Source organism: Amblyomma mixtum, chromosome 2 (assembly GCF_055824585.1).
Source record: "Amblyomma mixtum isolate Tamu chromosome 2, ASM5582458v1, whole genome shotgun sequence".
Classification (NCBI taxonomy): domain Eukaryota; kingdom Metazoa; phylum Arthropoda; class Arachnida; order Ixodida; family Ixodidae; genus Amblyomma; species Amblyomma mixtum.
In genome coordinates this window covers 202,474,751-202,546,839 of record NC_143013.1, presented here as the reverse complement: position 1 = coordinate 202,546,839, position 72,089 = coordinate 202,474,751, and the positions used below count along the sequence as shown (strand labels likewise).

Below are 72,089 nucleotides of genomic sequence, written 5' to 3'. Positions count from 1 at the left end.
TGTTTAGTATGCTTTCGAATGATTTTGCTATACAGCTAGTGAGTGCTATTGGCCTGTAACTGGTGGGACTAGTTGGTGGTTTCCTAGGTTTTAGGAAGGGTACTATGATTGCTTCTTTCCATGCTTGGGGGATTTCTCCACTCATCCATATTTTATTGAAAAATTTTAGGAGAGCCTCTACGGCAGTCTCAGAGAGGTGAGCAAGCATGGCATAATGTATATTGTCTGGGCCTGCTGCTGTCATTTTAGCGGATGTTAGTACTGGGTTTAGTTCCTGCATTGTAATAAGCTTATTGTAGTCTTCATGTATGCATGTTCCAAAGGGCAGTTTTGTTTTTCTACTATTGTTTTGTGCTTTTTAAATGTGTGTGTGTGTAGTTGGATGAGCTTGAAACTGTGGTAAAATGCTCACCCAATATGTTGGCCTGCTCTTCTAATGTTTGAGTACCGGGTGTTGTTAGCATTGGAAATGTGAATGGAGTTAAATTTCCTGTGAATTTCCGCACCTGCTCCCACATTTTCTTTGATAATATTGAGCTGTTTATGGAGGATATGTACTGTTGCCATGATGCCCTTTCTGCGTTGCGTCTAATGTATCGTGCTTTGGTTTTAGCCCTTTTGAAAATGAGCAAGTTTCCTGCAGTGGCATATCTGCGAAGGTTGCCCCAAGCCTTGTTTTGCTGCTTTTTAGCCAATGAGCATTCATTTGACCACCAAACTTTATGTGTTTTTCGTGCAGTTTCAGACGTTTGTGGGACGGCTTCTATTGCTGCAGATATTAAGCAAGTGACAAATTTTTCATTTATTTCTTCTATATTAAGGGTTTCCGCATATTCATTTTCTAGTTTGGCCTTCGTTCTGAAAAGTGCCCAATCGGCGAGGTGAATTTTCCATCGCCATGGCTTCGTAGAGAGGATGACTGTAGCTGATGTTAGCTTTAAAACCGTAGGTAAGTGATCACTTCCCCGAGGGTCGTCTAAAACATCCCAAATAAAATCATTAAGAACCGATGGACATGCAAATGCTAAATCAAGGCAGGTCATTTTTCCAGAGCTGGGGTAGCAGTACGTGCCTTTTCCCGTATTCATTAAACATATGTTATTCGAAAGAATAAAATCCTCGATGAGCTGACCCCTGGAATCAGTATGCCCACTTCCCCAGAATGAGGAGTGTGCGTTAAAATCCCCCATTATCACATATGGCTCAGGCAACTCTTCCAGAAGTTCTTCTAGGTCATGCATGGTAGTTGTGTTGTGTGGTGGTATGTACGCAGAGCATATTGTTATTGTTTTATGGCTAATGATGTTTACTGCGACCGCTTCTAAGTTTGTCTTTAATGATACCTCTCTTGCAGGGAGATCGCTTTGCGTAATGATAGCGACGCCTCCCGAGAGTCGGCTAGCTTGCACTCAGTCTTTACGGAAAATATTATATTTTTTAAAGATGTTTGTGTGCTGTAGCCCAAGGTTTGTTACCTGCAGGCACACAGCTGTAGGTGCCATTGTTTTCAGCATTTCGGTTATGTCTGTGTAGTTTCTGTGTAGACCTCTACAGTTCCATTGTATTAGATACGCCATTGTGATAAGCTGGGGATTGGTGAAAGTTATTTATTCTCAGGAGCAGTGATTCGTGGTTTCCCTTTCTTCTCTAGGGAGTCTCGCCGCCGCTGCAGCGGTGGCGAACCAGGAGTTGAATCCATCGCCACTTTCGTGGCGCCGGATTTACGCGGAGACGCCGCGGATGCGTTTGTTTTAGATGTCGGCGGACTTTCGCTGACATCCATATCCTCCACGGTGGACGTGGAGGATGCTTCTTGGTTGCGATGGCTCGTGGCCTTCGCATTCGCCTTTTTTGTTGGCACCGCTAAAAGGCCCTGCTCCAGCGGCAGAGTCTCTTGGGCCAGCAGGTGCCTTCTTAGAGGGGTGGGGCGACAGGTCCAGTTCAGCAGAGCTGTTCTGGGTGTCTGTCGCCGAGGATGCCGCTGCTGAAAGTGGGGCCTGAGGGCCTCCGGCGAGGATCGCGTGGTCTTCTCGCGAAAGGTTCAGCCCTGTGAACTGTACCACCGACTTCTGTGGTGGGGACCTGGGTGTCGACACCAGGTCCACCGGATAGACCTGTGTGCCGGCAGAAACTGAAGGCGGCGGCGGTCCCCGCGTCACCGCTTCAGAGTATGTCCCTTTCTGTTGGAAAGAGACGCGTTTTTTTGCCTCAAGGTAGGACAGGTTTTCTGTGGTCTTCAAAGTTATAATTTGTTTTTCTGTTTTCCAGACTGGGCACGACCTGGAGTACGCGCCATGTACGCCATTGCAGTTGATGCATTTTGGTGTGCGTTCGCGTCTTTCTTCTGTATGTGCGTATTCTGCGCATGTGACACAAGTGGGTTTGCCCCAGCAAGCCAACATGCTGCGTCCAAAGCGCTGGCACTTGAAACATCGTCTCGGATTCGGTATGTATGGCCAAACTTTACAATGGAGGTATGCGGCGTGGATGGAGTCAGGCAGAGTTGTGCCATTGAAAGTTAGGACAATGTGTTTGGTCTTGATTTCAGCATTGTTTCTCCGGATGGTTATTCGTCGGGCTGCTATTACTCCTTGTTCGGCTAGTTCTTCTTCCATTTCCGCATCGGTACTCTGTAGGAGTTCATATTCAGATATGACGCCCTTTGAGTGGTTCAGGGTGCGGTGTGGGGTTACCTGTACACTCATTTCTCCAAGATTCTGTAATGACATTAGTTTGGTGCTCTGTTCTTTTGTGCTTATTTCTACAAGGAGATGTCCGGTTCGTTGCTTTTTTGCTTTGTAGTCTTTGCCTACACAACTTTCTAGGGTGTTGGCGATGACAAATGCAGATAGGTTGGCTACCGGTACATCAGTGTTTGAGTGAAGCATAAAAAACTTCGCAAACGCTTTTGGCTTCTGTGGAATTAATTTCTTCACGTCGGTGCGACCCCTTTTCGGGGGCTGATCACATTTTTTTTTAGATTTTTCCATACGGCATGTACTGACTAAGCGTTCCCAATACTTTGTCGCCTCTGATTCACCCTTATACACAGAGGAAGGTTCCGGGACTCCCCGCCTGGTAGACAGACGAGGAGCCCATCGGCCGGGTATTGACCACTTCCTCGACCGCCACCGTTCAAGGTTTCTTCCCTCCACCTTTCAACCTATCGCCACGGTACGGATGACAGCTTCGGTATGGGGGCTAAGGGTCCGTGGTGGCGCCAAGCACCAACATCTCGTTACACAAGGTGCCCCTGCGGGACTAAAAAGCAGTAAAAAGTTGATAAGTCGGCGAACCCCTTCAAGAAAGCACTCAGGGAAGTGACATTGACACGTGCCACTGGATCCAGACACCGAGAGCGGATATCCACAACATCGTCTTTCGCTCTGTACACCGAACGAAGCAAGAGGAATTGGTCGCCAAAGCTCGAAAGAAGTGGCTGAAAGGTAGCGAACTAGGTTTAGATTACGAAAAATCTGTGTATGTAAATGAGCACCTAACGTAAAGAAACAAGAAGCTGCCTGCAGCCGCACGCAAGAAGAAATCAGAAGTGAACTGGCAGTTTTTTTTAACGTATAAAGGAAGGGCGTTGGCACGGAAAACTGAGACTTCAACTGTCATCCGGATAACTTCCAAGAATGACCTTGCAAAAATTACACCTGAGAGCGAATAGACAGTCAGACACACATTCACCACGTCGAAAATCTTTGAATATGGGATCTGAATCAACCGATGACCCTGATTATGACAGTCTTCTCCTCAGAAATGAACGTACAGGCCTAGAAAGTTTTTCCACGGTTAATAATAATATAAGGATTATTATTTTTATTTTATTTTTATTTTATTTAGTACATACTGCTAGCCTCATGCTGAGGCTGTTGCAGGATTGGGGCATATGATACAAAGGGAGAAAACAACAGTAAGAAAAGTACACTTAAATTATTGTTATACAGTTCTAGTTGGCACAGTGGAACGAAGAAAAAAAAACTACAGTCAGAGATCATAAGTCACAAAAAAAAACAAATTGCAGGTGGGCAAAAGTAACGAATCGACAACATTCTGCAGTCAGGGCACAGTTGACAGCTTTGAAATAAAAATTTCCAGGGACGGGCACTTCACCACGTCATCAGGTAAGGCATTCCATTCACGGACAGCTTGGGGAAAAAATGAGTACTTAAAAGTGTTGCTGTGTGCCCGGAATTCGATTAAATGCTTGGAGTGTTGTGTTCTAGTGCTGCGGTGAGCTGAGCGGGAGATGTAACTCTCACTGTTGATCTTAAAGGCTCCAGACAAGAGAAGATACATATATTTGATGCGTGTATGCTTGGCGCGACTACTAATAGTGCTGAGACCAGCCTGGGTGAGAAGTTCGGATGGTGACTCGTGGCGGCGATATTTGTTATAGATGAACCTAACTGCCTTGCGTTGTATGTTTTCTAATTTGGTAATTAAATTATTTGTGTGTGGGAACCAGCATATTATGCTGTATTCTAAAATTGGTCGCACGAGGGATGTATAAGCAAGCAATTTTGTGTCGGGTGAGGCGAAATTGATGGAGCGCCTTAATGAGCAAAGAGCGGAAAATGCTTTGGATGTTACGTATGCTATATGCTTGTCCCATTTTAAGTCTGAAGAAATGATTATGCCAAGGTACTTATATTTATCGACAAATGTTACTATGTTATCTCCAATTTTATACGGGAAAGTGAGTGTTCTTTTTTTCCTTGACACGGTCATCCCAACTGTTTTTTCTAGATTTAGTGTCATCTGCCATTCCTGGCACCACTTTGATACTACTTCGAGATCGGCGTTTAATGTGATCTGGTCTTCTTTACTGTTAATGTTTTTATATATTATGCAATCATCCGCAAACATGCGAACAGTAGCGTCAATACCATTTGTTATGTCATTTATATATATTAGGAATAGAATCGGCGCTAATACCGTGCCTTGCGGGACCCCTGAAGTAACTTTTACGCATTCAGATGAACATCCTTCGAACTGAACAAACTGTTTGCGGTCAGAAAGATATGCTGTTATCCAGTCAGTAGTCGTATTAGTACCGAGAACGTTTTCGATTTTGTAGATGAGTTTGGGATGGGACACGCGATCAAAAGCCTTTGAAAAGTCGAGGAAAAGCATATCGATTTGTCCGCGCATGTCAATTGTCGATGCCAAGTCATGTATGGTTTCCAATAGCTGCGTTGTTGTGGAACAAAGAGAAAAAATTGAGTATCTGTTGGCATCAATAAAAAAATGACAATTTTTTATAGAAACGTGGTTATCATTGAACGACAATATTCTTTTTTCAATGCGTATCGCTCGGAGCACGTGATTAGAACTACCCAAAGGGGAGGAGGCGTGGTACTGTACATAAAGGAGAGGATAATTTTTTCCTTAGTAGAAAAATTTCCGGTAGTCACGGATGGCGTGGTATGCCTTACACTACATGCGGAAAGGCAACGGCATCGGTAATCTATAGACCACCAACTGGCGACCAACAAAAATTTTGCAATTTTTTAGATGACCTGCTCTGGTATGCTTGTTCTAGCAATGAACCTGTGATAATCAAGGGAGATATAAACATGAACATGAGCTCAGGAGACACATGCGCACGGAAATGGAAATCACTCCTAGCTTTCCACGCCTGCACAAACCGCGTTAAATTTCCAACCAGAGTTACAGAAAAGAGTGCCACTTCGATAGACGTCTGTATTACAAACCTAAATGAATAACATATCTTTAGAGGTATTCTTGCAACCGATACAAGTGGCCATTTACTGCTATTTTCTTTCACAAAATTTCTTGCATAACAACCGCGCTCACCATGTACCTTGTTATTCCTGAAAATTAAAAGATTCTTCGCTAGAACACTTTCGGGAATTAATTTTAGCTATAGAGTGGTCGCTGGTCTACAATGAAAGTGACGTCAATAAAGCTTATAACTCCTTTCTTGCAAGCATGCAAAGTTCTTACGACTCGGCTGTTCCCGTTAAGAAATGACCGAAGCAGGAATAAGAAGGTATGAAAGCCTTGAATAGGCAGTCAGCTTTATAACGACATAAAAAAGAAAAATGCGATGTACCACCTTTTCATAAAAACTCGTGAAAAAGAACAGCTTGAGGCATTCAAAAAATTCAGGGATCACACACACCAATCTGAAGAAAGCCAAACAAGAATACTACGAAAAGTTGTTCTCTGGCATACCCAACGAACAAAAGCTCATATGGGGCGCGGTTGACAAAAATAGCAGATAGAAAGGCGAGCATTGCATAACAGACGCCATATCTGAACAACAGCCAAATAATGAACATGAGCGAATGCTTTGTACAGGCTGGGTCGTGTGCCTTAAGAGGAAGAGATGGAAACTGGATGGACGCAATCGATATCTTACCTATGACTAGCACTATATTCATGCAACCCATGGACAGCGTTAAGATGAGGAACTGATAGACAAGATGAATAATACCGCCTCACCTGGACCTGACGGAATTCGGCCGGAACTGACTGAATGTCTCAAGAGAAATTAAGTGACGTTCTTGCTTGCAAGTGACACCAGTTCATTAAGATGGAGCGAAAGATCAGGTCTCGAATCACCGTCCAATGTCCGTCTTAAACATATATTCAAAGCTTTTTGAAAGCGTTTTGTGTGATAGGTTGTAGTAATTCTTATTTTAACATAACGTAATATCCAAGTTCCCATACAGCTTCCAAAAACATAAGTCGGCAAAACAAGCTCTCCTGGATATAAAGAATGAAATTATTCACAATATCGAGACAGAAAAGGTTGCACTTGGACTTTTCTTAGATTTATAAAAGACATTTGACTCGGTTCATCGTGAAATGTCAATTCAAAAATTAGAAATCTATGGTGTATGCAGTGTACCTAATTACATAATCACAAGGGTAGGGGAATGAGGGGCTCGTTATAAAATGTGACAGAAGCCAACAGCCATAGAAACCAAGGGGCACAGGGGATTTTTTTAAGTTATTTATTTTGTGGTGTTGATCAATTTAGAATATTACTGAATATGTTATCGTTTAAAGATAACTGATTAGAAATGCAGAAGAAAAAACAACCACCTGCCGCCGGTGGGAACCGAACCCACGACCTCCGCGGCAGGTGGTTGTTTTTTCTTCTGCATTTCTAATCAGTTATCTTTAAACGATAACATATTCAGTAATATTCTAAATTGATCAACACCACAAAATAAATAACCTAAAAAAATCCCCTGTGCCCCTTGGTTTCTGTGGCTGTTGGCTTCTGTCATACTTATTGACAAGTTATTTAACGAATCGAAGCCAATTTGTCCAAGTAAATTCTATTTCCTCTGAAATTTCGCCTGTAAGACATAGTGTGTCTCAGGGCTCAGAACAGGGCCCACTATTATTCCTGATTTATGTAAACAATGTTGTATGAATATCTGACTCTCCAGAACTGGCAATGTATGCAGTTGATACCAGCGTGTTCTTTACATCGAATGACACTTTCGAACTTGCCTAATGAATAAATACATATCTTAATCACCTGTCCAAATGGCTGAGAATAAACAGCCCATAACTAAATACTGCAAAAACAACTTACATTTTTTTCAGCGCTTTAAACAAAAACGCCCAGTGATATCGGCACCAACTTCAAGGGTGCGGCAATTAACCGCGTTAAGGAACACAAATTTTTCGGCGTTTAGTTTCATGAACATTAATCTTGGGGTTCACATTTAAGACTGATATGCATTATCTTTCTAAACCAGTAGGTATTATTAATAGGATTACACAGCTGATTCTGCTTTGGGTGAAACAGCAGTTATATAATGCTCTCTTTTACTCAAAACCATGTTACGGGATTTGGGTATGGGGATCTGCATAAAAAACAAACTACAACAAGTTATTCTTTTTACAGAAACGAATCCTCCGCATATATTGCAAATACAATGGCCGCTACGTAGACCTTGAAACAGCCCCATTATAACATTGCTACTCACTTCTTTGTACAGGCAAAATATATTATAAAAAGCTCTTATTTACCATACATAATCAAAAATTATTCATCAAAACAGGCAGTCATGAAACATCTCGTTACCCTTTACAATAGAATATCAGACACACAGTGAAAATAACGACAAATTGTGAAAAACAAACAATCATACATCAGACGACAAAAATATTAAACAAGATCGAAAAAATATTGGATTTCAGGGCCCCAGAAAGGTATTTTTAATGAGCCTAATGTATTATTACTAGCAGATGCCTTTGCCTTTTATGATCATTGAATATTTGTTTCCATTATGTCTGTGTGTATGTATATAACCTCACCAAAAGTGCATATTGATTTCGTTTCTGCTGTGTTATGTAGTGTGTTTCCGCTAACTTCTTACTGAAAAAATGTTTTGTGTAAGATGTAAGTGCCTTAATATGGATGCATTTGGTTTCATTATCACCATTGTTCTAACTGCTTTTGATAGGGGGCTAGGAGTTTTATCAGGCGTTTGTGCCTTTAGTTGTAGTCTGCCCTCGCTGCGACGAGAAATAAAACTCATTCATTCATTCATTCATTCATTCATTCATTCATTCATTCATTCATTCATTCATTCATTCATTAAATGAATGAAGCTCAAAGCTCAAACAAACATTTAGCGAAACTACATCAAAGTTTTCATTGAACTCCATTCTCCTGCTAAGCAAAGCATCACGACGATAAGCTTTTCATATTTGATGTTTACCAGTGTTGAAGTAATATTGGGCCGTGCATGTTATTTTTCACGGCAAATTTTCACATCCGATTAACATAACTGAACTTACAATACAATGAGAAAACAGCACTTGCTCGAGAATAACTTGTGGATTTGGATATAACCGAAGTTATTTTGCAATGAGGAATGAGCACTTAATAACTGTGGAATTGTGAAATTTCCACCAGACTGCGTCACAAATAACAAACGTAGCGATTAGAATACTGGCTCTGTTTAACATAAATGCATTTATTCATTATTGATCTTGTTTATTTAGAAATACTGCCAATTCTTAGTCGAAGATCATCGCAGCGAGGGCAATTTTGGTAGCGCAACAAAGAAATCCACAATACACAGGAATGCAGCAGTCTATGACCACAGGTAGTTCTGTTAACGACACTGGTAAAAATTGGTTACGAATAACATCAGAGGCACGATAAAAAAATGTCGACAAATACAGCATAATGCATGATGCACTTGAAAGCACTCTTTTCGCGAATAATGACAGAGCTAGCACTGAAAGAATTGAATTCTTGTTTATAAATCACGGCGTAGAACTTGTAGATGCGCTTCATAGGACTCTAAAGTTTCTCGAAGATGAAGTAGCTACAGAATATGGTTCATTATTCCATTCGTTAATTACTAATGAAAAAAAATTAATGTCCAGAAAAATCTGTGCTGAATCGATATTCATCCAGGGACTGGGATACGTGAATATTCCGGAGAAGTTTTTACTTTTGTGGACGAGTGAGTTTATCTATATTTGCTATCCATAAATATTACAGCTTTTCTAGGAACTCTCTGTAGTTTCTTTATTAGTTTATCTGTTATCGAAAATTGATGGGCAGTGTAGTGCCTGATTTTATTGATATAAACTAAGACGTCGTGAGCAAGAATATCTTTTTCTCTGGCTTACAAACTATCTGTGTATGCTTACTGGTATAAGCTTTTTCTTCGTGTTCGGGCGCGAATTAACGGCAGGATGCCTTTTTACTTTCTTGAACAACTGTTTATTAACAAGGTTAGCTTAGAGTGATTACATAGGTTCGTACGGTCCAGCGTCCATCTTGCGTCTCCTCCTTCTTCGGCTTCCTCCCCAGGGTTGCTGGTCGCCCCGTCGCCCAGGGTTGTCGGACGACTGCGCTAACATTCGCTAACATTTGGAATGCTAACAAGGTTCGCTAACATTTGGAATGCTGATGTATTTTAACACCCCACCGTTAAAGGCCATCATAACCAGAAAATCCGGTGCTGGAGTTGTCGACGTCGGCGTTGTGACTGAAAAACCACGGGAACTGCTCTGGCAGGTTGGGCCGCCTAGGTCACGTGACCTTGCAGCGTCATCATCAAAACCTGGCAACCGGATAGTGAGCAAACTGCCCACCGTGGCAGGTGGCAGTTGCATTAATGATTGATCGTTCGGGAAGAGCAACCTGGGGCGCACAAGGCCCACTGCCGGGAGCACCTGAAATCGCAAGGCAGTGGCGCGTCGCTTAACCGCTGCACAACTGTGACAGGAGGGGCCTGAGGACTCCGGGGATATATGAATTTAAAGCAGGAAATAACGTTCTGCGTATATGTGAATTAACCCATTACGCCTTTGTGTAAAAACTAGGCACTAGACCAGGCAACATGTGCATATTGCGGTGGCTGAGTGGTTATAGTGTTCGGCGGCTGACCCGAAAGACGCGGGTTCGATCCCGGCCGCGGTGGTCGAATTTCGATGGAGGCGAAATTCTAGAGGCCCGTGTACTGTGCGACGTCAGTGCATGTTAAAAAACCCCAGGTGGTCGAAATTTCCGGAGCCATGCACTACGGCGTCCATCATAGCCTGAGTTGCTTTGGGACGTTGAACTCTAATAAACCAATAAAACTTAAACACTCGTAACTGTCTCTACCAAATTGTGTCACTTTAGGAAGTTCTGGTGGGCTTTTTGGTTACGCATGATGAAGCGAACGGCACGATCTGAGACACGCACAGCAGGACGAAGAAACAAAAGAACACCACCAGGCTGCTGCTTCGTTTTTCCCACCTAACAAACGCAGTGGGCCTAGTTACGGCGCGGGAAGGGTATGGCGTAGATTTCTTTATTAGCTGGAAAGAGTGAAGTTCGGAAGGAAACGCTATATAGTAATTCGAGGCAATGCCCTCATTTTCGAGGCCAGATTAGGCGGTGTTGTAACCAGGACTTGCAGAGTTATGTGCGAGCTTGGAGATTATATTGTTGTACCATGCGGGAGCAGTATAGAAAACATATGTCAAGTTCTGGTAGGCTGTAAAGTTATACGCCTAGATATCGAACAGGTCATGGCCAGCCTTCAAGGAGCTTTGGGTATTACAATAGTGAAAATAAATTTAACGCACTGACAGGAGGGACGATCAAGGAAAGACTAGAATACTCGTGGCGTAAAATCCAAATGCAAAGGTTGCACCAGCGTAAAGAAATTGCAGTGACACAGCTTAGACATACAGTTTAGATCAGATTACCAAAGAACCACATGAGCAATAAAAAGCAAGAAATAAATAAGTCAAGTATATCAATTGCCTCGGCACGCTCGCACTAACCACCACCATTTATTGCGGTACAAGCTAGCGTGCACACATGCCCCAGCAGCCGGCATGCGTGCGCAAGTATGAGCTGCTGCGGAAGCTGTCCGTAAGTTATGTTACGGTCCCTCCTTTCAACGCAACAGCGTATAGACCAGAATTTTGAGCCTTTCCCGGGCGCGGCCATTTTGCACCGACTGGCGCGCCGCGGTGCGGGCGTTTCTTTGGGGACAGCGGGGCTGCGGCAGTTTCGCGGCCGCGCGTGCATATAGCCGCGCTTCGGGCGCTAAAAAAACATTGTCGAGCATACTTCCGCTGCGTGGCTGTGTTGCAGGAAGTATTTAAGTTATCACAGCGATAACATTGACGCGTTTTAATGATATTTAGTTTGACATTCAGGCTAATTGGGCCGGCGCTTAGAACGCCCTCGTGCTTATATCGAATTCCGTCTTGGTGCTCCACCGCAAAGAAACTTTTTTTCAATACCAAGCATTAGGTGTGCGGCTAGCATGCAGTTCCAATTCCCATGCACTCTTATTCCTTCCTGCCGGCCGGCCATAAACGCTCCCCCCCCCTCCCCCTTCCACAGACAGGGCTTTCTTGTCGCCGCGCCAGTTTATCAACAAATTACCGCTGTGAGCTCAACTGAGTCGCAGCGCCAACAGAAAACAAATTTTGTCATGGTTTATGCAACCTGGTGCATAAAATAACGTACTTTCGCTTAATTTATCGAAGCTTGAATAGATATGAGCTGCTAATCCAGCTTTCACTAATTCTGAGGTCTGAACTCGCATTATTTTATTCAGGAGCTCTCGCCGCGTGTGAGAGCGTTGCGTAGCCGTTTGGCTAAGTGTGGAAATGTAATGAAATCGCGCATATTTTCCCATGAATAAGGTAGATACCGCACCGCTGCGGTGGCTCAGTGGTTACGGCTCTCGGCTCCGGCCCAAAAGACGCGGGTTCGATCGCGGCCGCGGCGGCCGAATTTCGATGGAGGCGAAATTCTAGAGGCCCGTGTACTGTGCGATGTCAGTGCACGTTAAAGAACCCCAGGTGGTCGAAATTTCCGGAGTCCTTCACTACGGCGTCCCTCATAGCCTTGAGTCGCTTTGGGACGTAAAACCTTAATAAACCAAACCAAACTAAGGTAGATACCAACATCAGAAATGCTATAGATAAACCTTTACCCCCCAGATACCTCTGACATGCGTGCGGAAAAAGCAGCTGAAATCGGTAGCGGTCGCGCTTACAATCCTGTGCATGAAATGTGTTTAATGGGAACAAGAGCAAGCCCAGCGCAAGGATGCCGAACACGTACTGGTGATCTAAAACACGCGCTCCGTCGGGACAACCTTCAGTCTGCAGCTCGCCTATCCAGTTACTACTCCACTGAGTCAAATCAATAGATCTACATTCTGATGCATAAAATTATCATAGATGATAGCGCACGTAAAAGGCTACAACAAACGACACGACAGCGCAGAAATCTGCTTAGAAGTGCCGGTTTCCAGTCCGTACACTACCTGGTCGACTACCCTCGGATGTCACGTTAACGAGTAACTGCGCACAAGATAACCGCAGTACTGTCTGGAAGAGGGAAAATGTGAGTAGTGACGCAGAGCGCACACCCTCATAGGTTAGCTGACGGAGCACAGCAACGGCAGAAGCGAACACGTAAACATGCGTTCTACGCGCGGCGCCGGCGCAACCCGCAGTCCCTCGGGCCGCGCGCGCCGACAGATGGCGACTGGTGTCGAGAGTAGGAGCGCGCCCGCAGCCTGCCTGCGAGGCTAAAAAAATCTGGCCAATCGAGAGTAGGAGCGCGCCCGCAGCCTGCCTGCGAGGCTAAAAAAATCTGGTCTATAGACCAGATTTTTTTACCCTCGCACGCAGGCTGCGGGCGCGCTCCTACTCTCGACACCAGTTGCCATCTGTCGGCGCGCGCGGCCCGGGGGACTGCGGGTCGCGCCGGCGCCGCGCGTAGAACGCATGTTTACGTGTTCGCTTCGGTCGTTGTTGTGCTCCATCAGCTAACGTATGAGGGTGTGTGCTGTGCGTCACTACTCACATTTTCCCTCTTCCAGACAGTACTGCCGTTATCTTGTGCGCAGTTACTCGTTAACGTGATATTCGAGGGTAGCCGACCAGGTAGTGTACGGACTGGAAACCGGCACTTCTAAGCAGATTTCTGCGCTGTCATTTCGTTTGTTGTCGCCTTTTACGTGCGATATCTTCTATGATACTTTTATGCATCAGATTGTAGATCTATTGATTTGACTCAGTGGAGTAGTAACTGGATAGGCGAGCTGCAGACTGAAGGTTGTCCCGACGGAGCGCGTGTTTTCGATCACCAGTACGTGTTCGACATCCTTGCGCTGAGCTTGCTCTTGTTCCCATTAAACACATTTCATGCACAGGATTTTAATCACGACCGCTACCGATTTCAGCTGCTTTTTCCGCACGCATGTCAGAGGGATCTGGGGGGTAAATGTTTATATATAGTATCTTTCTGCTGTTGGTATACCTGCACTAGTTTGGTTTGGTTTATTAATGTTTTACGTCCCAAAGCGACTCAGGCTATGAGGGACGCCGTAGTGAAGGGCTCCGGAAATTTCGACCACCTGGGGTTCTTTAACGTGCACTGACATCGCACAGTACACGGGCCTCTAGAGTTTCGCCTCCATCGAAATTCGGCCGCCGCGGCCGGGATCGAACCCGCGTCTTTTGGGCCAGAGCCGAGAGCCGTAACCACTGAGCCACCGCAGCGGTGCGGTATCTACCTTATTCACAGGAAAATACTATGCGCGATTTCATTACATTTTCCACACTTAGCCAAACGGCTACGCAACGCTCTCACACGCGGCGAGAGCTCCTGAATAAAATAACGCGACTTCGGACCTCAGAATTAGTGAAAGCTGGATTAGCAGCTCATATCTATTCAAGCTTCGATAAATTAAGCGAAAGTACGTTTTTATGCACCAGGTTGCATAAACCATGACAAAATTTGTTTTCTGTTGGCGCTGCGACTCAGTTGAGCTCACAGCGGTAATTTTTTGATAAACTGGCGCGGCGACAAGAAAACCCTGTTTGTGGAGGGGGGGCTTTATGGCCGGCCGGCAGGAAGGAATAAGAGTGCATGGGAATTGGAACTGCATGCTAGCCGCACACCTAATGCTTGATATTGAACAAAAAGTTTCTTTGCGGTGGAGCACTAAGACGGAATTCGATATAAGCACGAGCGCGTTCTAAGCGCCCGCCGGCACAATTAACTTGAATGTCAAACTAAATGTCATTAAAACGCGTCAATGTTATCGCTTTGATAACGTAAATACTTCCTGCAACACAGCCACGCAGCGGAAGTATGCTCGACAATGTTTTTTTAGCGCCCGAAGCGCGGCTATATGCAGGCGCGGCCGCGGAACTGCCGCAGCCCCGCAGTCCCCAAAGAAACGCCCGCACCGCGGCGCGCCAGTTGGTGCAAAATGGCCGCGCCCAGGAGAGGCTCAAAATTCTGGTCTATACAGCTCGTTCGGTTGAAAAGCCGTCGGCGTCGTAACACCCGTAATAGTTGAAATTAAATTGTAGTTATGGGCACCGCAACTCAGAAATATTCAAGGGCTGTGTAAAAATCAGAGGGCACGTGCGCTCAAGGAGTAAAAAAGCCGGCGTTTAGGCCGGCAATCAAACCAGGGCCTTTGGCATTAGAGACGCGTCTAGGCGCGTCTAATGAATGCACAGGTTTCTTAGAAACGTATCTTCGAGACCTATACTGAGGCGTACATGAGTAATTATGAGCATGTAAATTACAGATGTCGGAATTAAGCGAGTGCCATGCGTTCCCGGTAAACTTCCTCCGTTCCACGATGTGAGAAATATTTGAAATACTTCTTACACCGTGATCCGTGCTTGGCGTGCAGTTCTAGAGCCATCTTATGGCATCAACTGAAACCCCTCTTCGCCATGCACAGCGTTCACCCGGCAGATGGAGCGCGTATAGGCGACCTTTCTGCATCGATGTAGTGTCGTTCGTTTCTGAACAGGTGTAATGGAACCGCAGTTGTCTACGAGTGCTAGTGTGGAGCCACGTCTGTGCTGAAAATGCGGACATTCTGCGTCTGAGCAGTGAAAGAACCAAAACAGTCACAATAGCAGCAGATGACGAGTCAAAGGACCTATACAGACGCATGAGTAGAAGATGAATCAAATAACCTAAACAGTCGCATCACCATCAGATGACGCACCAAACGACGTACGCTACCGCGTCAACTCATAAGTGAAGCATACAAGTACTACAACGTTCGGTGTAACTGCCGATATCTTCAAGTAAACGTGGGAAAATTAACGGCCACTTGGAAAAACAATTTCTCTTGAAAGTTGATGCCGTGTAACAAAAAGTTCAGAAAACTGCAGTAGCTCTTTGATGCCCGCGTAAATTTGTTTTTTGGCATGAAATGTTGAAAGAGAAATAATGCAAGAGTAATAATTTATTTTTCCGAAGTTGATCAGTTCCGTAGTTGATCAGTTTTATGTGGCTATAACTGACCACATACTCAATTCCTTTTCAAAATGTTTAATTGCAATTGTTGTTGTAGTCTGTTTCTTATTTTTTTCAACGTGTACAAGACTGATTAGGAGGTAGCAGAGGCTTAGCATTTGCCCGGATTCAGCATTCAGAACCTTTAAAATTCTAAAGAACTGGCACGTTTTCCAAGCTCAAAACATCCGAAATTAATTTGGCGCAATCTTTGTAACGATTATAAAGAAGCAATGCATTCTCTTTGGCCGTGGCATAAAGCAGCCAGAGGACAGAATGACTGCTACAAGAAATCGATGTAAATATATTATGATTTATTTTCTGAGCAGCAGATCGTCCGGCCGCTTTGTCACGTTAAATCTTATATGCCTGGAGCACTTTTAGTGTTGTCCACATTCCACTGGCGAGTTTTCCATCCATCAAAAAACGTCACGAACGCCCACAGGATGCTGACGAAAATGCTTAGGCCTCCGAGAACCCAGAACATCTCGTCGTAGGAACCAAGGTCGTCTCTGAAAAACCCTGAAAATCAAAACAACTACCATTGCGGCGACTAACTGTTGTCGACTACAATAGATGCACTGGACCATTGAGCATGCAAACGTTTGGGTGACATCTTAGCACGTAAATCCTAATACTGACTGCCTTGACAGTCAGGATCATGTTGCATTTCTTAATCAGTTCGCATTTTCTGCGAAAGTCAGCGAAATAAAATCCTTAGATTTCGAAGAGCTGACACAGAACCTTCAATTCAGAGCGCAGCGTGTTTCATCCACTGTTAAAGCAAAGCCTATCTTCGAGAACTTCACGTCTCCTGACGAGGCTTAACCTATCATATGCCCTCATAGGCACTGTTTCCTAAGTTAATGTGAAACAAGAAAAAAAAATTGTCGCATTTTCTCAAAGTAACCGCGTAAAGTGACTGTCTTCTGAAACTTGTAAAGGGTTCCTGAACGTAGGAAGATTAGGAGCTAAAGACGGCGCTTCGCCCTCAGTCCTGAGCCGATGTTGCTTAGAGGGTTTATGGACATATCTCCTGTTTTACCAAGCACGCATTTGGTGGTCTAGGGTTCGTAGAGCAAGGTGAGCACTGTCATTTTTCTACGTTTTTGTGGAACAACGAAAACTGATGTCAGCTAATTTCAAGGCAGGAACATTGAAAAATGTGCCTTTGGAAGGAAATTTGAAAATTATAAAAAATGAATCTAATCTCCAAACAGTCCTACAAATCAAAGCATTGTAAAATTCGCGCTAAATGGCTACGTCGAGATTTTCTCATTGTGGTCGCAAGAACTGAAAACCTGAAGCGATGCCTTGTGCGCTCCTTGGCTTTGTTGGGATCAGATTTAAAGGCTGACTCAGACGTTATTAATTACACTTTAAAATACTGTCGCAATATTCGCTCCACTGCAAGTAACAATTTATTTCAGTTTTGAAGAATTTTTGTGTTGTTTTTTCACTTAAAACAGCTTTCGTTTTGATAATTTATTTATTCCCATTCCTTAAATACAATACACCACAGTAAACTCCATATTAAACATTTCAGTGATGATTGATGAACTGAAATAAAGCATGCAACAGGCTTCACTGAGTCGTTAGGGCATATAAATACAGCGCGTAAATAGTAAAGCGACTGACCACTAAACAAAACATGCATTGAGATTATGGTGGAAATGAAAAGACTTTGACCCATATTGTGAGGATTGAGAACGGGAATATCCGCATAAAGTTCCATCATAATTTTTCTTCGCACTGAAAATCTCATGAAATAAACTGAAGTGCCGTGTTGTGGTGAAACTCTGCATTATCGGCGCATCAAATCACGGGTTTCTACACATTCGAGGAATCCATGCGAAGAAAAGGCAAATCGCGTCACCCTAGGCTTCAGTAACTGGTAGACTGGAACCTCAGAGCCGGTTTCCTTCAGCGACATGCCGACCTCATACCACGATATAACCAACTGATGTAAAGACAGGCGGCGAATACACCCACCAGCGTACACTGACCTCAGCAAGAAACAGGCCACGATTTTGAGAAGGATCTAAGCCGTATTCATTCTAAGCCGCCAAAGGTTATCCTCAATCCCAAATGGTCAATATGACCCCGCATGTCGAAGCTGCTATTCGCAGGAATTGTCTGCACCGGATCATATTCTTTGGGGATGTGACCGCAAACTCCAATCCTGTACGCTCCTGCCGGCCCCCTCCAAGGAAAGCAGTAAAGCATAAACGGACAATACAGAAAGCTCTCGTTAGCTGGGCATCGGAGGTCACCCCTGTATCGGGGTCACTCTGAGGCCGAGCTCCCTACGGCCAACAAGTTCTTGGCAATAACTGTTTTTTCTCGCTCTCTCAAACCACGTCTCGGTGAAGTATGACTGATTTGTTGTTAGTGCAGATTTTCTTTTTTTTTCCTGCTCTACACTACATGGGTTAGTGCGAAAAAGCCGTTATGTCAAGCTGAAGCTCGGAGTAACTCGGGTAAGCTCGGAGGGGCATAGCACCTGCCGCAGCGAGTGGATAGAGGGTGAGGGAATGAAGCGTGAGAAACGCGGTTGCGCGCAAATGCAGATGCCAGGGGGATCAGGAGAGTTATTAAACTGCCGGAGGGACAGGCAGCACAGCAAACGGTAAATCATTAATGAAGCCTGTTCTTCGACACATTCGGATGTCGAACGATGGCACGGCGACCTGGACAGCCACGCAAAAGAAGATAGCGCCAACGTAAGAAGACAGCGCCAACGCTGTATCCAGTGGATACAGCGAGGCGGCAAGCCGAATCACAGCGGTGACGACAGTGTAATTTTGTTAAGCGAAATGGGTAAACGGTTAAGAACGAGACACGCGAAGAAGAGCAAGGATTAAGATGCGAATGATGGAATCACCGGAAGAACATCCTGCACAGAGGTGAGTTCAAATGGCTAGTGGATGATCATCCATTGTTAAGCTGTCGCTGTTGAAGCCGTGATTATTGATGTCTGGTGTTACGCCCCTGTGGAGCGTAGGAAGGTGACACCAAAGGCTCCATTGCAAGGAAAACTTCTACTTCTGTGAGACCTCGCGAGGAGGGGTTTGCGCGGACAAGAGCCATGATGGCTGCAAACAGCATCCACAATATCTTTCGCGCATGCACCATTTTCAGTGGAACGCTAGAGGTTTACGCTTGAAACTCTCCGATTTCCGGCAATACGTGATGGCGTACCGCTTCCCTTTCATAGTCATCTCTGAATCACGCCTCGAGGAAAATTTTCGACTGCATGGATACTACATTCACCATTGACAACGACCAGATAACGTCAGCGGATTGCTAATGGGCTTTATCAAGAATATCATGGCCTCCTTGGTTGATCTTCCCCCTCACCGTGGCAAAGAATACGTGTGGTGCACTCTAACAGTAATTGCCAGAAACTAGCACACTATCATGAGACTATATATTGACCCAGGCAGCCCATTCGATGGTTCGAGGCTTTATAGGTATGCTGAAAGGTTTCCCAGAGAAATTGAGTGAAGAGATAGACTTTACAGTTTTCCACCCCCGGAATTCGAATTTCTCCTCGAAATTAGGCAAAGTAAAACGCAAACCTATTTTATTTTGGCGAAAAATGCAGCAGCAGCCTCGGGCGAGCTCGCGCGCCTCGTTGCCACTTGTGGTTGGTTGGGCGCCTCGTGACATGAACAATGGCGCTTGCTCGGTCGGCCCGGCTCGGCCGCCGCCGCTGCACATGAAGCGTGGCGCTCGGTGGTTCGAGGCTGTTTGTTTGCTTCTTATACGACGATGGAACATGTGAAGATTACCCGGAGTATCTTGCCGTCATCCCCTACATATTAGAACCGATTGCAAACAGCAGACCTCTCCAAGAAAGAAACGATGCTGGCGCAAGCAGTGATTTTGACTCGAACGAAAACAAAGTGTCAGCATCTCCACGTGTTGGAAATGACTTTGGTAAGTATACTTTTCTTGCCAAACTAGATTCAGAGATACAATGAATGAATTTTGAGGCGAGCAAATGCAGTATAGCACTGCTGCACGTAATCTTCGTGATACAATGTAAGCGGGATGCGATCATCGGCATTTTTGTCTTGCCGCTTGTCGGTGCTGCCGCAAATCTGCTTGTAATCCACAACAGATCATAGGCATGCGCAAGAAGCTATCAGGTTCTTTTTGCACGCAGATTTTGTGCTTTCACTACTTCTGGTCGCTGCATGCAGGCTAGGCTCATAACACGCGTAAAACAGAAGTTCGCAGCGCTTTGCAACAGAAATCGTCTAGGTGACAAACGTGCGCCTTCCATTCTGCGTGCCAAGATGGGAGCTAGCAGTAAATTAAAATCCTTCTTTAGGCGAGTTGCTTCATGCTACAAGTCTTTGTAAGAATACTTTCATCAGTTTGCGACCACCTTTATCGTGCTTGTTCTCAGATCTAGCGCACGTGATTTTTTCACTAACTGGATGGACTCGTGCTGCAACCGAGCAGGACGAATCGCAAGGCTGGCTGTAGCACACTTGGCGCACAATTATGTAATATTATTATTAATGTATGAAGCCATGCGGAAGTCGGCAATTTTTTACGACTACATGCGTTGTTAGAAATGTAGTCCTGGCAGTTGAGTGATGTCATTGTAAACACTCTACTTCGAAAACAGGTGTTCCTGCGTCCGCTGCATTCCAGTGCAGAACGAAGAAGACTACTCCTGTTGCCAAGAAATTATTGAAATTATCAGAAAACAGACAGACGGTATTGCGCCAGGTTTAAGTCGAGCTGACTGTTGACAGGCCCAGTGAACGCATTAACGACAGGCTGCGGTGATAGTCTTCATCACGAAAGTGGTCAGAGCATAGCACTGTTGTCTTTGACGGCTTAAAATCCCTTCGCCTCACAGCAGCTACTCACATCGCGGAAAGCTTCTTATTTTGCGGGAAATAATAAAAAACCACATCGTCGCGGCCGCGGCTGTTCGTGCAGCCGAAGGCTGCGCAGAATGCAGGCATGATGGGTCCACCGGTTCATTTGATCCTGCACATGTTTCTTTACCTCGCCACAAACATAAAAATGCACAAATACAGGAACACATGCCAACTCGAAGGAGCTTATGATGGCACGCACGCAGAAAGAAGCATGGTCGCGGAGGCTGCGAAGCTACGGATAACCGGTGTTTACGTCACCACTCCGCGGTTTCCGGCTTCGGCTCGCATTGTCAGGGTCATCAGCAGCGTTCGGCGGAAGGCGGGGGGCGGAGCTACAGCGCAAATTTAAATGGCGATTACTTCGCTCCTAAGTTATGAATCTGTAAAAAAATTTCACGCGCATAATTTATAAGGTTGCCACATCCACACGTGAGCTTTTTAATGAATTCGAAGGATTCTTCAGCTTCCCTTTAAAACTTAATAGCAAGGACACCCTCTCCGCATATTATTTGCGGAGACTTCAATGCTCATAATGAAATTTGGGGCAGCTCACAGACATGTTCCCGAGGTACCAAGCTTGCAGAGCTTCTCTCAACAGATTCAATTGTGCCGCTAAATTATGGCGCCATAACAAACCTGCGAGGTCGGAAGACTGCCAGCAGCACCGACGTGAGCTGTGCAACAAGGACAGCATATCAGCTTTCCACGTGTAGACGGCGTCAAAGAAATTCAGGGGATACCAGCACACTGTGGCATTCTGGCCAATGAAAAACAAGATGAAACAGCCTGTAAAGGCAGCCAACATTGGAGATACATGCACGAAATCTGATGCGTCCCAAATGGCTAAAAGAGTTGCTTCCGAACAAAATCGGCTCTGGAGCTTACCGACATTTAAAAACCAATTCCCACATGTCAGATTCAGACTCCGGCAGAGGATTCCTCGCCGTCTGTAAGCACTTTTTCGCCGGCTTTGCAGAACTCCGCATTTCCAAGCGGCTATAGCGTTTCGGCCAAATGAACAGTCCGCTTTATGACAACTGCCGCCTGATCGAAACTGTGGAACATATCCTGCTCGAGTGTCCTGCCTATGCTGTCGAGCCTTCATGCTATGAATTTTGCATGGAGGAGCTCTCCGCAGTGCCAATACCAATGGACAGCGGTTTAGATTCCTAAGCCTGCCTTATGCAACAGAGACATGCAATGAACTTCATGTTTCCTTATTTAAATCCCATTGGACATCTCGGCAAGCTTTAATTTCACCTTGCATGTTACCCTCATGCATTCTTCACTGTAGTGAACTTTGTCTGCGCATTAGTTTCACGATGCACATAATCATTTTATATGTTACTTCATTACTCGGCGATACACCGTAGTACAGAGTCGATCACACTTGTCTAGGGCGCTGGAAAGGTGCCGGTCGGGAGGAATGTAGAGAAATTACTAAGTAGGTATTGACATTCATTGATAATGCCTGCGCTGGATAGCAGCCAAATAGAGACGTGAACCGCACAGGCAACAGCGCTTTACCGCTACCAAAGCATCTTCGAAAAGTTTTCTGTTCATTTGCTCGGCAGCACACCGTCCGGGCACTCTATACAAGTGTGGTCGACTCTGTACGCATTTAATTGAGGCATTTTATCTTCTCCCCTTTTTATTTCTGTTCTTTTAACTTTTCCGCACCCCTCTCTTTCCGTCTTTATCACCAAAATTCCGTTCCCCAAGCAGAGTAGCATACCAGCGATTTTTAAACGCCGACTAAATTATCTGTTTTTCATTAAAGGGTTTCTCTCTTACAAGTGGCTCCACAGACGGCCGACCAGAGGCAACGATCACTGGAATCACAACGACAAGCTCAGGTAGCTTATCAGTGCTAGGGTCCAGAAATTTAGGCACTAAATAACCGCGAAATAGGCAGGCATGTAGGCTCCAAAAATATTTAAATAGGCGCTATAAAGCAAAAAATATGCGCTTTAAATAGTACTCTTTACTTATTACCAGATGATTTGTCAGTCAAACACGGAGCGTACGCGAAGCACGCCACAATAAAGCACATTCTCAGGTTTTCGAACTTGAAGCTTCTTCGGTTTTCGCTGAGCATAGCTTTGTACTTTGAAAAGCTTCTTTCGACGTCACATGAAGTTAGTGGCGCGGACTTCAAACATGAGAGTTCATAGAGGCTCAGACCTTCAGGTGGTGTGGCGATATTGTCTCCGCGTAGAAGGTCTCTGATTTGTGAAATTGTTTCTGGGCCTCTATCTTTTTCTGCCAATTGTTTCACCTTCGTATAAGCAGTAGCGCCCTTTTCTTCCAGTCACCTAAGCGCTGCTTGTACTTCTTCGACTGCCTTCAATGGTTCATACATTGAGAGTCCAGCCTTTTTCAACTTTGTCATCCTTTCCGTCAATGTAGAGAAGTTTGCACTTACGTATGTAAAGTCTGTTTCCAAACTCGCCTCTTCGAACACAGCTCTTGCTTTGATCGCACACGCAGCGCCATCCTTGGCGTCAGAGGAATGTCAGTTGTTATGGCGCGGAAAACAGAAGTTCTCGTCGGAGCTTTAAAAAACATGTTTTGTGCTAGATACTAACGCGTGCACTTGGGAAAAAGAGAGCCGGACACATTTGGCGACACGATGCATTGCATGAACAACGCAGGTCAGTAAATCATCTTGTTGTAAAATAGCGTGAGTCCCTTTCCTGCCTTGCACATGTAGGATGCGCCATCCGTGACGAACAAAAGTACCTTCTCATATTGAATATTTCCTGGCCATAGAAGCTCCAGAGATGAAATGAAAAACGCGCTATCGCCGAATGGTTTACCTTTTTAATAACCTCTGCATTGAGCAGGATTGCTCAAGTAACACTTGTTGCTGGGCTAGTCGGTGCATAGTTCTACGCAGGATTGCTCGTCGGCATTTCTGTGGGCACAACGTTCCAACAATGAAGTTAGCCACATACCGTCAGCTAGCGTCCATGGTTTCATCGACTGACACCCAAATGTAGTTGTCCCCAATTTCGTCACCTCTTTTGGCGAGAGTATCCCCGCAGCACTCTTTCAAGTATCTCTTACGAAGCGTTCATTCATCTGAAATATGCTGCTTGGTGTATTTTTCCAGTTAGCTCCGAAGATCACTGTTGCTTAGTTTACACTACGGGATATCTGCCGCCGAAGACGCTTGACACAACTGATTGGCAAATGACGATTCCTTTGCTGTCGAACTGCCGCCGAAAGCCTCTGCCAGTAGGAACTGCGATGTCCCCTCTTTTGTTCACTTCAGGATTGCAATACGCTTGTTGGTAGCGATGCGTTGCGCTACATGGCATCGCTTCTCAATTGCTACTGAAACTGCCTGCAACGAGCGCCTCTCGATGCCTTTTCTTTCGGCATCTCAATTCGAAATGAAATGGAGAGTACTGACGAAGCAAAGATTGTGAGCCCTCTCAAGGCAGTGTCGCGTGTTCTGGAAGTGGCAGGCAAAGAAGTGGCCATTGGCTGGTGAGGGCTAGGTGGCCGATAGTCAACCGAGCAACGAGCGAGCAGTGAGCGCGCGAGTGTGCGAGTCTTGTGCGCGTTGAGGCGACGGTCCCCGGCTCGACTGAGAGCGTTGAGGCGATGGTCCCCGGCTGGACGGCGCTAGGTCGGGTGTCGGGTTACTATACGACCTCCTTGGTTGCGCCAGTTGCACTCTGAGAAAAACGTTTGGCGATATCCGCGCCTTTTGTGCGTGCATCAGCGAGTTCCTTTCACGATGCTTAGGCAGATGTCCAAAAATTAAAAAACGGCACCGAGGACCGAAATGCCGGTTTTAGGCATTTATAGGAAACAAGTGCAGTTCGATAGGTAGTATTTCCTAAAAAATGACAAAAAGGCAAGCAAGTGCAAAAATCCCCCGATTAGGCATTTGGAGGTAAGTTTAGGCAAATGCCTAAAGTTCTGGGCCCTACTTATCACAAAAGGAAAGCCAAGGAATGACTGCAGGAACGGTTGGGTGCAACTCGAGTTTTCAAGCGTAACAAAAAGCTAAACAAAGACAAAAAAGGCAGCCTTCCAGTGCTTCTGTCACATGTAGCTTGACCAGGTAAATCGTGGGTCAGTTCCTTCTTTCAGGAGGGTTCCTCATGTTTAAGTTTGCTCGGCCTCCATTGTGCCCTTCGATGAACAACGTCACTCCTTTCACATCTCCGATGATGTGCTTTCAGGTTTTGCCCCTAGATGGCGCCACAGTGTTTTTTGCATTCCTGTGGTGAAGCCGTAACCCTAGTCCATTAAAACTTTGGTCGACGAGGCGGCTTCACTTTGCCGTGGCAGCTACAAGTTTGGGAACTAAAATCGACTCTACTGCATGCTAAAAAGGCCTAATTACTGTCTGGAGGTTGAGATTTATATTTGTTTTCTGTACGATACTTTTGCCGACGCGCAGTCGCCACCGTAGTCGCTGATCATGGTCTCCAGCATGGAAATATATAGCAGGCGTATTCACTGAGCGCAAAATTCTAGGTAAAAATCTTTTTACAATGTTGAAAACCGAATCTTCGCACATTTTAACACCTGACACATGAAACCTATACTATGAATAATGAAGTAGAATAATTTTGCAATATGTCAAGAAAGACACCGAAGATCTTGTTTTTGTTTTCGAAATTTTGAAGTGTCATTTCTTTCTAGAGCAGAATGTTGGGCCAGTTGGTGTAGAGACATATTCAAGAAAACTTTGCGCAGAATGACAGAAGACCGAGGGAGAAGCATGAATTCTGCGCAATTCTGTCATTCTGCAGAAAGTTTTCTTGGATATGTCGTTACACCAACTGGCCTAACGTTCTGCTCTACTAAGTTTCATTTCTTCTCCATTGGACACTTTTTGCGCTCCTCTTTTTCTCCCTCCGTTTTCTGTCATTCTGCGCAAAAATTTCTTGAATCATTTCTTTCGACTTAAGAACTGCTATCTCAATGCATCTATTTCTCCTGAAACAACACTCTGCTAAAGCTGTGGTCAGTAAAATAAAGCAGCCTTTTAAGAAAGCTTTTTCTAGTTCTTTCGAATAAACCATTAACTGTCAAATAGTGATAGGAGGTCTTGAAAAAAACAAAAACCCGGGAATTTCGGAAAAAAGATTATTTGTATGGTTTTTTTCTCGAGAAGTGAAAGACAAGAAAAACAACCAGACATGATCTAGAAGGCTTGTAAATGGGGCATTCAATATTTTCTTCCAGTGTGCGTTGAAATAGAGATGGGATGTTTGGCCGGAAAAATTAAATTTAAAAAAATGCGCTCATTAATACTTAAGTTTTATTTCCTTTCTGCGGTGACAGCCTGATTGAATGCCCCGGCTCCTTGATATAGCTACAATAGAGAACCAGATCGAGGGTTTCGCATCGCTTCCGTTCCAATATATTCTAGGGTTGAGCCGCATAAACAGCGCGAAACTAGGACGTGAAAAGGAAGGGCACAAAGTATGAGATTTGACCTCCAAATTTTTTTTTTGTCTTTTACGGGGTTGAGGTACGATTTATATACACACAGCGTACATATGTGTGTACATAATTCGGGCCTCAGCAAGAAGTACACTTCTGGTAGGCAGCGCTGGTGTTGTTGTATGCCCTTCTTGAGTCCTGTTTTGACGCTGCTTATGTGGCATGAAGAACCGACTCGCTCAACAAGCTCCAATTCTGGAGTTCAGCTGATCATTACACTATGTTTACCTGTCAGCAGTAAAGAAGGCAAACGATTAATGTTGCGCTGTTCTTTTCTACATGGAGATGGGGCTATGGCCGGCGAACATCCTAAAAGTGATTTTTTACATCTACTTCTTGGGTGCCACGTACATATACCTAAATAATTTGCTTCCGCAAACAAAACAACCAACTTATGGAACATTCTGGTCTTGGCAACATTGCACTACCTGCTATTTCTTATATCTCAGAAAACGTTCATACTCACAGAGTGTCAAGCGTAGTGATGTGAAACAAAGTACGATTACATCTGAATAGTCGCTTTCATTGCAACGAGAGTGCTTTATATTTTAAATATTTTTGCTGGTGATTGCCCCATCACTCTCTCTTCCTCAGCCGGCGAAACCCGCCCGCTTAGGGACTGCAATTCACGGTAGCTCGAATGTAAGGCTTCGAAGCTGGAAGGCTTCAACCCGGTATCTGCTCTTAGCAACAAACTTGTCCCACAGCTGTATATTGTTTGTGTGAACTGTTCATCGACAGTCCCCTGGCACACTGGTGCAGTCTCCTCAATAGAGGTTTCTAAAAAGTGCACTGATCAACTTCTCTGTGAGGTTCATTCTTTTTCTTGCTGCTGTCAGTGTTCGACAACAATCTCCCGAAACAAGCTGCCTTCTGAAGCGATGTAACCAGACATGATCCTTAAAACACCTCCGGGTAGAGACTGAACAGATGACCCTCCAGTGGCTACTTCTGGCACTTTACTGTTGCTCTGCATACTTTTTCTTTGCCGTCACCATGGGTGGCAGTGAATTATAAAGCATCCACCATCGGTAGCCCATGCCAGCAAGTGACAGCCTTTAGGGCGGCAAAGCACCAAACAATATTGCATATGTGCAACAAGAATTCATAAAAGTATTCTAGGAGCCAGACTTAGAGCGAACCCGGGTAGAAATCACCTGCATATTCTTGTTTTTAGTATCGCTCCAATTTTTCACTAATGCCGGAAAGAAACTTATTCTTTCCTCATTGATTTATCGAATTCTTTCATTCTGGAAATTTTACAGCTCTATTGTGAAGCAGTATAATAAAATTGTTGGGCTGCTGTGCCCCTTATGATACCGCCATTATTGTGACATAACATTTGCGCTCGCTAAAATATATCTGGCACCAAGTAGAGAGCATGTCCTGCTCTTAAACAATTAGGCATGTAAATGGAACAAGGAACCTATATAGTGGCTAAGTGTAGTTGGCTACCAACGTGAAAATGCGAGCTCAAATTTGAACTGTCTTGCCGCTTGATAGCTGTTGCGAGACAAGTACTGTATCCTTTATCTGTGAATATTTTCACATGTAACCAAAATGCAAGAGTTACTCAATCCATCGATTCAAATATATATTTAGATAGTAGATAGGAATAAAATCTAGCACTAAGCACAATACTCGGCAGCTACCGAAAAGTTCATGTAACAGCGACAATGAAGTAAGAATTCTCCACCCGGTTGAGACTTCTTCGCTCTACAGGTGTCCCTGCGTGGCTGACAGGAAAACAAAGAAGCTAGGCAAATATAGCCATTAATCCTACTCCTTGCGCATGCACGAGACTTGAACCTGAAGCGTAAGCCCTACTTTAGTCAGAGCAGATATTTACACCTATAGCTTTCTCACACAACTGTGGCAGCGCTGATTGGATGCTTTGGTTAAATATTTACTTCTCTGTGCGCAGCTGTAGATGCTAGAGCCACGGATTAAGGCTATTAACCATTGTAAAAAAAGGAGAAATATGAACACCGACTGAGATATTGCCAGTGCCTTTTAAGATATTTCTTTTGCATGCAAAATCAAACAAGGCTTATGATGTACAACACGTTCTGAGGCGAGTAGGGGAATAGCTTGAGTACAAGAAGCTGACAAGAAGAAGCACAATGCTATGCTACGGGCCCTTTTTTGGAGCATTCAGCGCTTCTCAGTCAGTTTCATCCGGCAGTTACTGCAACAGAACGCTTTTCTATTTTTGATACGCATTCGAACCGACAGGCGCCGGTCATTTTTCCTGGTTCCCCTAAGAAACACCCAGTGAATAAAAGCTTGATTAAAGAGGTAATCCGCTCACCCACAAATGGAGCCTTGCCCATGAGCGCTGGACCGCAAATGGCTCCCATGCAGCTGTACCCGACAGCCAGTCGCTCTAGGCCAAGGTAATGAGCCATGAGGACGCTCTGCATGGTAATCCCGCAGCCCAAGAACAACGCAATGCAAAGGCATGAAGTCAGCACTGCCCCATAGGAACGAGTGAAGGGAAGTGATGCCACGGCCACGCCCAGAAGCAGATAGTTGAGCATCATAAGTGTTGAGGGCCGCAGGTACTTCCGGTCTGTCAAGATGGGAAGGAGGACCCTTCCCACGAGGTCCGTTATTGATGCGTAGGGAATGAGTGTTACGGCGTCATCCACGGACATGTCCTTGTCCATTGCAAGATCCACAACAGTGGAGAAGAATATGTCGTAGTTGTAACAAAACCCGAGCCAAGTGCACACGAGCACATAGAACATGAGTGATTTGACCACTGCGGAGATATTTTGTAGCACAGTTTGAGGGGCCGAGGTTTCTGGCCTCACTATGGTAACCGGCTCGATGGCGAACAGTGATGGCCGTCGTGCTGCTATAGAGTGTTTTCTCCGGGTAATTCCCCTCTGAACCCAGGGTGGCTCTCGGAACGCGAGGCTTAGGGCGAACATGTTCATGAGGATTGCTCCGAAAAGAAGCAGGCTTCTGCGGAAGTCGTACGTGTTCCTTAAGAAGAGCAGCAGTTGCGGGAAGAAGAGGCCAGAGACGGTGGACCCGGCGAACATTATGCCGCTCGCAGCGCCCCGGTACTTGTCGAAGTACATTGTGACGATGATCTGAAGCATCGTAATGACGACGCCTAAGCCAAAACCTGCGCATAGAAAAGAGATGCATAACCCGTTTAGGTGCCTTCCAACATTTCGATTGAAAACGGATACTTATCTGCCTAAACAGTGTACCAAGGCATCAAAAAAAGCCAATTGACTAGTTTTACAACGCAGAACACAAATGGTTATATTTTTACACGTACGTACAAAAATTATTGCAAGGTCAAATTGTCTAGAACTTTGAATATCGAACTATCTATCCCCCTGTGCCCCTTGGTTTTTGTGGCTGCTGGCTTCTCTCATATCTATCGGAATGTGTCTGATAAACGCAAGAAGGATTCTAGAATGACCTCTTTTCGAATATAAATATGTTGCTGGAAGTTGAGAAAACCAGAAAAAAAATATTAATAATAGGGAAACCTGCCTGCATCAAAATCGCGGAAGACGTGCCACAAGCTAAACGCTCTTCGAAATATTATCTCCGGCGTTCGCTACTTGCCATGAAAAGCACCCTATTTGCGATACAGCGAAGAATAGATTTGCCTGACACAAACACATCACATGCCACGGTGGTGGCTCAGTGATTACGGCGCTCGGCTGCTGCCCCGAAAGACACGGGTTCGATCCCGGTCACGGCGGCGGAATTTCGATGGAGGCGAAATTCTAGATGCCCATGTACTGTGCGATGTCGGTGCACACAGAGGCGGTCAGAATTTCCTGAGCCCTTCACTATGGCGTTCTTTACTGCCTGAGTCGGTTTGTGACGTTAAACCCCAATAAACCAACAAACCAAACAAACACATCACTGCAGCGCGCAGCACACCTTTAAAACTGCTGCCAATTCTTTATGTGCTCTGTAGAGGGCACAGCGAATAAAAGGGATAATAAGCCATGGCAGAATCATGGGCTCCAAGATGAAATGCCCAGGCCAGTTGGTCAGACATAATTCTTAGTGAACCAGTCAAACTGTACAAGGCCAAAAGGAGTAGACAGGACGATACACAACGCTGAACCAGGCATTAGGGATTTCCACAAAGCGTTTGCGCTGAGAAGTATTAACCGCGATAGTTATATGAGACACGACGAAGAAACGCACAAAAAGAAAATGTCTTCGTCTTCTCCCGCTGTACCGCCTTGGTTCCTACCTGCCATCGGAAACGCTTCGTGCAAATCGCGAGGGACTGTTAAGCGCTGTTCCTCGTCCCGTCTCCTCATTCTGCCCGCTTACCGTTGCGCTGCTTCACTAAGAGACAAACCTATGATGCTGCCATGCAAGCATTTGAACTTTGCGTGACGATGTTTTAATCAGTCATGTTTTTGAAGTAACCATGATTGATTCTGTAAGCACATTGGTAGCTGCGCCACCCTTTGTAAGGGAAGAATTTCTTGTGTAAAATTTTTTAAATGGTAAATGTATGGTCGCACACACTGCTTTGAACTTTCGCTTGTTGCCCTCTCCACGACTTCGGCACAATTCAGCAGACGAAAAAAAAGACAGAGGCTAGAAAACAAAACAAGCCTCGGAAGCTTTTTTACGCTAGAGCTAATGCTGAAATAACCGCATTACTCATTCATAATCATCCGATAATATTTTTTTTTCACGCAGCGTCAGCCGCAGCCTTATTTCCCGTACGTACCAGCTCATCAGGTTCCAAAAGGCTATTCAGATCCCACTTTGAAGAGGTAATCATCAAGCACTTCGAAATATTAAACCTACATCAGCCTGATCCAAAGTCATCATCATCATTATCAGCGTAACTACGCCCACTGCAGGGTAAAGGCATCACCAATGTCTCTTCAATTAACCCTGTATTTCGCCAGTTGCGGCCACCGTACCACCAAAAGATTCTTAACCTCATCCGCCCACCTAACATTCTGCCACCTCCTGCTACGCTTGCCATCTCTAGCAATCCACTTCGTTATCCTTAAGGACTAGCGGTTACCTTGCCTTCGCATTACATGCCCTGCCCATGCCCATTTCTTACTCTTGAGTGAGTTCCAAGAATGGTATAGAAGAATTAATATCACTACCCGTGTTCTGATACGATCCTTACCATCCGCTCATTTTCTCCACATTTCCGGTCCAACAAGAATACAACCTTCTATTGCGTGCTATTAGTTAATTTTACTGCTAATACAAGAGTCTTCATTTTATCCATTGCATTAGCCCTGATTTATGCAAAGATGCCGTATTATTTCAGTGAGTGTATATTTTCTTGGGTTAGCGTCTGTGGTACTGGAAGCACAATGCATGCCGAAATTGAGAGTAGCATGCCTGGTCGATTCACGAAGTACCTGTGGTAATACATATCCTGGCGGATGGGGCGAAAGTTTGTTCTCAGAGATCCAATGTGGCATATGTCGCTTTTGGACCACTTTTTCGCTGTCACACGTGAAACCTCCGGCCAGCCTAAGTACAATGCTGGGAATTCCGCGCCTGTCTCCGTTTGCTGCTGCTCTGATAAGCGTGTTTTCCTCTCCCCTGCGATTCCGTTCCATACGTTGTGGCTCTAGAAAGTTTTACGCTTTTTCCAGGTGAATGCGTGCATTGTTCAGGCGTCACCAGATCTCCTATTGCCGCTCAACTACGTTCTTGGTCGCTCGCTCACATGTTTATAGCCTTAAAGAGCACCTCTTACCCGCCCTTTAGTGGGTTTAGCGGCGTCCCTCACGGTCGGCCACGGTGTATGCGGCAGAGTGAACGAGCAGCCCAGTGGAGCCTGAAGGAGAGCGAACGTCGAGCGCAGGCGAGGATAGAAGGGAAGAAAGCGCGAATAATAAAGCGCAGGAAGAGGGTAAGGCGGCAGCCAGACGACGGGCTCCTCTACAGTGACTGGCTTAGAGATGGTGATCTAGTAGCGCGCGTCGTCGCCGCTTCACTCTAGGAGAGGATCAGCGGCGGCCGACCGCTTTTGCGCGGACCAAGCCGAAGACCAAAGCTGCCTGATTTCGCCATTGCGCGCTCCGTATGCCATGCCGTCCCCTGAGGCTCAAACGCAGCATCAGGTGCGCTGAAAAACTGCATTACCAAGAAGCGTAATCGTCAACCATTTTTTTTTTTTTCAAGTCTCGCGTGCTTGTGGCTATGAGGCTACTGCATCGGAATGTGGCTTGTATATTTCAGGATTCTCATACGTTCCTTGTCTCCTTGTCATCAGGTAATTGTCGGATTTCAGCGGGTGCTTGTCGTTTAACTCCTCGTCGTGATACGCGCATTGCCCTGAGCGGAAGGTTACGACAAGAACAAACCTTTCTTCAATAATACGGCCATTCAGCGAGACCCAGGGTGGCGCTTGTTCTCGAGGGTTTAGTCTTGGCGCTGTTAACATAGTTGCTTTAGCAGACAAAGTAAAGTAATTTTATTTAAAATCTGAAATCTATGCTTTACGGGCCTGACTGAAACTAAAAGGTGCATTATATTCGTTGCCAAAGACAGTTGCACAGGCACCAAAGCAAGGAATGGTGCACTGCTTTGCCTTAGCCTGAAACAAAAACGATCACATGATGCATGGAAAGGTGTACGCAGCGTGAGCAATCCATACCGTGCATGACTCCCAGTGTTACAGCGAGCCATGCGATGTCAGGTGCGAAGGCTGCTGCTATCACGCCCACGGATGCCAAAGCAGATCCCGCTATGAGAACAGGAACCGTAGTGAAGACTTCGCTGAGCGGACCCGCCACCAGGCCTGCGATAAGATGCAGGATGGGCAGGTATTCATCAATACACCTTTAGACAATGTGTGGTCCTTACGTATTGGATGGTGTGGTAGATTGACGTCCGAAAAGTAAAACCTGTCACATTTTTTCCCCAACACTGTTTATTCAAAATTTATGAGATTCACAAAGAATATATAACTTATAGAATGTATAACTTCGCGCTACCTGCTAACCAGAGCACGCATGCCGTCTTTGCACGAGGTTGTTTTTATTCTAATACAGCCGTGTCATCAGAGCACTAATGACACTCTCGTAGGTCTGAAATCTGGATGCGCAAACATCTTTTAGAGACCCGACAATGTGACAATCAAATAGTGCCAAGTCAAGACTCTAAAAAGTATGGATCAAGCCAAATTACGGAGCAAACACTTCTTTTGTTTGGAAAAAACAAAAAAGGGCACAAGCCAGCTATGCCAATTCCTTCAACTGGTATAGTGGCGCCATCTGTGTGATGGAGGGGAAAGTGGCATGACATGCGCGGGATGCATTTTGCAAGTGTGTCAAATTTTTGCGTATTATCTTTTTCAGAAATGCAGAGAAAAAAATGAAGAGCACTTCTTTTTAGACACTCCAATATGTAGCTTCAACCACTGCGTTGGCTGCGTAGCGGTGGCTTTGGCGTCCGGCTTGATCCCGAGGTCACTGGTTCGATTCCGGCCTTGGCGGCCCTGTCTAGACGGATGCAGTCATGGGTAGAAAGTAATAGGATACTCGGAGAACAGAACGGGCTCAGAAGAGGTAGGCGCCTACATGATAGCCTGTTCGTGCCTACTCAATGCATAGAAATAGCTAAGGCGGAAAACAGACCTTTCCTGGACATAAGCAGTGCATACGACAACGTGAACATTGAACTCCTGTGGAACATATTAAAAGATGAAGGTGTCGGTCATAAGGTGACTGATTTTCTACAAGAAATATAGCGAAATAATAAAGTTGAAATTAGATGGCAAGCGATAAAAAGAACGACACCTGTAGAGGTACTGAAAGGATTAAGGCAAGGTTGTCCTCTATCACCGCTGCTATTCATGTTTGATGTGGTAAATATGGAAAGAAGGCTACAAGGAAGTAATCTAAGTTATAACCTGTCGTACAAATTAGGCGGAAATGTCGTTGAGCAACGGCTCCTGGCTTTAATCTTTGAGAACGATATTGTACTGCTAGCAGATAGCCAAGAAAATTTGCGAACTCTGGTTATTGTTGTGGAGACGAAAGAGACGGTCTAGGTTTCAGTGTTTCCGCAACTGAATCAGGTGCGATGATTTTTAACGATACAACTCATCAGGTGCTTACATGGCCATGAAATATTCAGAATGATCGTATACAAATATCTTGCGATAGGGGTGAACGAAGGGCCGATATGCACGGAAAAGCACGAACAGTCTTTTAAGGCGAAAGGGCGAAGAGATGCCGGGGTAATGAAACATACAGCATTATTGGGGTACAAAAAATACGAAGTTCTGAGAGGTATTTGGAAAGTAATAATGTTCCCGGCCTTACTCCGGCGAATGCGATTTTGTGCCTAAGGGCAGAAGTTCAGTCGAGATTAGAAGTAACTCAGAGAGCTGTTGGAAGATTAGCACTAGGTGCCCACGGCAAAACCACAAATGAGGCAGTACAGGGGGATATGGGTTGGGCATCGTTGGAAGCACAGGAAGCTCAGAGTAAAATACTATACGAATAACAGGTGGACTGCTAAGGTATGTAAATATTTATACAGAAGGAGTGTTGACTCACAGTGGCGGAAAAGAACTAGGAAACTAACCAGTAAGGATGCCGAACACGAAAGGTTAAAAATGCGGAAGGCAAAAATTGGATGAATTCAATAGAAAAGATGCAGTGTAGAACTATATCGATATTGCAAAAGCCAGATCAGGAATTAATGGTTCTATGATAACTCAAGAGGCAGTGCCCTACACTTTGAAGCTAGATTGGGGTGTCTTAGAACGCGCAGCTACAAAAAGAAATTTAACGAAGCAGATGCCACTTGTGCTATGTGTGGTAGATCTGTAGAAAGAATTCAGCACCTCCAACTCAAATGCGGTGCTATCCATATGAATATCGATGCAGGCACAGTTACTCTTCCTGAGGCCCTAGAGTGGAAGTTAGCAAAAAGCGATTGGAAGATTAGTGGCTCAAAAGCAGAGGGGTGACATAAGGTTAGAATTCTAGCAAACCGTATTGAAAGAAAATGGCGAATTTTAACAATTTACAGCACAGTTAAACAAAAACATAGAAAACAAAGCCGAGCACGGTGGCAACTGCCACCAACCCGTTTCAAAGGGGACGCTCCTATGTTCCATCCATCCATCCCGGTGAACTACAAACATTTCCTTGTGTCCTGGTGGTCTAAATAAATCCGGAGCCCTCCCCTACGACGTCCCGCATAGCTCACATGTCACTACGGGAATCTAAAGCTCAAAATTTACCAATTTATATAGGGCTTAACATAAGAAGCTGTTCATGGGCAATGGAAACGCTATATTGGAGGACTCCGGATAAATTTTGATCACCTCCGTTTTCGTAATCAGCTGAATTGACCTAGCACAGCAGACTCGTGTATTTAGCCTACGCTGAAAAATATGGCCTCCGCGGCCGGTATTCCACGCCATATTGACTAAGCCACTGCTTTCACGGACGTTACGGATGTGTAACAACAGTACATTCGTGCACTGGAAGAATGGAAAGATAAAGATGACTCCAGTTCATCTGACGCACAGATTGTCTGATAACGTCAGCAGCAACCACAGCCATTCAACATGGCAGACAATTGAGCGAGTTGTTACAAAGGTACATCAGTGCATATGCTACAGCGATACACAACGGTCCGGCAAGTTGGTTGTTTGCTAGGGCTTGAATTTTGCCACAATGAACAGCGATTGAAGTCCATCCAGATCAACGCCCTTCCTAATTAACCTCAACTTAGCGTTGTCCTCCGCCAGATGCTACCGCAGCATCCTCGCAAATCTCTTAGCCCCATATTTTTATCTCACATTGCAGCCGATTGCAATTTTGGTGCGCTAGGACTCAACACCGAATTCACGGGTTTTGCTGTTGTCATTCCGGTCCTTCTGAGGCCTAGGCGCCGCAGTGGGCAGGTGGCAGCCTGCTCCCCGGGTTGTGAGAAGCCGTTTGTCTCTCTGGTCCTTCTGTGAGGCGGTCCACCACGGTGGAAAGGAGGCGCCCAGCCCAGGATGCAAACAAAGATAAACAATGCAAGGAAAATGGCCACACAGTGCCAGAGCATCTAATTCGCATTCGCTCTAATTACGTAAATCGAGCGTCACTTCTTTTTCCGTCTTGCGGAATCCACTCTGCAGCGCCGTGTTGTGGGTTTGTGTTATCTCCCCTTTTGTCCGCCGTCCTGGTTTTGCGCTACTCTTATGTTATGGATCAGTACCGACTTGCCCAAATTTCCACCCTGGCCACTCTGCTACCCTGGAGGAACAGTGGCCGCCTCTTATCTATGTCACAAGCCGCGGCAATGTTGATTTCCCCTTTATGACTTCTGCTAGGATTTCAATGGCTCCTCTCTGTTACAGAACACACGCTGTCCGGTCCTCTTCCTATCCCTTAACTCTTTGGCTAAAAATTTATTTTTCCTGCAGCATCGCGCTTGACTCAGTTCAATTTCAAAACCTCCTTTTATTACCCCTTCTATCCAGTGGACCCAAATTATTCTTCACGGTGGTAATAAAAGATTTTCGTTAGTAATTCACATCGGGAGCTTACAGTAATCAGATATACAGAAGTAGAGAGCGCTCAGTTGTAAGCCTCACCAAAAATGAGTCTTCATGTGGCATGCTTATTTGGATGTTAAGAGGTTAAACCTGAATAGAAAATTGCGTGAAATGTCTCCACAACATAGCCACCTCGTTAAACAACTTCTCTCACTGCGACTCCAAACGCCAAGAGGCTCAGTGTCTCTAAGCCATCCCTGTATATGAAAGGCCGAATCATACTTCCAGTGTGATGGTGTGAGTATTATTGCACTGCTGTGGTTGAGCTGGCTACTGGGACCGCAAAAGGGGGCTTAAAGAATTAATATCCAGTCAAAACCACACTACAATTAGATAATTTAGGCAAAACAGAAACGAAATAAATTGATAACGGAAGGAAAAAAACGAACCTCACTAGTAAATTAACCAACAAATTTTGCAATAGAAGCTTGTCCCTTAAAGCTACAAGCCGCTTGTGGAAGTCAAAATTTTTGGCCATGTGAAGGGAAGTCTCCTAAAGGCATATTTTTTTAAGTGAAGTGCAGTATTTGGCGCAGAAATCTGAGAAGTCACGTTAAGCTCGCTGTGCAAACCGCAAGATGATTTTGGCGTAGGCTGTTTGCCGTACTTGACTTCCTTCGATGTTTTTTCAAGCGTTTTCCTCCCACTTCCACAACACGTGCATGTAGTGCCTGAAAGAACTGCATGACAATGATTTCAAATTTGACTTACATTCCCTCTTGAACTACCCTTCAATTGAGTCTCGGAGACCATATGTGCTAACGCACTCTGGCGCCAGCACTACCAATGCCCCTGCTAGCAAACCATTGCATGTTAAGCCGACGGCCGCCAAGAAACATGAGTAACCTTGGCCTGGCTGTTTTAACTCGAACAACTTGATTGCCATCATTGCCCAGATATTCCACGTTTGCATATCTAGGAGCTTACGTTCATCGAACGTGGGCTGGTCCTAGTAAGCTTCTCCGATCTCCTCTATCGAAAATAAAATGAACTTGTGCCCAAATTTCTAAACTGTTTCGCAAACAAATAACATCAGGCTAGAAGCACTCCGGAACCGCACTGTTAGTAGCGCACACTTACTTATAACAGCAGCGATACATGTCTATTAGAGTTTTCTTCATTGCCGGCCTACTCAGGAGCCTTTGAGGAAGTTTATTGGCGCTTCTGCCGCGTCAATATCAACACACGTCCTCATCGTCAACGCATTTGAAGCTGCTGGAGCTGTCGAAGGGTCTGTGCTGTTCACTGTTTCAGCATTTCTCTAAAGGCACCGCATCGGTTAGGTGTGCTTGTATACACGCTGTGATTAAAAAGCGTTCTACGCAGATGCCATGTTTCAGCCACAGCTTTATGGGAATGCTTGGCGGCCCTACAGCCCATGGCCTACAGCTTTATGGGCCTACAGCACAGCAGAACTGGAGACCAGCCAGATGACACCGTTTATGCGAGCTGTCGGTAGGTAGCCGACGACCACTCTTGATTCCATGCTGTAAAACCCCATCAATGAATACCACCTCGGCAGCTACCTTCAGCGCGCAGATACCCGACAACTTGCACGTCTAGCGATCGAATAGGAGCAGCGAACTGACGCCAGACGCTACAACGTACCACAACGCGAATCGGAATACAAACGAGGTGATAGTGTTTGGGTCTGAACACCAATTCGCCACCCATGACTTAACGAAAAATATTTAAGGCCGTTATTCTGGCCTTGTTTTCCGCCTTTCTTTTCGTTGTAAAAAATCGGCCCTATGCTTATTTACCAGGCCAGTAATTCCTCAATGCATTGCGATGTTTATTTGTTCATGAGCAAAGACGCCTGCAAGCTTCTTTTTTCAGTTTGTTTCTGATTAGAGATGCTACAATTATTTTTCTAGAATACTTGGTGCCATGCACAACGGAGCCTACGTTGTTTATTCGTTCGAGATTGACGCTAGTGATTCCCACGCTTTACCTCCAAAGTTCTTAGTCTGTTTTAAATTAAGCCGCCTAATAGTGGCGGTGATTGTGTTCTCTTACAGCCGCCGAGAACGCTAGTTGCTGTAGCCAACGCCGTGTTGTTTACTGCTTTATGGGCTCAAGTCAATCCAATATAGAGATTGTTTTGGAAGCCTTCTACTGCAAAACTCTAGTTTGGGCGAGTTTGTTCATGCTGAAAGAAAAACTGGTAATGGCGCAAGAAACAATTACATGAAAGGCACACAGGAGACCGGCACACAAAAGACAAGATGGCGTCAGTCCTGTCTCTTGTGTGCCTTCCGTGTCCTCGTTTCTTGCGCCGTGACCAACTTTTTCTTTCTGTTGTCATCCAAACTCGCGGACTGCTGTCATCCACCACGTGACAATGTTAAAGCTAATAAGGCGAGAAAATATTCGTTTAAGATATGTTATTAAATAAAACCAATTGCTGTCATCGCAGACTGTTTCGCCATGGACGGAAAGAAAGTGCTGCGAGGTTTCTTGCACTATCTGTCCTAAAGATTTGAGAGGGGTATACAAGCGCTGAGAGAGAAGGCCTCTCGGCAGCACACGTCCAAACGCCACTGGTTACCGCCGCATTTCCTATACCTGCAGTTTATTTTCAGCCTCAACGTGGTCCCTAGACCGCAGCAGCGCACATCCGACACTCGTCGGAGCATAGTTTCCCGTTAGGTGAACGTCGACCGCTTCAATTGGTCCTTGTCTGAGGCAGCTGCCACTTTTTCCTGGCCGCACTGCTTGCGACGAGCGCCGTAAATGAAGAGAGAAACCCCGTGTACCACTCAAAATGCAGAATTTTATGCTCAGGAGTGTAGACTGCGATACTTACGGCGGAACTTGGAGCAATGCAAAAATTTGATACAATTATTACCGACGAGAAAGTAACCTCCTAAGCTAAAGCAAAGAATCAACAACCGCTGATGATCAAGAATCAAACATTTATAAACTCGACTCCTAGACAGTTCACTTGCTTGCTGCAGCGGCATAGTTTGGCTAAGCATGAGGACCTCCTTGCTTGCCCGTCACTAAAAGCGGTTCCTTACCTTAGGGATAAGCTGTCTGAATGAGAGAAATTTATTGTATTGTTCATTTACTGAAAAAAGGGTATAACTTACCATAGCTGTTGCCTCATGATGTTAAGAATAACAGCCTCTATGATTAAGCCGCCTAAATGAACCAACTTCACAGTGGACCTCCTTTCGTCTGATCCTTTGCGAGCTTAGTTGGTAATTTATGTGGCACGGTTCGTAGAGAACAAAGCACTGCATTTGAAGTCTGTATGATTAAATAAGTTTATGGACATGTTTCCACCCGGAGCTTTCGCGAAATCATCAACGGTCGCAGCCTGGATGACTATGTAGGAAATACCGCCGGGTCTACCTTGTTACCGCCTTTTCTCGCAAGCTAAGCTTTGTTTTTGGAGTGTCTTCTTGTTGGTCCACCCGTGACTGCATTGTTATCATGTACCGCAAAGCTCTTCGGTCGAATCATTGTCATGTCCGTCCGGCTCTCTGAAAGTCCATTATCCTCCGTCCTGCCGCTACAACGTACACCAATATACACGTCTTGTAACGATTAAAAACATCTTAATGACCGAAAAACTTTCATAATAGTAAATGATTACGACTAATTATTGGCGAATAGTTACACCTTTAACTCGACACCAATTCTTGAGGCACTTCTGCAGCGGACATGCTTAGGTACGTGATGATGAATGACTATACCCCTTAATTTATCCCTTTATGTATCGTTACTGGGCAATGCGGAGGGTTGTCATACCTTTCCCTGCCAACGAACGTCGAATCTGAGAAACTGCACGTTATCACCAACAAATCTAACGCGAACAAAAGAACGGGCATGCCTACACAGAAACATAAGCACATGAGCTCCTAAAGAGGAACCACCCAATCAGCAAAGGGAAACGGCCCAATATTAAAAACGTACTGCCAAAGGCTGGTCCCACAAAGACCAGAGTAAAGCCAACTACGTGCAATATCGGGCCTATTACCCGTGCTTCCTGGGTAGAAGCGAGGTTGATTAACGCGCATAAGGGACAGTCTTAGCGCCTTCCAATTGAAACTAACCTGCTCTTGCCATGAGTTTCACTCAGCCCAATCTTCTCAGTTTGTTGAACTCGTTTGAATAATCTAGTTCGCATTTTCTTTCTTGCTCATTAGTGTCAGAGAAATTAAAAATTACTTGAAGCTCACAGTGAAGCCAAGAGACACGTTAAAAGCAGGAATTTGTGCTATGGGTGATTTTAACAGCTCTGCTATCGTATCTTTTAGCTTTCATCGCAAAATATGGCGGAAACTGTAAAAGGGCTGTTATTTCACCCCAAAACCAAGTGAAAAATGTTGAAGAGAAGCCTCAGGCTGCTTAGCCAACGTTTAGGGAAGCGGATGTCTTGGTCTGTGCAAAGCGTTTGTCATTGGTGAGGTAAGAGGGCTTTCGCTCAAAGAAGCAATCACCAGTGATGGGAAAGAGGGTGGGAAGCGGGAAGTGGGACGCGGGGTGGGACGGGGAGCGCGAACATGTAAAAGAGTCGTTCAGGCAGGGACAGGCAGCAGTCGTTCAGGCAAAGAGGATTAGATGGGTCTAATACTTTTTAGAACAGTTTTGAAGTAGGCACTGCCTATCACACCTGCCTTCCCACATCAAAACCTCCTCCTCCTCTCTGGTGCTTCCTCGCCGAAATGAAGACCCTCTTTGACGCCTGCCATTGATGCACGCTTGGCCCAGACGAAAGCAAGCCTTCTTGCCTAAATCTCGGTTGAGAGAACTTAGGCTCCGCCCTCAGTCCTTGTGTACTTTGTTTTGTGTTGTCAATAATTCCATCTTCCTGCCTTTTCTTTATCATCGACAAGCGTCTTATCTGTTACATGCTCCTTCAAGCTGCCCGCCGTGTCGAAACAGTCGTACTCACCTCCGCAATCAATCAGGGAGCCGATGAGGCTAACCGGCCAAGAGGCGAGGCCGTGATCGACGTTCATTTCGTCCATGATGCCGATGTACAGGTAACCTGAAGACCGGCTCGACGCTGACTCCATGATTGTCATGAAGAAGGCTAGCACAACAACACCCCAGCACTTGTCTACACCCGACGTACTGCCGTCACCCTTTGTCCGCAGTACGCCTGCACTTGCTTTGGGGGCCTCTTTGCTTTCACAGAGCACAGTTTTCTTTCCGGATTGTCCAACACAGATGGGGGGCCGTGGTCCATTCTCAGGAGGCCCTGGACCATCGCTGTCCGTGGTAGGCATTCGATGTCTCGAGTGCAGTCGCAGAGGTCGATGGTGTGGAGTGCGGAATGTTGCCTTGACCCTATAGCAATGAGAAAATAACTTCATTCGTACGAGCAGGCTTTTAAGCTTGCAAAAAAAGCAGTTCTACAAGCGAACAAATCATTAGGTAAGGCGGAACACAATGTGAAATTTGCAATCCAGTTTGCCCCATTTAGTGCCGCAGATTTAAAACATTTTTCGTTTTAGACCGTTACCTCGTCTTAGATCCTTCCTCAGTTTTGCACCATCGGCGCCCTAAGACCACCTGCCAAGGTTGCCAGGTGGCAGTGACAGGTAGGGGAGAGGAGGGCAAGTGAAAATAGGAGAGGGTGGGAGGCCACGGTCGCCGATCCCAATCTATGGGTGGGGAAAGTGGATAGCGTGTACAGCGTGCCAAGCTGTTTGCGGCGGAAAGGCGTGATGAACGACACGCCGCACCGCCACCCCAGTGGCGGCGGCGTTGCCTCTCACGGCAAACATTGGAGCGAACTAGGACGCTGCTGCCCGCGTATTATTACTGCGATACATGACTTGTAAATTCTTGCCTCGAACGTTTAATTACCAGGTGCAATTTATTTTCGTGGCCTCTGAATGTTATCGGTTGCTTAAATATATAATTATTGCCGGGTCAGGAAAAAAAAGTTCTGATGCACCTGTCCTGAAGTGCTTTCTTTTCGTTGCACAATTGACAAAAAATAAATGCAAATTTATTTTTCTCATTGTTACGTTTCGTTTCCCTCTGGATGTAGATATATTGTGTGAAAGACGGAGGCGTGATAGCAGTGATTTCCCGCTGTACTTGTTTTCGACATCCCATGAATTGGCCCACACTACACGGTGGTGATGTTTCCATCCCCGTCAATGAGAAATTAAACTGCTGTATACTGCCAGAGCTAGCTGTAACATTGCTGATGCTGAAGTTGTCTCAGTGCGTGCTAAAAACGATGGCCCATTGGGCCAGGTGATGCATTGTTAGCAGTACAAAAAAGTGATCAGAAAGTCTGCTCATGTTCTAGAGGTAACCAGAAGGTGGCATAAACTATTTTATAGAATATCTGGACTTGCCTCATGCTAAGCAGCAATGATGCCCTCTAAGTAGCACCTTTGACATGTACAGGGTGTCCCAGCTAACTTGGACCAAGATTTTGAAAAAGCCTGAGCCTTCTTCAGAACGAAATCGCGTGGATGTTGTTATGGTTTATCTATAGTTACAGTGCCGTTTTTTGCTTGCCCTACTTCAATAATTAGTCTAAATAAACAAATTAACACTTTAAATATAGCCTGAAACGTTCAGGCGTAAATATAAGAAAGTTGCGGAGCTCCACAAATATTGTACAACCCATGCACTTTCAACGAGATCGACTTTGCGTGGCCGTTTCTGTTCAAGAAAAACGAGAGCCCACGGACTTTTAAAAATACCACTTGACAGCGCGCTCCACGCGCCCGAGTGCACCGCGATTACAGCGCTTTCCTCCGTGATCTGAAATGACATCACTCGCTTCGCGTCTTTCGTGCTTCTCAAGACAGAGTTTCGCGTTGTGATTGGTTCCAAGATAAGCACCTTTGGGATCGGGTGGCAGTTGAACGAAATCGCGGCTTCCGTTTTTTTAGCGTAATTCATACGATGTTGTCAAGCTTGTTATAATGCGTCTTTGCTTGTTGGGGTCCTGCTCTCAAATTCTAACTTATGAGATTGTCATTGTTCCTCCGCGTACAGTCGCGGACAGAATAATGTGGACCATTAATATAATATGGACCAGAGGCAATTATTTGAAACAAAAAGCGCTTTCGTTCATGTAACTGTACTAGTGATATAATACAGCATTTTTTTTTTGCGCAACGGGAACACAACACAATACAGACGACAACACGGGCGCTTACTCCAACTGTTTAATCCTCTTAACCCTCTTAAATGACTAGTGATCTGTGGACATCACTACGCCCACAATATGGGCTGTCTTCTGACAATGAACTGGTCTACAGCATTACTTACCAAGGCACTTAGTTCATCGGTGTGAGTCCTCTTAATCCATCCATTGAACTCCTTAAATATAATCACAGCGCTCGCGCAGATTTGCCAAGCTTTTAAGCAGAGACATCTTCCTATTCTATATGTTGGTTCAATTTCTCACTCTGAGATATCTATATTGTCTGGCCTGAAGAGCAGCACGTGCTGTGAATATTAGGACATGTCAAACAAGCGACAGATGTTGCTGTGCCCCCATTGGAATATATTTTAGTGGGAAAGCCCTACTCCGATGCGTAAACCAGGAACAAGACCTTGCGATGTTTGTGAGTTTGTGCCAAGTATATTGCCATGTTTGTGGGTTTCTGCCAAGACAAATAAATAAAAAGAAACAAAGAAATATTGAGGCGACTGGGAGTCAAACCCGTGGCGGCGCGAACACATCAGCTTCGCTTGCCACTGCTCGAGAGTCCGAGACTATCGCCGCAGGTTTTTTTTCTTTACTACATGGGAATGAATCCGGCTGAGCTACAAATGCTTTACGTAAACATATACTACTTGTCTCCCACCGTTTTCGCGTACAGGCGGAGTGCAATGCGAGATACATGATGATGTGTGTCTGCATAGCGCAACAATATGCGTCTAGTGTATCACCGGAGCAGAGCACGCCTCACGTTGAACTGCAGCACACTCTCGCACTTCGCAATGCGCATCGTTGTCTTCATCAACTTCCATCTGCGGCGCCAAGCCATTATTGTTATCGTCCATACAATTATGCTTTAGGTAGTTTATAGAATTAGGCCAAAAGTATGTCGTTTTTTTCAGTACTGCATAGAAGCTGCCAGTTTTCAGCTAATCACGCGAATTGCAAATGCACAGTTCATCAGTGAAAGGAAAGTGAACATGAGCTCGCAAATAACCGATCACTTAGCATCCTGCTAGTAGTCGTAAATTATTTACGCAGCTCATGTTAACACTATTTGCAAAATGTTTAGAGAATTACGACCTTACTCACGATACGGCACGTTTAATATTTGTGCACAAAACATGAGAAATGGGAGAAGTGCAATTTACTCGGTATTATAGCTTTACTTGTTATTATTTTACGTGTTATTGTTACGCGTTAGGTAGACCCTAAGATATAATTCTTTGGTTGACAATTTTTATGTTTTCAATTTCATGAAAGAAGATTCTAAACACATATATATTTTTCCCCGCCGCGGTTGCTCAGTGGTTACGGCGCTCGGCTACTGACCGAAAGACGCGGGTTCGATCCGGGCCGCGGCGGCCGAATTTTGACGGAGGCGAAATTCTTGAGGCCCGTGTACTGTGCGATGTCAGTGCACGTTAAAGAACCCCAGGTGGTAGAAATTTCCGGAGCCCTTCACTACGGCGTCCCTCATAGCCTGAGTCGCTTTGGGACGTTAAACCCCCGTAAAGCAAACCAAACTATTATATTTTTTTATTTCTTACGCACTGAAAACAGCACTAAGCCTAAGGCTATGTAACTTCTGTGCCATAAAATATAGCAAGACTCTCATTGTAGGGTTAGAGAAATAAGGTCAACAAAACTCGTTCTACTTCCTCACAAGCAATTCGTATCGAACAAGTTCGAACACGAGAATTCATTAAGCGGTGCCGTTATCAATTTTACAAAAGTGTTTGACCGGATTAACGAGAATAACTTTCTTAATAAACTAAAGGTACATGAAATCAAAGAAATATAGCTTCATCTAAGTCCTATATGTCGTCCCGATGACAGTACACTCGAATTGTTGCCTATAGCTAAACGAAAGGCAAGTTCAAAGCCCTGTTCCGCAAGCCATAATTTTAAAGCCACTCCTTCCTAACTTCTATTAAAAGACTAGCACTGATTCAACTGCTCACCATCTATGCTAACTACTTTGGTATATCTAGCTCTGGCAGGAGTTGTGATACTGTGACATCTTGAGCGTAAAATATGCTTTTAAAGAAATAAGAAGCTAGGTTAGATGCAAAATAATTTTCCGTTGCTGTAGCCAAATGGAAAATAAGAATTTTCATTGCCAAAAATAATTCACTCAGTACATCAAGCGCCCTGTCCTAAATGTCAATAAGTTTCAATGGTTAATCAGTTTAGATTATTAGCGGCAGTTTCCTCACATCATATGCTGGTTGGTTGGTTTATGGGGTTTAACGTCCCAAAGCGACTAAGGCTATGAGAGACGCCGTAGTGGAGGGCTACGGAAAGTTCGACCACCTGGGGTTCTTTAACGTGCACTGACATCGCACAGTACACGGGCCTCAAGAATTTCTCCTCCAAAGAAATTCTAGCCGCCGCGGCCGGGATCGAACCCGCGTCTTTTGGGTCAGCAGCCGAGCACCATAGCCACTGAGCCACCGCGGCGGACATCATATGCAGTGGCAAGATGAAAGTCAAAAGCTGTTGATATTTTTTTTGCTCCAGAAACATACTGTCACAAGCATTCAATGCAGCGTTGCAGCAGGCGTTACGTTCCATTGTGCTTTGTTTGTTTTTTTTTTGTTCGAGAAGTGCAGGATGACGTATAAGCTGAGAAAAGGCGAATTGAAAGCAGGGGATAGAAAGATAAACGAAGTAGATAAGTCCATATTCCTTGAGGTAGCGGCAGAGGTTGCCGATGTAGTGATTGTCCATCGCCCACTTCTCATCATCACACTCGCGGTTCCACCGCAGGCCTACCTCCCTGAGATGCCGTTGCTGAGAATTGCTGAGCACTCGTTCAGCAACGACAGCAAACCTCATCAACACCTCATCATCGTCATCGTCAGCCTGACTACGTGCACTGCATGACAAAGGCCTCGCCCATGTCTCTCCAATTAATCCTGTCCTTTGCCAGTTGCGCCCACCTTATCCCCGGAAACTTCTTAATCTCATCCGCTCACCTAAATATCTGCCGCCCCCTGCTGCGCTTGCCTTCCCTTGAAATCCACTCCGTTACCCTTAATAAGGACCAGCCGTTAACTTGCCTCCTCATCACATGCCCTGCAAAGCCCATTTCTTCCTCTTGGACTTCGACTAGGATGTCATTAACCCACGTTTGTTCCCTCGCCCACTCCGCCTGCTTCTGATCACTTAACGTTACACCTATCATTTTTCCTTGCATAGCTCGCTGCGTTGCCCTTAACTAAGTTGAACCCCCTTTGTTAGCTTCCACCTTTCTGCCCCATAGGTGACTACCGGTAAGATACAGCTGTTGTAGACTTTTTTCTTGAGGAATATTGGTAAACTCCTTTTCCTGGTCTCAGAGAGTCTCCCATATGCGCTCCACCCCACTCTTATTCTTCTAGTTATTTCCCTCTCATGATCCGGATCAGCGGTCACTTCCGGCCGTAAGCCGGCAGAGTGGAAGAGGGAACAAACACGGGTTAATGACATTCTAGTCGAAATGAAGACGCAGAAATGGGCTTGGGCAGGGCATATAATGCGAAAGCACGATAACCGCTAGTCCTTAAGGGTGATGGAGTGGATTTGAAGATAAGGCAAGCGTATCAGGGGGTGGCAGAAAGTTAGGTGGGCGGATAAGATTCAGAAGCTTGCGGGGGTAAGGTGGCCGCAGCTGGCAAAGGAACCGTTAATTGTAGAGACTTTAGAGAGGCTTTGCCCTACAGTGGGCTTGGTCAGGCTCGTGATGAAGATGATGATGATTGCGATAGCATTACAAGCCTCGTGACGAAAAAAAACGCCCCACTCATAAGAAATGCGACCTGTTTCGCGATAAAAGTGTTCTGCTTGGTCGATACAGGGACACGTGATCCTGCTGACCGCGGTGGCCTGCTCAGCAGAAGTTGGTACCTGCGCTTGGTTGTGTGCAGGCATGTTTAAACAGTTCCACATATCAGGTAGGAATGGCGTCAGAGCCAATGCTGTGTGTGTCTACCGTATTGGAAGTCCGTGCAAGCGGTGAGGGCGGCACGGAAGCAAGTCACTGAAGGTGGAGTATCGGTGGCTGCACAGGCTCCGCGCATGCGGCTAACAGCACTGCTGGAAGAGCAGCAGGCAGAGTGGACTTCAGACCTTATGCTGTTGCAATGTCAACTTAAAATTTTTCACAGGCAATGGGTTGGACAGTTCCTCACGTCAACCGATTCTTTTATGCATAAACTGACAAAAGCATGCCAATGTACGTATTCTCAAGACATATTGTTCGGAATACGTACACTGGCATGTTTTCTTCAGGTTATGCATAAAAAAATCGGTTCACATGAGGAACTGTCCAACCCATTATCGGTAATAAGTTCCAAAAACGCTACAAGAAAACAAAATTCAGGAAACATTTGCATCCAATGGCCGTTAGAGTACCGAAGATAACATGTTTGAAAGTACTGACACAAAAAGAAATATCTGCTCAAAACTTCTACGTGCTTTTGTCAGCACCGCAACACTACAGCCACGAAAACTTCATCGCTTTATATTGGCAGTAGGGGCACTTCCAAGCACATTTTCTTGATAGCTTCTTTCTTCTCTTGTTGAACTCTTTGACGCTGCGTTGAAGTTTCAGTAACAAACGACGAAAATATTGCCCAGAAATTTGCATTTAAAAATTCATCTTTTTTTCTTGTGACTTCATTCGTACCTGTGATGCCGGTAATGAAAAGAATTCCTACATCATCGCTGAAACTGAGCTTCGTTAGAGGATAGCCTCGGAGTTAAATTCCAGTACAAGGTCACCGATGTTTGGAAAAACTGCGTATGGTGGCGATCCATGTGTTTCCTTTTTTGCATTTGGCGTGTAAAAATCGTTTCGACCTAAAATAACCTGCGTGTCACTACACCGCTAGAGAACAGACCAATATTTTTTTTGTTGTTGAAAACTAGTAATAGGAAGAAACCGACAGCTATTCTTGCCATCTTAACACCCGATTTATGCAAGCCTCAAAGGTAACGAAAACCAAGGGCAACCAATTGTTGAATCCGTGTGTGTCTCTTTTGCGTATAAGTAATATGTGAAGAAAACCGTCATTCCGGTGAATTCAGCGGAGCCTTGCTGCAAGAGTTAATTCATTCCGGAACAATAACTTCGGCTAGCTTTAACACACTAAACGAAGCGCTGAAGCAGGACTGAAAAAACTGTGCCAAGCCATGTTAGAATGGAAGGAAGATCGGGCACTGCAATACTTTAATCACTTTCCGCGACAATACTTTGCCAACCCTGTCCAAAACGCAATATTGGGCATTTTGTTTTCCTGAGCTCTTGGTCAATTGCAGCAGCTGCCCGCAAAGACCTGTCACATCTTTTTCTCGAAAAGTTGCGCTAGAAGAGCTGCACTGAAGCAAGCTGCACTTCTTCAGCTACCGAGCTTTGACCTCTTGACGTATCTGGCAATTATTTTTGAGGATGACGTCTTACTGTACTGGTGCGAATAAAAGTATAGACTTCTAGATTAGCAAGCATCGAAATCTCTATCAAGCTGACCATAGCATTTCGAAACATTCCTAAAAAAATTATTGCCTGGAATTTCCGGAATCCCGTTTCAGCAGCGGAGAACACTAAAGCAGCGAAAATGCGAAACAGAAACTTCGGCGATTTCAGAGGGCCGTCGGCCGCGTCCAGGGCGACAAACACAGATCCCGACGCGAGGCCATTATAGGTGCAGTTGGAAGTTTTCTGGTGAGCCTAATATTGTGACACTTCATTGGTGTGTTCCTAGCTTGCCGACGCTCATGTGCTATTGCGCAGCGGAGCGTCGAACAGTTGTCTAGAGTTATCCTTTTTTTATGTTTGCATCGCACGTGTGAAACACAAGCTCGCCGGTGAGTTTTACGGGATCGAAAATTTTTTCACGCACAATCTCCGATGACTTCAATGCGACCTCCTGGGCTTACAGCTGCTCAGAACATTGTTGTCTCATACAGTTAATTTTTTCGGAATGGCTGATCGAAATACGCGAGCTTGGCAAGCCATTTGGCTGCCCTGAAGTGTAGTGCTGTTTTTATTCTAGTATAAATACCAATTCCACGAATAAACATTCCATGGACTTCTTTAGTCGAAGCGACAGGCACAATCATAAAATCGAATTTAACTCTTCCAGTGTGGAGGTGCCCACCGACGTCCACAATGAAACGACAAAGCACCGTGTGATTACTGTCGCACGTATGTGCAAAATCTGTACCGATTATACCTGCACCGGTATCGCTTTCCACCGCACACTTTATTTAGTACGGTACGAGGGGGTCTTGACATTGGTCCTATCATCGATTGCGGCGTTTGCTATCTAGAGCGCAATAAATGTACTGTACAAATAAAGCAGAACGAACGGGACGCAACTAGAATTTTAGGGGACAATACACTACTCGCTTTTTTGTTCTTCCCTTCGAAACGACTACATCGACACACCGAGTTTCAAGGCGACTTTGTAGTCGCCTCGAGTTATTTGGGCTACTCGAAGCCCATGTATTTGCAGAAATACTCCACTTTGGTTTATTTTCCCTTTTGAAATCAGTGCCATCAAAATAATGAGTCATGCAGTGTTTCGTTTCTGGAGCAAAAGTTATTGAAATCTATATCTCACCATGCTTACAACTGAGTTGAGGGAGCTTTCCCACTTATACTCTTTTTTTACTTTAGTTTGCTTTACTTTACTAAGCAGTCAATGCCCCCTCCACGAAGGAAAAGCAAAACTAAGTATGATAAAACGAATAACATCTTCTGTCCGGTATTTTCTGACACTCCATAAATAGCAGCATTACTTTCAGTCGCTAGTTTAGGCACTCAACTCGCGAACACGACTATTTTCAAAAACGGCGGTGACATCAGGTTTTGTTTTGCTCAAACTACACACTTCGGCCACGCAGGCTATTTTTCGCCTGTTTCTGTATTCTGTTGTTATAAATTCTTGTTGTCTTCTGTAAAAAAATAACCGAGCTATTTTAACAAAAAAAAAGGGCAACGCGGCAGATGGTGAAAGGTCAAAGCATTTACTGAAAATGTTCAGGAAGTTGTGAAGCTGCGGCTTTTTTTCAGTACTAACTTTTCAGTACGACTTATTCTCTCTTTGGTTTTAGAAACACACGTTTCTCTGCTGTAGGGGTGCATATTGCTCTCAATATTTGTACAATTTGGGATCCAAATAAGCTACCAGGTAGAAACTGGCTCTCCGACTATCTGTTCTAATACTCCTTTCGACTCATGTGCTTTCCATTTTGAGTTGCCTTTCTTGCCGAAGTAGTGCTGACAAAAGAACCGACAATGTAGATTCAGTTTGGTTTTTTCGGGCCATATCATTCTGAGGGCAGTGTTAGCGGCTATAAATTGATTTAAATGATATCCATCTTTCTGTTCGACCTAATTGCTCTTGCTAACGGTAAACTTGTCTCCCTATCTCTCTCTGCACATTATTTTAATGCGATATTCAGGAAAAAGACCTACCTAAATGTCCTTTCTATAGCGACGCTACCTCCATGCACTGGGGGCCTGAGATAACACGTGCACTCTCCTCTTCGAATACTCAGCCTTTCAATAAAGAAAGTGAAATCAATTGATGTTAACTAAGGTTTTTTTATTGATGCGACAGCATTTGGGTTCTCGTCATGTGGTTTACGCTTCCTCCGCAACAAAATTCACTGACTGGTCCGGGGAGGTCACGTGACCTTGTGTCGTCATTACAACCTGCCCCGATGTGTCAGCCTAACTGGCCGAGGGAGGTCGCATCACTTTGCGCCTTCATCACAGCCTCAATGTTGATTAGTTGGTCGTTTTATCATAATTTCATGAGAATGCATTGGAAGCTAATGGAACATTCCAGAACGCGATGACTCACGCATACCACATAATGGCACTGGAGCCACTTCTAACCAACGCTTTCGCGTGAAGATCGCAAGAACATTAGACACTCGTTGTACTCAGCGTAGCAGAAACCTAAAGGCTACAGTATTTCTTCTTTTAAGAACATTAAGAAGACACCCGAGTTTTTTTCGGTATACATAGATGAAAAATGCATAAAAAATAAGTTAAATAAAGTAAACATTTTATGCAGGCGTGAACACATAAAGAAATGCAGGTTAAATTTAACAGGGAAATCATGGGAATGTCATCATGCTTAGTTTGCTTAGTTCATCAGGTTTTTCTATCAACATGCGGTTCTAGGCTCCCTCCGTCGAAACTCTAAGAACAAATGGAAAGCTAATCCATCATATGCGCATCTGCCGCTTCGTGGTATCGGATCACTGTGTTCTGGACGACTCTATGGCATTTTCTCAAGAAAACTTTACATATAAGGCGGACAGCTAAAGGCACTCTTATCATGCTTTCTTAGGTCCTAATTCAGAAAAAAAGACACAACACACAGGTATCTTGGCAAATAGAAGCAGTTCAAAATGTTGTTGAGGTCGGATAACACGGGCCTGGGAGGAATTACTACCAGACGTGAGTCATCGTTAAGCAAAGATACTGCGAGGGCTGGCCACGGCGGAAGCAGCGGCGGAAGCAGCGGCGACGGCGACGGTGGCGCCGACAAGTGGCCGAGTCTGCCCTCGGGTCGCCGTACGACGGAGTGGTGCTGCGCAAGGTCAAGCCGTTGCTGTTAATTGAAAGACGGCTGTGTCCTCGACAGAGCTCTCGTGCTTCGGACGTCCGGCGGGGGAGTGTGGGATGTTCATTCACCTCCTGGGAGACTGCGGGAAACTTCTTTCCCACGGAGGCCGCAGTGGTCAAATTGACACATCAGTGTTTGATGAGTCATTCTCTACCCTTTTCCATCGACCGAGATGCGAGAGATCATCAACAGCGCCCCTGCCATGCGTGGTACCACCAGCGTCCACAACTGCCCATGTAGTTGGACATCGTTCTTCGACGTTTATTCCCCAGTTCTGGGGAATATGAAGCCCATTTAACGGGATGTTGTTTTGTCACCGGAGCACTCCCATCTCGACTGTAAATATATAAAACAAACCTACTGTACAGTTCCCGCCATAACGGAGTTCGACATCGTCCTTCTGAGCCGGGACCTGCAGTGCGGAACGAGGCAGTCAGCCCTGGGGCCCCTCCGTCTTCGACAACTGGTGGCAGCGGTGGGATCGACCATGCGGTGTGGTTTTTGCTTCTAGGGGTGTGTGCTAGAACTTTGTTTGAGGTTCGCCAGGCTTCAAATGCTTGGGTTATTACTTTGAACTGCTAGGAATCGAGGGAATTTGTTCAGTGAGACAAGTGTGTATAGCTAACGTCTTCTGTTGATCAGCAAAGTCGCAGCAAACATGGATCTAAGGAAGTTGCTAAGGACAGATTTGCTGTCATTGTGTGAAGAGTTGGGTGTGCAGGTAGAGAAGAAGACGAAAAAGCCGGACATTTGCACATTGCTCATGGAAACCGCCGAGGAAGGGACAGTTAGCGATACGTGAGAACTCCCCAAAGCGGAGCGAAAGAGAGAGGAAGATGAACGAAAGAAAGTAGAAAATGAGAGGCTAGCGGCAGAGGAAGCGGAGCGGGAGCTCAGAAGGTTGCAGCTCGTGCATGACCACAAGAGACAGGAATTTGAGAGCTCGTGATGTAGAACTCCAGAGATAGCGAGTTGGGCCGAGGTCCGAATGGACAGACTGATGAACTAACAAGCCCAAGCATATACCCTTCTGATGCAGCCGTATAAGATTGGCGAGGATCTTGGTTATTACCTAGGGAATTTTGAAAGGGCGTGTGAGACACGCGGTTACGCTAAGAAGACATGGCCACAAAAGCTACTAGTGGCGTTCCCCTGTGAGGCGGCCACTACAGTCGCGAGGCTTTATGAGAAAGATGCCAATGATTACGAAAAAGTAAAAGCGAGACTGCTTACAAAATACCACCTCTCAGCGGACTAATTTTGGCAGCGGTTCAGAGGTGCCAGCAAGAAAGGTAACGAAAGCTATGCAGAATTCGCATTCAGTTTGAAGGCCAACCTTACAGAATGAAATAAAAACTGGTATGGCGCAAGAGTTTTACTTACAGAATGGTTGAAGATTGCTGAGGCGTTTGAAACTAAAGATAAGGTAGTATAATGCGAAAACCTCGAGATATTCTATAACGGTATCCCTGAGGCTGTTAGGCTATGGAAGCAAGACAATGGAAACGTGAGCACGGTAGAGAAAGCTGTAGAACTAGTGGACGAACACGCAACGCGAAGAAAGCTGAGCCCAGAGGCAAGCGGGTCTGAAAAGAAACATTTCAGGTTAAAAAAGCGTTTTGTACACAAATATTAACGGCAATGTAGGACTCGCGAGGCGGTTGACGGTCCCAAAGCGGTCCCAGGAAAGAGTGTGGATCATGCCAAACAGGCCGAAGCCCAGAAAGCATTGACAAAGGAGTTCGAGAGCAGGAAGCCATTCCGTTGTTTCAACTGTCCGGAGACTGGGCACATCGCGGCTAGGTGTAAAAAGCCACGATTAGCTTACTCATGAAAGCAGTTGGTCAGGGCACTTAGGTGTCAGAAAAACGAAGAAAAGGCTACTTGGGGAAACTACTGGCCCGGCTGTTTCCGAGATGCTGGACGCTGTGTGCAGTCATGCGACGCATGTCAGCGCACAGGGAAACCAGGAGAAATATGGAAGGCCCTGCTAAAGCTGGAGCCGCTTATCTCGGAGTCTTTTCGACGTCTCGTCATCGACACTGTAGGGCCATTGCCCAGAACTAGGTCAGGCCATAGATACATACTCACTATGATATGCCCTGCGCACCAAGTTCCCAGAAGCAGTGGCGCTAAAGGAGCTTAGTTGGGCAGAGGTAGTTGATGGCCTCCTGTCGGTTTTCGCTCGAATTTGCTTTCCTGCGGAAATACTCGCTGATCAGGGCACAGTTTTCACGAGCGCACTCAAGACCACGTTCTTAGAGAGGTGTGGGGTGAATTTGATTCATAGTTCTCTTTACCATCCTCAGTCGAACAGCGTCGAGAAGTGGCGCTCAGTGTTCAAAAGAGTACTCGTGCTTCCTGCTTTGACCTCAAAGATTATTACGAAAGCTGCTTGCCAGCAACGCTGTTCGACCTGAGAACAGTTCCCCACAAAGCGACAGGCTTTACTCCCGCAGAACTAGTATACGGAAGGGCTCTTCGTTCCCCACTTATGATACTTAGAGAGATGTGGGACGGGACAGGAGAAAGTCATTCAGTAGTGGAGTACGTGTTGCAGCTGCTAAACCGTCTTAGTGCCACGCGAGAACTAGTGGACCGGAATCGTAAAACTGCTCCAGACACGGCGAAGACTTACTACGGCAGGAAAGCGAGACTGTGAACCTTGAAGGTGGGTAATCGGGTCCGCACGCAAGAATAAAATGGGAGATCACTGGGACGGACCAGTAGAGGTTTTGGATCAGCTTTCGGAAACTAACTACACTTTGAAAATGCCAGGGAGAGGCCAGCAGATTAAGATCTATCACTGCAGTTTAATGAAGCCTTATGTAGAAAGGAGCCGGGTTGTAAAGATGGCAGTAAATATACCGAACGGTTACTAATTGAAAACCCTGAGTGGAAAGGCACCATCAACAAAAAGGCTGACGACAGCACTGAAGAAATCCTGGCCCATTCCGCGAACTCCAGGTTGCTGTGGAGGAGGCAACTGCTGTGTGAATTCCAGGAAAGTTTCAGCGGCCGGCCGGGAAAAAAAATCTCATCACAAATCAGATAGAGCTAGCTTCAACCAATCCAGTAAAGTCGAAAGCGTACAGAGCTTCTCCAGGGCAGAAATAAATAATTGAGGCAGAGGTAAAGCACATGCTGGAACTTGGCGTGATAGAGCCAGCAGAAAGCGACTACACCTTTCCTCTGATACTCGTAGAAGCACCAGGCAAAGATCCGCGACCCTGCGCGGACTACAGAAAGCTGAACGCCATTACGAAGGACCAATTAAACCCTATACCGAACATCGAAGAAAGGATCGAGACAACGCAGCGCAGTACATCTCCGCCCTTGACCTAGTGAGAGGGTACTGGCCGGTTCCCCTCTCGAAAAGCCTACGCTCCGTCGTATTTGCCTAGCCACTGCGATACGATAGCAAGTTTAAATTCGCTTGCGCAAGAGGAGGTTGAGGGATCAATGGCTTCCTGCGGCATTAAAAACATGCTTTCTCTTCATAGTATTGCATAGAATGCGGTAGGCACCTGAAATTCAAAACTCTCGACTTAATCGCCACTTGCTTTGTTCCCACAATGTCAGAAGAGCATATTGTCAATGTTTTCGAGAAAATTTCGGGCTTCCGTGACAAGGCTGAATGGTTTATACAAGAGTGGATCAAAAATTAATGCAAAATGAGCTGCAGCTCGACAATGGCAAGCACTAGGTGAATGAAATTTTAGGAGCAAGCATTTGTCCATGGCACTCTAATCCTTACGTATTTTTTGTTTCTTCTTTCACGTAGGCCACCATAGATGATCAACGTGACACCCTACCCTACAATTGCAACGTACGTTCAGTAATTGAATTCGTCAACAAATCCATCGATAACTCAGCAACTTTGATTCGCAGTAGATTATTGCCAGTCTGTAGGCAGAACATAAAGAATCAAAGTAAGGTGTTTCGATTGCTTCAGATGTTTCGGCGTGGTTATTGCAGTATCGTGGCCCTGCCACGTTGAAGTAGACAGTCAAGCGACACAACCGAAGAAGATGCATAATGACAGAGGCATCACTACGGGAGCGACCATGTAGCACAGAGGTATGGTAAAAGGACCTGTTTTAATACTAATCGAACAACTGTAATACAGAAAAATTTGTGCTCGCTGCGTTCCACAGCTTTTGACAGGGGAAATGATGTAAATCAGGAACATTGCATGTCAAGAACTTTGGGTATTTTCCACAATGTTTTCATGTAGTAATACATTACTGCATGAAAGCATTACCGGATTTCTATCTGTTTCGACGTTTGTAGACTGGTCTGCGCGGCAAACAGGTTATAGATGACAGGGCCATTCCGTGTGTGAAAAAGTGTGTATCGACAAACCTCAAGGTCTTTACAGCGTGCAATGGTGTCATTAAAATGGGTCAAATATTCAGCGGCATTTTGAAATCATCAAAGCTCCAAACCTTTTAACTACAAAATTTTATTTACATAGTGCTTACCGTAACCGAGTTGAAGTGGATTGAGCGTAATAATTTTACCGGCCTTTGAATTTGAGAAATCCAAGTCCCCGAGCGTCAAGGCATTAATTAAGATAGCAGGCCCAAAGACCGGAAACGGCAACTGTCTGCATCAGCTGCACTGCACATGGCCAGCAAAAGAGCTGTCCTAAGAAGAGATGCTCTGCTCGTTCTAAACCATCCAATGAAGAATTTTTGGCAGAGATAATTTGAGCAGCACTGTGCAAGCAACCACACCACCAGTTCTTAATGGAGCATTTTGATGCGAAAACATTACATGGCCCATTAGCAATGAAACCCCAGGTCGTTGCCAGCGTCCAGGAAACGTGCCGCAGGAGTTTGATTTTAACCTCGTTTGGCTGAGGGTCTATGACAAATCAGCGACGGTTCTTGACCAACAAGCCCCGCATGAGACGAACTTCTCTATAGGCTGCGCCAATTTGCAGGGCACCATCTAAACATGAGCCGTCTGGAATTCTCCAATGGAAGTAATTTCCTCTAGATCTACAACAATCCGCAAGGCATTCCTGAAGTCTTGGGCACGATACGGAGTCCGGCGGGGTCAGCATGCAGGAAAACAGAACCAACGACGAGCTTACCGTTCGGAAGACAAGAGAGCACAACAGGATAATCATTATTGCCGGCATTAGCCACCTCGGCCAGTGTCTGACTGCACCTTTGTTTCGAAAAACATTGAGGAACGCTACCGAAAGGGACAGTGCCTTCGGCTTTCTCATAAACGGACATCGAGTCTTGGCGAATCAAGTGGATCCAGTACAGTGTTGTCTTACGACAATATGCTAATGATTAGGTGTGTCTTTGGAAAAAAAACAATTATAAATAAAATTAATCATTTAGCCTCCAAGCACGTAAGTAGTCTTAACTGTACTCTATAGTTTTTTAACAGGACGATTGACTCGGTGCAGAATATTTCACTGTAAGCGACATGCAATTATAAACGTAACATTCCCTTTCATAGTGACCGCAATATACTAAATGTGTATGTGGTTTTCGCTATTTCCTTTCAAGAACAATATGAAGCCTTTGGCAGCTCAGCTCATTCTCTAGAAGTCTTTGGCAGCTGATCCATGACTCATCATCGTCATCATGAGCCTGACTACGCCCATTGCAGCTCAGAGGTCTATCCCATGTCCATCCAATTAACCCTCTTATTTGCCAGCTGCGGCCACCGTATCCGCACACACTTCTTAATCTCATCTGCCCACTTAATTTTCTGCTGCCCCCTGATACCCTTGCCGTTCGTTGCAATCCAGCCCGTTACTCTTCAGGACCACCAGCTCACTTGCCTACGGATTACATGCCCTGCTGAAGCCCATTTCTTCCTCTTGATTTCGATTAGGATATCATTCACCCGTGTTTGTACCCTAATCCACTCTCCTCGCTTCTGTTCTCTTAACGTTACACTTTTTTTTCTTTTCATAGCTCGTTGCGTTGTCCTTAACTTAGATGTTGCACAAGTGCGCTGAGTATCACAATCACAACACGAGACACGACTAGGCGAACTGGAGCTATCAACTTAATTTTATTATGCGCAATGGCACATATAAACGAAACTCATCCGCAGCTTAACCTGAACCCCTTTCTTCAGCCTCCAAGTTTCTGCCTCCTAGGTGAGTACCGGTAAGATACAGCTGTTTTATACTTTTCTCATGGTGAATATTGGTAAACGTATTCATGATCTAAGAGAGCTTGTCATATGCGCTCCACCCATTGTTATTCATCTATTAGCAAGAACAGCGACTTCTGGTCGCCCAGGCTGTCTACATTCCCGGCCTGTAAATAATGGTCGAATAAAGGTCTTCCACAACTACTACTAACAAGAATGCCAGCTCACGCGTAACTGTTGTACGAGTCACGATGGATAACATCTCTGCCCCGCCGCGGTGGCTCAGTGGTTAAGGCGCTTGGCTGCTGACCCGAAAGACGCGGGTTCAATCCCGGCCGCGGCGGCTGAATTTCGGTGAAGGCGAAATTCTAGAGGCCCGTGTACTGTGCGATGTCAGTGCACGTTAAAAATCCCCAGGTGGCCGAAATTTCCGGAGCCCTTCACTACGGCGTCCCTCATAGCCTGAGTTGCTTCGGGACGTTAAACCCCAATAAACCAATAAACCAAACCAATAACATCTCTTCCGCTACAGTTAATTCACTTCTGCGTATATTCCTGGCCCGCAAGCTTTATTTTATCTACAATACATTAGGTTCCAAGAGCCCAAAGAAAAAACAGCATTCAGTGCATATAGTCTCGTTTGATACTATTTCTTTCATGCTATTTGTGTCAAAACGCCCTTTAAAAAAATAGTCCATATATAGATATAGTCTTCCATGCTCTGCGTCCCGGCAGTGCAGGCATTCAATACGGGAATCGGTCACGACGCATCGCCTTATAGCGGAAATTTAGAAATCAAAGGTTTAACGAAGAACATGATGCAGCGTTAATTGCGCACATTTTCGGTATACCCATGTACTGTGCGATGTCAGCGCACGTTAAAGAACCCCAGGTGGTGGAAATTTCCGGAGCCCTTCACTACGCCGTCCTGATAGCCTGAGTCACTTTGGGATGTTAAACCGCTGTAAACTATGAACCAAGCCATTTTCGATACAATTCTTAAAGCCAGTGCGGGTTCGCATAATTATAGCGTCAGTACTTTCTACGAAACAAATGCATTACGTAATGGGGGCATGCTTCGGCTCTAGAGCGAAGTGCAGCCAACGTCTTCATTAGCGAAACAAAATGCTATCTCGTGAAGCGCTGCAGCTCGGAGCAGAAAACGTTCTAGTATATGAAAGGGGAATCAGCCTGCTAACGGGGCAACAAAATGAGTTTTTAAGTGAAGGAAAGACCTTCAAGCCGGTCATGCACTCCGGGAAAGTAAACATTCAACATGGCCAAAGTCGCGATCCACGGCCCGCAAGGTTATTGTTGTGGCTGTCGGTCACTTCATACTTAGGCTGACAGCAACGGTGATCATAGCGGTGTAATACCCTTGTCGAAATAGCAGATTTAGTATGATTCGAGATGAACGACATTCGATGCATCGAATGTCATTCGCTTTCTTTCGGGGCTGCAGACTAAAAAAATAATGTCACGACAAAAAAATAGTAGAATTAAGGGACACCAGCGCGCGTCAAAGGTATTTGAAATTTTTGTATAGTATTTTCAAAGCGGGTCACAACATTTCTGTGCACTATTACAGGCTTCAAATGCTATTTCCTGACATTCTGCCGCACTTTAACCTTCCAAAGCTAAATCAAGTACGAAGTCAGCCCCAAATCTGATGAATATAGAAGACAAAACGGCTCACAGGGCGGAGCATGGAAATGGCTTCGGAAAGGAGACGCGCTCTGTTAAAGCTTTGAGTACTTCCGAGCTAATATTACATAGGACGGCAACCAACAAGAGACTAAACCGAAAATGACCGACGGTCGCGGGCAGGGCCGTGCTTAACGCTCGGCCGCTGCCGTTGGCTGCTGGTGAGAGCAAGAGTAATAGCTATCCACGACACCCTCTAGTGCGAATAACTGCACACAAAAAAACTTACCTACGAAGTTTCTGAGAAAACTGTATGCTTTTCCTTTGTACCCGTTGGCCGCGCTTGGGTGAATGTCAATGAGTAACTATACTCCCTTATTACAAATCTACTCCACCTTTGGTGATTTGCCTAAACATCTCAGCAGCATTCTTTTTAGCTCGCTTGTTTCTGTGCATACCTGCTGTCCAAATTATGTATTCGACTTGAAATCGAATGCGAATTATTTCCTCAAGCTCCTTCAATAGTTAATATCATTCGAACCTAACGACATAAATCTTCTGTATAACAGCCGTTTAAAGATATTGGATGCCAATGCCATTTGATTTGAATTACATCAAAGTGTGGCAGGGGTATGAGGCGCATATATGCCTCTCACTATGAAAATGACCATGAGGTCGTAGTTACTCTACCCTCTCCACCCCTCGCCCTTCCCCATACCTCATTTGTCGCCAGTTCCCATACATGCTGGAAGCGCAAAATCATTATTTTGCTTGTGCTTTTCAACCACCCGCTTGACGTAACCTGTTACGTAAGTGATGGTTACCTCGAAAATACCCGTGCGTGTTGGTTCTGGCCTCGCGGTACTAAGTGACCGCAATTCGCTATCTGCTGCCTCCAACCCCACAACGCGGTAGGTTGTCTCTGGATGCCAGGCTAATCAACGAATTGCATCGATCTAATCGCTGCGGCCGGTCCTGGTGATCCCCATCACCTAAGCTCCGACAAACCAACACACTGTCCTAAACTACAGCCTCAACAGCAACTCATAGCTGGGAAGTTTATGCAATTTCTCTCTCCCACTATTTTTTTTTCCTCTCCAAGGCGAAACCAAGGAATGTTGGCCGCAGCGCAGCCGTCCCAAAAAGAGGTTTGTCTCTAAGACGTCACAGGCAAGACCAAAGTGGCTCAGGTTACCAAACAGAGCATAATTCTCAGAGAAAACAAGCTGAAGACCGGATAAATTCACTAGCGCCTGCTACTCAACCATTCCTCGTGTAGTCTGCTGTGACTTTCAACCCTTAAGTCCTATTTGGTTACTACTATTCAAAGGAATGTTGTTCCCCCTAAAGATTGCATCCAAGCCTCAATAAGTGCTAATAATTTCCTTTACAACACGAAGCACCAACTGTTTACTTCAAACGTCACGTAGAAAACTGCGAACGTTGTGGTGATGATGGCGTTAAGGGACCAGCAGGGTGAGCTTTACTTTGAACATGTCAGCAATTCCTTGCCTTGCATCGCATTTTCAAAGAACATACAACTCCATCATTGTCATATAAGGCCACCGTCCTCCAAGATTTTCAAAAGCGGCCTTGCTACTCTTAATTAGCGTACCATGAACGGGAGCGTCCAGTGAATATTCCATCTCTGGATGCATCACGCTCCTGAGAAAACAAGGGCATACTAGCACAAAACTTACCTCACGCACAACAGCAGAGCTGACAGCGTAGGACGCGCAGGCTAGCGGTTTTTGTGCAGCAACAGCGCTTTCTTGGCAGATTCAGCGCGCAGGTGATGTAAGAGAGTCCCTTTCTCTCGTTAGATTACCCGTGTCTCACTAAGAAGGCGATGAACCTGTCCAAACGAAGCGAGGTAATGTACCACAAGGCACTTTACAACCGCATTATCATTTGGAACTCTTACTGATGTTATGCGTGAACAAAATGTCGATTGAAAGGATGCGTTTCCACCTTACCAGCGACTCCGATCTGCGAATGGAGCCACAGCATGCACACCCTTAATCCTTTATGATACAGGTTTCTTGCAGGAAACATGCGCATAGGAAGGCTCACAAAGGTTGGAAATTGTGCCGTCGAACTACCAGGATCTGTCAATAAGCACCCGAAGGATTGTGGAATCTGTTCTTTTTTTTTTTTGTATAGTGAGCATTAAGCTGCAAACCTAAAAAGTACTACTGGAGCCATCAAATCTAGGGCAAAATGGGGCTCGCGTCCTACGAAAGCTCAATATGTTCAAAGGTATGGCTTATTCCTTCCGCTAGTTAAATTTGGAAAAGCACCACACTTGCGACGAGAACAGTGGTAAATTCGCCTGAAGCAAAGCAATCATTGCAGGTTGGACCATACTCTCACAAAAATCTGAAAATCGGCTACATACATTTCTACATAGCACCCGAAGCGGTTAAACAAATATAGAATTATAGTCCTAAGCTGCGCGGAGTAGAAACAACTAAGTGCAAGTTTCGCAACCATAACACAGTGCTAGCACGCGTGGTCAACGGATCATTTTGATCATCTTACCAAAGAGAGTGAATTTTCAAGAACGCCTACTTTCAGGCCCACTTAGTTGCTTCTTGCATATACCATCACAGGCTGATTAGGTCACTCTCTATTAGATCATGGAAAGCGCAGCACTTATGAAGTTCCACATGCTACACCGACGTCTTAAGCTGCTTAGACAAGAGAAAGCTTCTGACAAACCCATCTGTACAAGAAGTGAGTGATCCGACCAAGACATTTTGGTTCCCGACGGCAGCCTGTCGTCTTTCAACGTAAAGGCGCTATGCTATCTCATGTCTTCCTTGGAGCAGCACCAAGACCCCAAGAATACACACAAGAAAGGGTTCCCTGGTTACTTTCTATCCGTGATTGGTTAGCCTATATGTGAACATGAGGGGTACGTAATTCGAGAATTCATCAGCGCGCTTCCTTACAAAACTACACGTAAACGCCTGTTCCGTATACTTCGTACACATATTTCAGGCTCTGACGGGAAGACAACATGACTGTGCCTTTTTTGAGGGCCCGACTTGGATATCTTGGATATGAGACATGTAGCCGCTGCTCAGCAACCTAATGGCTTCCGCAGAAATTCCTTTCGGTGTATTCATAAAAGTTACGTGCTTGTCTTCGGGCAGTACTCTGACCACATCTGCACTTTCTGCAGCTTCGCCAATGGAAAAGGACACCGGCGTTCACTTTCCGAAGCACTTCCCGAAGGAGACCACCAGTAAGCTGCATCAGGTGCGGTAGCCCTGAACATTATACCGTATTGGAGATAATGGAGATGATTTATCATGAAACTTTGTTGTCATACTGCCAGAATACAACACTATTTTTTAACCGCCTCACATAAACATACAGTTAAGTGCGCTTCCACGGAATGTGCATAAAGAATTCATAGAAACCGGCCAACTACCTCGGGGAATTATTGCGCTGCAAAACAACTGCACTGTCACTGACATTTAAACTTGTTCTAAAACCTTAGCTTCCCACCAAAACAAGTTTGACAGTACACCAGGGAAATTTGGAGTATAAACCTATGTTCGGAGCTGGGAAGATGTTTTTACGAAGAGACTTCACCTGAATTCAGCTGTCCTACCTTTAGCAGGCTTTCGTGGACCCGCCGCAAGTCTGTCCCGGATCACCGTGCGAATAAAACTGAGGAAAAATAAACTTCATAAGCCTAGCGCCTCGTTCCGGAAACCGGTGACACCCGACATACTGCACTCAGACCAGTAAAGCCCACAGTGCGGATGCATGTACAGCCTTGTGGCATTCTTCTGGACGTCGCTCTCTCATCCAGCTGCTCCCATCATATCATATGACTGCGCAGCTGCTGCTCGGACTACGCAAACCTCCACTTGTGTCTTTTTTTACAAGTTTTTTTGAAAAAACTTGAAAAAGTTTTTCTTTTTAGCGCCCGGCGAGGGTTCTACAAAATCTGTTTGTGCAGTGGCCTGACGCCTACTGGGCGCAACCTGACGCCTACCTGGCGCATCGTGATGGAGACAAGGCCTTCGACGAGACTCATTTAATTAAAAGCGATAAGGTTAAGTAGCGCGTATCGCAGAAATGCCGCCGTCCATCGTCAGCGTCAGGGCCGTTGACCGTGAGCGAAAAATATACGAGAAGTCCGCAGAGAAGCAACCTACGAGGCAGGAGAGCCACTTATCGAACGTGACCTTGTGAATTCATCAGAAACAGCGCCCATTGCAGGGCAATGGCGCATCGCTTAACTGTTGCACCACTACGCCAGGAGTTGTATAACGACTACCAAGTATGTATGGATGTAAAGTAGAGAATCACAAATTCCCCATATATGGCTCTCAACCGATTAACTGTGTAGCGCCATACACTTAAGGCGAAGTTTAAGTGTCTCCTCTAGTTTTTCTGTCTTGAGTGCTTTTTTTATATTCACGCTACAGAGTGCCTGTATGCAGTAGACTTTGAAGTTTGTTTTTTTATCCATCATGAAATACAAAGTGGTAAGTTGGGATAATAGCAGACAGGAAAACACTGCTGCGTGTGTAAGGTATTCTGTGCCAGGTAACCGAAGCAATGCCTGAAGATTGAGTCAGTACTTCCAGGGGACCTATATGCTTTGGAAACAATGCCATATATATATATATATATATATATATATATATATATATATATATATATATATATATATATACATGTGTGTGTGTGTGTGTGTGTGTGTGTGTGTGTGTGTGTGTGTGTGTGAGAGAGAGAGAGAGACAGAAAATCCAACAGCCACAGAAACCAAGGAGCACAGCTAGGGGATTTTGTTTAATTAATTTATTTATTTTGTGGTGTTGATCAATTTAGAATATTACTGAAAATGTTATCGCTTAAAGCTAATTGATTAGAACAGCAGAAAAACAGGTCGTGGGTTCAGATCCCACCGGCAGCATGTGGTTGTTTTTTCTTCTGCTTTTCTAACCAATTAGCTTTAAGCGATAACATATTCAGTAATATTCTAAATTCATCAAAACCACAAAATAAATAAATTAATTTTAAAAAATCCTCTGTGCCCCTTGGTTTCTTTGGCTGTTGGCTTTTCTCATATATATAACGAGCCCCTCATTCCCCTTTCCTTGTTTGCTTAATTGCTTAGCGGCCTCGGTTCTGGCAGCCATGACGCCATAGGAAGCATAAGAGGGTTCTCACACAGCTTCCACCCTCGTCGTTCGATGACGTTCCACATCACACCAGTGGTAACTCAGGACGTACTACGCCCGCCGCTTATATATATATATATATATATATATAAATAAGCAACCTATATATATATATATATATATATATATATATAGCGAAGTATACGCTTCGTTAAGGAAACATATTTATTCAACTCGACGTTTCGATCGGAAGACCGATCTTAAAGAAGAAGATCGGTCTTCCGATCGAAACGTCGAGTTGAATAAATATGTTTCCTTAACGAAGCGTATGCTTCGCTATATATTCTTATAAGCAGTCTAGTACTTCACGCTTTCGCAACCTATATATATATATATATATATATATATATATATATATATATATATAGGTTGCGAGGGCATCAAATACTTGACTACTTAAAGTAGTATATAGCGAAGTATACGTTTCGTTAAAGAAAACATATTTGACCCGACGTTTCGATCGGAGGACCGAGCATTTGCAAGGGTGGTTTGTCTTTGCTGATGTTTTCCCTTTTATAGGGGTTGGACACAGAACAGGTGAGCGACGAACAAAAATAATGACATGGAAGAAAAAATAGAAGTAAAAACCAAATTAAGCATGCATAGAAAAAAGGGGGGTGGGTTCCACTCTTCATTTTTTTCCTGTGGGTCCCGTCCCTTTCCACCTTATATATATATATATATATATATATATATACATATATATATATATATATATAAGTTGTGGACGTCACACTGGAAAACTTAACACATTTATTCAACGTTTCGACCAGGGACTGGTCTTTATATATACCATTATCACTACACAACTGAGGTTGAGAATAACAGCAAGCGATAAGTGGGAAAGCTGTGCAAAGACCTTTCCTGCAGTGGTGTTAGACATTCACGGTTTTGAGAAAAATTTCAGAATATTTATTGTGCATCTGACTGATAATGGCTGCACATGAAGCGCGACAGAAATGATGAGGGACAGCAGATGACGAGAAGCGCTTGACCCGTTCATCTGCTGTCCCTTGTCCAGTAGTCCTCGTACTTGTCTAGACCGCTCGAAATGAGCGCGCTCTTGCGCATTTATGCAAATCGCTGCTGCCTGGTGGGCCCGATGCAGCTGTTAATGCCATAAAGATTTAACACGATCCATCAGAACGTTCGTGATCGATAACGTCCGGATTCAAGTTCTAGGCCCCCCGTAAATGACATAAGTGTACTCCCCGACGCGCCGTTTGAGCGCTCTAAACATGTCATTCCAAACAATTCTGGACAAAAAAAAAAAACGTTTTGAGCAGGAAAGAGCCTATGAACGCAATTTTTTCATATATTGTAAGATTTCATTATACCAATCAATATGTCCGCAGATTTCCTGTCGCCAGGCCTCTTTTTTTTTTGCTATTAACGTTATTGCTATTAACGTTCTTGCTATCGTCGAAAACATTTCCAATTGGTTTTCTATCACAGTCTTAATTCCTCGATGCGAGCGATGGAAGAAAATGTAAAGAACAATTTTCCCAAATATCAGAAGAAGGTGCCATTACCTTCACTATTTCCGTAACAGTGCCTCACAGTTTTTGAATATCAAAAATGTTTGTCTAAGAATGTTGGTCATGTGTCTGGACGACTGTCCGTTCTGTCGCGCTACATGCATTCCCTTTGGAAAAATGAACCAACTCGCCCAGCAGAACGTATTAATCTCCTGACTGATAAGTGGGACAAGTAAATGATTCCACGTGAAGTGTGCTTGCAGAAAACGTATCAATGTCCTTTAATCTACTACCATAGCGGTTGTGAGGCAAAGTTCCTGCTGCTACTGGTTACCGGCGGTGAGCTCTCAGAAGTTATATGTTCGTGACACTGCTTTTAGGCCTACGCTAAGTAACCGTTGACGTTACGGTAAGGACTGCGGTCCCATCCCCCGCAGATACCGTCTCATGGATGTTAGGAGACATGTAACTGCAGTATGAAGTCATTGTTAACAATATATTTGGGCTTTTCAGTGCAAGGTGCGGGCTTGTAATTGTTTTGGTTATTTTGTTTTCTTCCCGATTAAACTCTTTGATTAGATGCCACTTGGAAATAAAAGTGCAAATATGTTCCTGCTCGAAACTTCCGCCCAGAAAAATATAGTGAAATTAGCTTCATCGGCGGCCTTGCCTCTCAAAGCCCCTTTACTCTTCTAATGCTCGCTAAACGCCGGGGAGATCATAGCAAGTAAGGCTTTCAGATGGGCTAGTTGGTACATGTTCATATTTGATAGGTTGTGCGCTAAAAAGACGTCCACAGAAAAATGCGCGTAGAGGAAAGAAGCGCAAAATATCAAATCAACAAAATTCTGGTTAAACATTTCTTCTCAAAGAAAAAACTGAGGTAGTAGTGCAAGCGGGGTCTAGGGGGACGGGAATCTAAGCAGGTTGCGGGAAATCATAAATGACGGCATTTCCGTGAACGGTGCTTAACGTGATCCAAGATCGATACGCAAGAGGGGTCCGAACCTATGAGTGAGGATTTGGAGCAATGAAAGCGAGGTATTTGAGTAAATGTACAAATGTGAGCTGCGATCTTGAAATTGAGGCAAAATTACTGTTGCAAACAAGGCACCAGACGGCATGCTACCTTCATGTTTAAAACGCTTACAATTAAGGATTACGAATGAGCCGTTCAGAACGCCACATGCTCGCATTTTATAAAATTAGTTATAGTCAAAACCCGAAGCACATGAACAAGTTGCGTATTTCTTGCTGCCGCAGATCGTTCGGATACTTATTTGCTCTATTTAATCCAAATATTGCCTGCACATCACCGTTTCCAGAGCGAAAATTGAATGGCACTTGCAACGGCCACTAAGGAAACTTGAATACTTAAAATCAGGAAAAAACGGGTGCTTGCTCCTTACGGTTGCGTTGATGTTTGTTAGGCGAAAAACAAGCTTTTATTGCTGGAAAGCTCTGTCTAAAAGCCGTACATTTTTACCAGCCACTCGATATAAACTCGCGAGGTGGGCGATGAGAAGGACTGCGGGATGACCGACCAGAATTGGAAGGCGGTGCCTACTTGCCTCAAAGACCAGCATGTATAGAAAGGAGTGACTACGCTGCAGTTTCTAAAAACTCCAGGTGGCATCCGTAGCTCATCGTCATCAGCATGGCTACGCTTACTGCAGGGCAAAGGTCTCCCCCATGTCTCTCCAATTAACCCTTCCCTCTGCCAGCCGTGGCCACCGTATCCCCGAAAATTTCTTAATTTAATTCGCAAACCAAACTTTCTGCCGCTCCCTACTATACGCATGCCTTCTCTTGCAATCCACTCCGTTACCCCTAAGTACAAGCGGTTATCTTGCCTTCGCATTACACGACCTGCTCAGTAAATAATGAAAAGAAGCAACACGAATAGACAAGAACGAACACAAGACAGCAGGACTGGTGCTGAAGGACTTGGCCCTGCCCACACCCATTTCTTCCTCTTGATTTCGACTACTCACTGACCACAGCATACTATACCGTAACAAGAGGCACGGACAAAGTCTGCTCTGCCGTAAAGTGTTGCTCCAGCATTTCAAGCGTTGCTATCATGGGATTTATAGAGATCGAAGCTCGTTTCTCCACTAGTTACATCCTGATCCAAGCGGCGCAGAACCCCTCGCATAGGCAACACAAAAAACACCAGTGCGAGGCACCTCAACAGGTCAAATAACAATATATCGAAGGTGCTTGTACAGTTCAGCGAATAAAAATTCGGGGGACACGTAAGCTCCTCCTAAGGGCATCATTCGATAGCATTTATGGGTCCTTTCAGAGGCATGGGGTCCTCTTTGCTTATTGGTTCGCAAGCAAATACCGAGGACAAGACACACGAGGCCTTCCTTGAACTAAGTTGAACGAAAGTTCCTCAGTATTCACGGTGTAGCGGGTCTAACTCGCGACACAGGTGTCACTGGTTTGATTCCCATCTAATGGCCCCAATATTCTTTTCAGCGCAATTAATATACCTTACCTTCTTACATATTATAATGACGTTTTAGTCAAGTTGCGATCTTATCATCACAGTTTATATAATGTTTTATTCTCTTTTCAATTCCACTTCTCCACAGTGACTTCACGGCCCTATTGACCAATGCGCATTTTCTCGAGACGCCATCTAGGACGCCGGGTACTCCGCTGAACGGGGCTGTTAACGCTATGGCGTTGAAACGTTCTGCCTAAGCAAAAGCACCTGCTCACGTCCTTCACTCAGATGTTGAAAATGGCGTGAGCCTTCCTTTTCCGACGAACGACAAGGGCCTCGCAGTAAGAAAAGAACAGTAGCGCAACCAAGACGAACACAAGAGAGGACCACGCTAGTCCTGTGTGGTCCTCTCTTGTGTTCGTCTTGGTTGCGCTACTGTTCTTTTCTTACAACATGCACCATCTAGCCCAACAAAAAGTACTTCTAGGCCTCGCAGTAGCTCGGAGGCAGGATTTCAAGCTGGGTTCCAACGTGGCGGCGATCCGCAAGGCCTCGGAGCGAAGCGAAACTGAAAGTAATGCCGCCGGCAGCAAGTCTGGACCTCGGGTGACGTCAGCAGTGTGACTAAGAGCGCAAGCCGGGGTGTTCTACAACCGACGCGCTTGCTGCTGCTCTGTCGCAGAGGGAAGTAGCCCACCAGAGTGACTGTTCTGCGCTTCTTAAAACAAGCAACTGTTTGTTGTTGATTTTTTTTTACTAGGCTGTTTCGAGGACGTTTTCCTATTCTTCAAATACAGCATGCCCCTAAAATTAAATGGATAACATTAATTATCGTTTTATGTTAATTGGCGAACAGATTAAAGCACCCTGCCTTATACCCGGTGCCCGCCGCAGCCTCCGATAAAACGCCAGGGCTGAAATGAATCCAAAGCAAGTTGCCTTTTCTTTTATTTTTTGTCCTCTAAGGAAACACGCTCGGTATAGTCATACAATAGTTGAGCCATTATATAGTCATATAGGCGTTTTGGTTAGGACGCAGCTGCAGGAAAGAATCACGAATAACGGCACCGCCAGCTACCCCTGTTGCTTTACGCTCTTTTTATGCAGCTGACGAAAGTTGTCGGTGTTTTTGCCTGAAATGAGCGACGGCCGGAGCTGCAAAATAAAGCAAGTGGAGAGAATAGCTTATGGTACGGAACATACAGAGGCTTCGCGATTGCAGCTGGCATCGTATAACTCGATGTACGGGCGTCAGCATTCTGCCATAGCAAGCAACAGCATACTTGTGGTTTACCGGTACGCACTGACAACATCGCAGAATGGTTTGCTGAAATGCAGGAGCATGTGCCCAGTTGCTTGAAACGTCATCCCCCTTTAGCCACGCAGAGAGTGACGACCGGCGGCGTATATGTCAGCCCCGCAAGAAGCGCATCAGAGCCCTTTGCGGGCAGCGCGGGCGTGTTTCAAGTGTCAGTGATTAAAAATTACGACTGGCCTTAAAGAAATGCCTCTTCCTACTGCTTACTCTTCGTTACGGCGGAGAGAATGCTGAAATTTAATTCAGCGGTTCTCGCAGATTGTGAATTAAGGTCCAAACTAAACGTGCAGGTAACAGCCACGTCACCTATTACAGGCACAAACACGCATCCCTTGTGATGGTCCAGCACCACTGATCGTATTCAAGTGGTGGGGTCTACAACGAAAATGTTGAAATAGGCGTGCAGTCAGGGAGCACATTGCACACCACCTAAAAAGTCACTGAACCCCAGAGTTATTTAAAAGAATTCATGCGCATTACTCTACCTGATGATTACAAATTTGTGAAGTGCGGAAAAATAAATCACCTGATGGACATTCATATTGTTGACGCGCAAGCGTTAGATTGCTTGCGAAGTGTGAAGTTCATTCTCCGTTTCTGAATCTCTGCCTGCTGCTAAGGCACACGGACTACCCTGCTAACGTTTCTGCTAATGTAGCGGATAGCCACATAACTTAAGTCTGGGATGTAGGAGTTGGTTTATTACCCCGTGTATCTTGTCGTAGGCGCGCACGAAAGACGCCTGGTCTGGCCAAAAGAACGCTTGCTCGCGTAGACTGGCAAGTGATTTCTTCTTTTATCATCCCAATGCTACCTGGCTTGGGGCGAGGAAATTCCCGGTGCGTGCTCATTCGTGCCCCCCGCCTGCTGTGGCGTGCGCCACACTTTTGCATGTCCTTCTGTGTTTGGTATCAACGCCGGCGGTGCAGTCGACTTTGCCGAAGCCCACCCTCAGGGCTGCAAACCACAGGAGAGTTTACAGTGAACTGACCTGCAAGAAGAGAGTTGCGCTTACGAAACTCGTTGGCAAAAGCGCTGGCCGCTGCAAGCGGTTCCGCGCTAAGTTTCGTGTGAATCTGGACTTGGAAAAGTGGCGAAATTTCTAAACCCTATAAAATACCCATGCCGCATGATCTCATTCTCGGGATGAAAGGATTACCACCCAGATGCTGCGCGTCGGAGTGAGCTTCCGCGGAGCCGGGTGCATTGTGCGGGCTTGTTACTGGAAAAACGAAGGCTTGGTTAGGGGCAGGTCAAGAGAGAAAGAGAGCCAGTGCGCACTGACAATTCGGAAAAGGCCGGTGTGGACACTATGTACCGGCTGGAAGGCATGGCTGAA

General features: G+C 45.2%; 1 pseudogene; it reads right to left on the bottom strand.

Annotated features, from left to right (window-relative positions):
- Positions 1-16,160: 16,160 nt before the first annotated feature.
- LOC149362252 (monocarboxylate transporter 13-like) lies at positions 16,161-44,676 on the bottom strand (annotated as a pseudogene).
- Positions 44,677-72,089: the final 27,413 nt, after the last annotated feature.